At 46.5% G+C, this 60,948-nt stretch overlaps 7 protein-coding genes across 8 annotated transcripts in view; 6 read left to right on the top strand and 1 right to left on the bottom strand.

The window, feature by feature from the left end:
• Nucleotides 1-12,198: 12,198 nt before the first annotated feature.
• On the top strand, nt 12,199-16,406 carry LOC100282344 (uncharacterized). Its single transcript, NM_001155256.2, has 5 exons — nt 12,199-12,652; nt 14,601-14,852; nt 14,960-15,242; nt 15,331-15,485; nt 15,842-16,406. Exons 1-5 carry the CDS (start codon nt 12,527-12,529, stop codon nt 15,980-15,982), a joined length of 957 nt encoding a protein of 318 aa, NP_001148728.1. The 5' UTR covers nt 12,199-12,526; the 3' UTR covers nt 15,983-16,406.
• A 5,273-nt stretch (nt 16,407-21,679) lies between these two features.
• Nucleotides 21,680-23,556, bottom strand: LOC100284404 (transferase). Its single transcript, NM_001157299.2, has 2 exons — nt 23,056-23,556; nt 21,680-22,823 (listed from the first exon to the last, which is right to left on the bottom strand). Exons 1-2 carry the CDS (start codon nt 23,461-23,463, stop codon nt 21,885-21,887), a joined length of 1,347 nt encoding a protein of 448 aa, NP_001150771.1. The 5' UTR covers nt 23,464-23,556; the 3' UTR covers nt 21,680-21,884.
• A 3,568-nt stretch (nt 23,557-27,124) lies between these two features.
• On the top strand, nt 27,125-28,776 carry LOC103642044 (uncharacterized). Its single transcript, XM_008665356.2, has 2 exons — nt 27,125-27,525; nt 28,168-28,776. Exons 1-2 carry the CDS (start codon nt 27,148-27,150, stop codon nt 28,321-28,323), a joined length of 534 nt encoding a protein of 177 aa, XP_008663578.1. The 5' UTR covers nt 27,125-27,147; the 3' UTR covers nt 28,324-28,776.
• A 13,519-nt stretch (nt 28,777-42,295) lies between these two features.
• Nucleotides 42,296-45,654, top strand: LOC100279233 (uncharacterized). Its single transcript, NM_001156339.2, has 3 exons — nt 42,296-42,520; nt 42,978-43,970; nt 44,974-45,654. The coding sequence occupies exons 2-3, from the start codon at nt 43,063-43,065 to the stop codon at nt 45,311-45,313; spliced, it is 1,248 nt and encodes a 415-aa protein (NP_001149811.1). The 5' UTR covers nt 42,296-42,520; nt 42,978-43,062; the 3' UTR covers nt 45,314-45,654.
• A 1,083-nt stretch (nt 45,655-46,737) lies between these two features.
• On the top strand, nt 46,738-48,862 carry LOC103642043 (probable nucleoredoxin 3). Its single transcript, XM_008665355.4, has 3 exons — nt 46,738-47,407; nt 47,497-48,006; nt 48,144-48,862. Exons 1-3 carry the CDS (start codon nt 47,012-47,014, stop codon nt 48,735-48,737), a joined length of 1,500 nt encoding a protein of 499 aa, XP_008663577.3. The 5' UTR covers nt 46,738-47,011; the 3' UTR covers nt 48,738-48,862.
• A 211-nt stretch (nt 48,863-49,073) lies between these two features.
• LOC103642914 (uncharacterized) lies at nt 49,074-51,041 on the top strand. 2 transcript variants are annotated; one of them, XM_020546096.1, is made up of 3 exons: nt 49,074-49,851; nt 50,050-50,225; nt 50,375-51,041. In XM_020546096.1, the coding sequence occupies exons 1-3, from the start codon at nt 49,827-49,829 to the stop codon at nt 50,825-50,827; spliced, it is 654 nt and encodes a 217-aa protein (XP_020401685.1). In that variant the 5' UTR covers nt 49,074-49,826; the 3' UTR covers nt 50,828-51,041. The 2 variants fall into 2 exon arrangements, with proteins under 2 accessions (XP_020401685.1, XP_008664292.2); XM_008666070.2 differs by having other exon boundaries at nt 49,074-50,225.
• Nucleotides 51,042-54,411: 3,370 nt separating this feature from the next.
• The window catches only part of LOC103642042 (26S proteasome non-ATPase regulatory subunit 1 homolog A), a 6,825-nt gene continuing 288 nt past the window's right edge, over nt 54,412-60,948 (top strand). The window contains exons 1-13 of the mRNA XM_008665353.2: nt 54,412-54,848; nt 56,308-56,371; nt 56,454-56,559; nt 56,652-56,763; nt 56,841-57,009; nt 57,129-57,263; nt 57,342-57,688; nt 57,785-57,920; nt 58,007-58,255; nt 58,339-58,559; nt 58,641-58,899; nt 59,052-59,795; nt 60,671-60,948. The exon at nt 60,671-60,948 is cut by the window's right edge and continues 288 nt beyond it. Of these exons, the coding sequence (XP_008663575.1) occupies nt 54,694-54,848; nt 56,308-56,371; nt 56,454-56,559; nt 56,652-56,763; nt 56,841-57,009; nt 57,129-57,263; nt 57,342-57,688; nt 57,785-57,920; nt 58,007-58,255; nt 58,339-58,559; nt 58,641-58,899; nt 59,052-59,795; nt 60,671-60,948 (2,975 nt within the window). The 5' untranslated portion in view covers nt 54,412-54,693. The remainder of the gene's footprint in view (nt 54,849-56,307; nt 56,372-56,453; nt 56,560-56,651; nt 56,764-56,840; nt 57,010-57,128; nt 57,264-57,341; nt 57,689-57,784; nt 57,921-58,006; nt 58,256-58,338; nt 58,560-58,640; nt 58,900-59,051; nt 59,796-60,670) is intronic.

Genomic DNA, 60,948 nt, shown 5'->3' with positions numbered 1-60,948 from the left:
ATTTGGTGCGCCGGCGGGCCGCTTTATGCGGGCCATCTTGTTCCACTACGGGGTGGAGTTGCACAACCTCTCCCCCAACTCCATCTCGCAGGCCGCTATTTTCGTAGCGCTATGCGAAGGGTACTTGGGGATTGCTCCCCATTGGGATTTGTGGACTTACTTCTTCTTCGCCGAGCCTTTCGCCTTGTCGACGGGGGAGAGGAGGATCCGCGCAGCGGTGCGGGCCGGCGGCTGCATTCTCTTGTTGAGGCAGTCGCGGGCGGGGGCTTCCTGGCAGCGGCATCGAGCCCGAGGTTGGCGCTGCCGCTGCTTGGTCCCTCGGAGCAGAAGGCGTTGTCGTCGCTGCTGCTGGAGCGGGCGACGGCGCACCACTCGTCGACCTTCCGTTGCTCCGCAGGCCTTCCCCCTTGGAGTGGGGTTGTCTGTACCTGCGGAGGGGGAACCGGAGTTCCGTTTGTAATGGCACTTCGAATGCCAGTGAGTTCGTTCATTGTGGCTGTCGAGGCCTGAACGTGTATGTAATTTTGGCACGGAGCCGTGTTTTTTCCTCATTTCCGAGCACTAAGTCTCGCCTGTTTTATTATCTAAACCGCTTTACCAAGCATGAGTTGCCCCGTGTCAAGGTGACGGGTGAGGTATCCGTATCCCGGAGGCGTAGGAATCCCTCAGCCCGTTCGGCCTTGTTACGTGAGGCTCTTCTAGCTTAGTTGAAGGGACCCTCGGCCGCCCTTTGGTGGATCGAGGCCGGGGGTAGCGATATCAGTATGAACAGAGGCGGAGTTGGCTCGAGAATGGGGAACCTGGTCGGCCGGAGCCTAGCCGTGTCGCCCGTCAGCGGTGCCGACGCCCAAGTCGGTCAGTCGAGGCCTCGGATCGGGCTAGCGCCCTTGGAAGCCGGTTGCCCGAGGCCCCAGGGGTAACCGGTTGAGCCGCCTGCTCGGACCGGATTCCTGGAGGAGCCCCTGGACCTCGGCGCCGCCCGAGGCTGGGTCGGGCTTTGCTGTAGACGTCGTCGATGCCGAGGGTGCTACGGCTCCCCTCGGCGTGAAGACCCGAGCCTGCAGGATCAGATCGTCTTGTAGCGTGTGCTTTCTGCGGCCGCCGAGGCCAGAAGAACACGCCCTCGCCGCGCTTGCGAAGCTGCGTCCTTTTTTCCTCTTGTTTCGAGCATCTGGACTCTGTCGGTAATAGGGATGTTTGTGTGAGCGAGAGTTGCTTTTCGCGGAAGGGACGAGTGAGGTATCCGTATCCCAGAGGCGTGGGAATCCCTCGGCTCGGTCGGCCTTGCCGCTTACGCGTACTTTCACCCGTCCATGAGGCCCTGTCCCCGATTTAGTCGAGAAAGCTTGAAGGACTGCTTCGGCAGGAGAGCTTCCGAACGTGATGACTCGTTCGGTCCACGGAGTCGCTTTATCCGAGCGCAAGTTACTTATCGCAGAAGGGGACGAGTGAGGTATCCGTATCCCGGAGGCGTAGGAGTCCCTCGGCTCGGTCAGCCTTGGCTGCTTACGTGTACCTCGTCGTTTCCAGGATCCGCTTTCCAAAGTAGTCAAGAAGCACGGAAGAAATCCTGCTAAAAAGAGGTCCTTTTTCGAGGAAAAAATTCGACGCAGAGGGGGTCTCCCCCCTTTTAGCCCCCGAGGGAGGGTCGGGCTTTGCCGAGGCTAGGCCGACCCTTCCTTGACAACTAAACTTTGCGTAGGTGCGAGGTATGTGAACAACTTGAAAACATCTTAAGGGTAGAAGCGACGTAGCTGTTTGATGTTCCAAGCGTTGCCGTAGATCTCGCCTTGATTGTTGGCCAGCTTGTATGTTCCGGGCTTCAGAACTTTGGCGATGACGAACGGCCCTTCCCAGGGGGGCGTGAGCTTGTGCCTCCCTCGGGCGTCTTGTCGCAGCCGAAGCACCAGGTCGCCCACCTGGAGTTCTCGGGACCGGACCCCTCGGGCGTGGTAACGTCGCAGGGACTGTTGGTACCGCGCCGAGTGTAGTAAGGCCCTGTCCCGAGCTTCCTCCAACTGGTCCAGCGATTCCTCTCGGCTGGCTTGGTTGCTTTGCTCGGTGTATTCCAGGTCAGTGGGCAGGATAGCTTCAGCCCCGTAGACCAGGAAAAACGACGTGAAGCCCGTGGCACGACTCGGCGTCGTCCTTAGGCTCCAGACCACCGAGGGGAGTTCCTTCATCCATCGCCTGCCGAACTGGTTGAGGTCGTTGTAGATCCGAGGCTTGAGCCCTTGTAGAATCATGCCGTTGGCACGCTCTACTTGCCCATTCGACATGGGATGAGCCACGGCGGCCCAGTCCACCCGGATATGGTGATCCTCGCAAAAATCCAAGAATTTTCTGCCGGTGAACTGGGTGCCATTGTCGGTGATGATGGAGTTCGGGACCCCGAAGCGATGGATGATGTTGGTGAAGAATGCCACCGCCTGCTCGGACCTGATGCTGTTCAGAGGTCGGACCTCGATCCACTTGGAGAATTTGTCGATGGCGACCAGCAGGTGCGTGTAGCCCCCGGGCGCCTTTTGCAAGGGACCGACGAGGTCCAGACCCCATACAGCGAAGGGCCAGGTGATGGGTATTGTCTGCAGAGCCTGAGCGGGCAGGTGTGTCCGCTTCGCATAGAATTGGCACCCTTCGCAGGTGCGGACAATTCTAGTGGCGTCAGCCACCGCCGTTGGCCAGTAGAAGCCTTGCCGGAAAGCATTTCCAACAAGGGCTCGGGGTGCTGCGTGGTGGCCGCAAGCCCCCGAGTGTACTTCTTGCAGCAGTTCCCGACCTTCGGCGATGGAGATGCATTGCTGGAGGATGCCCGAGGGGCTGCGATGGTAGAGCTCCTCTTTGTCGCCCAGCAAGACGAATGACTTGGCGCGTCGCGCTACCCGCCGAGCCTCGACTTGGTCGAGGGGTAGCTCTCCTCGACGGAGATATTGCAGGTACGGGGCCTGCCAATCCTGGTCTGGCGTGGCCCCGCTCTGCCCTTCCTCGACGTTCAATGCCCCGCCCTCGGGGGCCGAGAGTACCTCGGGCTGGGCCGAGGGTGCCTCGGGCTGAACCGAGGGTACCTCGGGCTGAGCCGAGGGTACCTCGGGCTGAGCCGAGGGTACCTCGGGCTGAGCCGAGGATACCTCGGGCGCGTCGTCGAGCTTGACGGAGGGTTGATGCAGATCCCGGGAGAAGACGTCCGGGGGGACTGTCGTTCGCCCCGAGGCTATCTTCGCCAGCTCGTCTGCGGTTTCGTTGTAGCGCCGAGCGATATGGTTGAGCTCGAGCCCGAAGAACTTGTCTTCCAGGCGCCGAACCTCGTCGCAGTAGGCCTCCATCTTCGGGTCGCGGCAGTGGGAGTTCTTCATGACTTGGTCGATGACGAGCTGCGAATCACCACGGGCGTCGAGGCGTCTGACCCCTAGCTCGATGGCGATCCGCAATCCGTTGACCAGAGCTTCGTACTCGGCCACATTGTTGGACGCCGGGAAGTGGAGGCGCAGCACGTAGCGCAAGTGCTTTCCGAGGGGCGAGATGAAGAGCAGGCCCGCACCGACCCCCGTCTTCATCAGCGACCCGTCGAAAAACATGGTCCAGAGCTCCGGTTGGATCGGAGTCGTTGGTAGTTGGGTGTCGACCCATTCAGCCACGAAATCCGCCAACACTTGGGACTTGATGGCCTTCCGAGGGGCGAACGAGATCGTTTCGCCCATGATCTCCACTGCCCACTTTGCGATCCTGCCCGAGGCCTCTCGGCACTGGATGATCTCCCCCAGGGGGAAGGATGACACCACAGTCACCGGATGGGACTCGAAGTAGTGTCGTAGCTTCCGCCTCGTCAGGATCACAGCATACAGCAGCTTTTGAACTTGTGGGTAGCGGATCTTAGTCTCGGACAGCACTTCGCTGATGAAGTAAACCGGCCTCTGAACGGGCAATGTATGCCCTTCCTCCTGCCTTTCGACCACAATCGCGGCGCTAACCACCTGAGTGGTCGCGGCGACGTAGACCAAGAGGGTTTCTCCGTCCGCCGGCGGCACCAAGACTGGCGCCTTTGTAAGGAGCGCCTTTAGGTTGCCGAGGGCTTCCTCGGCCTCAGGGGTCCAAACGAAACACTCGGCTTTCCTTAAAAGGCGGTACAGGGGCAGACCTCTTTCGCCGAGGCGTGAGATGAAGCGGCTCAGGGCCGCGAGGCATCCCATGACCCTCTGTACCCCTTTTAAGTCCTTGATGGGCCCCATGCTGGTGATGGCCGCGATCTTCTCCGGGTTGGCCTCGATGCCTCGCTCAGAGACGATGAACCCTAGGAGCATGCCTCGGGGCACCCCGAAGACACACTTCTCAGGATTAAGCTTGACTCCTTTCGCCTTGAGACACCGGAATGTCACTTCAAGGTCGGAGAGGAGGTTGGGAGCCTTCCGTGTCTTGACTACGATGTCATCGACGTAGGCCTCGACTGTGCGACCGATGTGTTCGCCGAACACATGGTTCATGCACCGCTGGTACGTCGCGCCTGCATTCCTCAGGCCGAACGGCATGGTGACGTAGCAGTACATGCCGAACGGCGTGATGAAAGAAGTCGCGAGCTGGTCGGACTCTTTCATCCGGATCTGGTGATACCCCGAGTAGGCATCGAGGAAGGACAGGGTTTCGCACCCAGCAGTGGAATCCACGATTTGGTCGATGCGAGGCAGAGGGTAGGGAACCTTCGGACATGCTTTGTTGAGACCAGTGTAGTCTACACACATCCGCCATTTCCCCCCTTTCTTCCTCACAAGCACAGGGTTGGCAAGCCATTCGGGATGGAATACCTCTTTGATGAACCCTGCCGCCATTAGCTTGTGGATCTCTTCGCCAATCGCTCTGCGCTTCTCCTCGTCGAATCGGCGCAGAGGCTGTCTGACGGGTCGGGCTCCGGCCCGAATATCCAGCGAGTGCTCGGCGACATCCCTCGGTATGCCGGGCATGTCCAAGGGACTCCACGCAAAGACGTCGGCGTTTGCGCGGAGAAAGTCGACGAGCACTGCTTCCTATTTGGGGTCGAGCCCGGAACCGATCCGGATCTGCTTGGTGGTGTCGCCGCTGGGGCCGAGGGGGACGGCCTTGACCGTCTCCGCTGGCTCGAAGCTGCCGGCATGGCGCTTCACGTCTGGGACCTCCTTGGAGAGGTTCTCCGGGTCGGCGATGAGGGCCTCGGACTCGGCGAGGGCCTCGGCGTACTCCACGCACTCCACGTCGCATTCGAACGCGTGTTTGTACGTGGGGCCGACGGTGATGACCCCGTTGGGGCCCGACATCTTGAGCTTCAGGTAGGTGTAGTTGGGGACGGCCATGAACTTCGCGTAGCATGGCCTCCCTAACACGGCGTGGTAGGTTCCTCGGAACCCGACCACTTCGAACGTCAGGGTCTCCCTTCGGAAGTTGGAGGGTGTCCCGAAGCAGACTGGGAGGTCGAGTCGCCCGAGGGGCTGGACGCGCTTCCCAGGGATGATCCCGTGGAAGGGCGCAGCGCCTGCTCAGACGGTGGACGGATCGACGCGCAGGAGCTTGAGGGTCTCGGCGTAGATGATGTTGAGGCAGCTGCCCCCGTCCATCAGGACCTTGGTGAGCCTGACATCGCCGACAACGGGGTCGACGACGAGCGGGTATTTCCCCGGGCTCGGCACATGGTCGGGGTGGTCGGCTCGGTCGAAGGTGATGGGCTTGTCGGACCAGTCTAGGTAGACTGGCGCCGCCACCTTCACCGAGCAGACCTCCCGGCGCTCTTGCTTGCGGTGCCGAGCCGAGGCATTCGCCGCATGCCCTCCGTAGATCATGAAGCAGTCGCGGACCTCGGGGAATTCTCCTGCTTGGTGATCTTCGTTCTTGTCGTCGTCGCGGGCCCTGCCACCCTCGGCGGGTGGCCCGGCCCTGTGGAAATGACGCCGAAGCATAACACACTCCTCGAGGGTGTGCTTGACGGGCCCCTGATGGTAGGGGCACGGCTCCTTGAGCATCTTGTCGAAGAGGTTTGCACCTCCGGGGGGCTTCCGAGGGTTCTTACACTCGGCAGCGGCGACAAGGTCCGCGTCTGCGGCGTCGCGTTTCGATTGCGACTTCTTCTTGCCTTTCTTCTTGGCGCCGCGCGGAGCAGACGTCTCGGGAGCTTCTTCCGACGGGCGGCCCTGGGGCTGCTTGTCCTTTCGGAAGATAGCCTCGACCGCCTCCTGGCCGGAGGCGAACTTGGTGGCGATGTCCATCAGCTCGCTCGCCCTGGTGGGGGTTTTGCGACCCAGCTTGCTCACCAGGTCGCGGCAAGTGGTGCCGGCGAGGAACGCGCCGATGACATCCGAGTCGGTGATGTTGGGCAGCTCGGTGCGCTGCTTCGAGAATCGCCGGATGTAGTCCCGGAGCGACTCCCCCGGCTGTTGCCGGCAGCTTCGAAGGTCCCAGGAATTCCCGGGGCGCACGTATGTGCCCTGGAAATTGCCAGCGAAGGCTTGGACCAAGTCGTCCCAGTTGGAAATCTGCCCCGGAGGCAGGTGCTCCAACCAGGCACGGGCAGTGTCGGAGAGGAACAGGGGGAGGTTGCGGATGATGAGGTTGTTGTCGTCCGTTCCACCCAGTTGGCAGGCAAGGCGGTAGTCCGCGAGCCACAGCTCCGGTCTCGTTTCCCCCGAGTACTTTACGATAGTAGTCGGGGGTCGGAACCGGGTCGGGAATGGCGCCCGTCGGATGGCCCGACTGAAAGCCTGCGGACCGGGTGGTTCGGGCGAAGGACTCCGATCCTCCCCGCTGCCGTAACGTCCCCCACGCCTGGGGTGATAGCCTCGGCGCACCCTTTCGTCGAGGTGAGCCCGACGGTCGCGTCGATGGTGCTCGTTGCCGAGGTGGCCTGGGGCCGCAGGCGCGGTGTTGCGCGTGCGCCTGGTGTAGACCGAGGCTTCCCGCATGAATCGGGAAGTCGCGGCATGAGGTTCCGAGGGATATCCTTGCCTTCGGGATGCAGTGCTCTCGGCCCGCCGGGCCGCGGCGCCTTCCAGGAGATTCTTGAGTTCTCCCTGGATCCGCCGACCCTCGGTGGTTGACGGCTCCGGCATCGCGCGGATGAGCATTGCTGCGGTTGCCAGGTTCTGACCGACCCCGCTGGATGCGGGCGGCGGCCTGATCCTGACGTCGTTGGCGACGCGGTGCTGGAGACCTTGGGGCAGATGACGTATTTCTCCGGCCAGGGGTTGGCCCACCCATGCCTGTCCGACGTCCTGACGGATCGGCTCAAGCGCTCCCGTTCCCTCGTTGAGCCTGGCCTGCGCCTCGCGGACTTGCTCGAGTTGTGGGTCGTAACCCCCCGCCGGAGCGGGGACCACAGCTAGCTCCCGTGGGATGTCGGCGCGAGGCACCGGCCTAGGGAGATCACCATCCTCCGGCATGCCAAGATGGTTGCCTTCGGTGGGATTCCCTAGCTCGATGTGGAAACATTCGCGGCTTGGGCCGCAGCTCTCGTCGCCAAGGCTGCGGCTTGCATCAGAACAGTCGGACAGACAGTAGTCACATGCGGCCATGAAGTCCCGCACGGCACTGGGGTTGCCAAGTCCGGAGAAATCCCAACCGATGCTGGGATCATCATCTTCCTCGGACCCAGAGGGCCCGTAGGTCGAGACGTCCGTCAGTCGGTCCCAAGGCGATCGCATACAGAACCTCAGTGGGGTTGCACTCGCCTCAATGAGAGCGCCCGCCAAATCGAGGTCGTTTGGCGGGTGGAGGCCGAGTCGAAATGACGCAAGATGGGAGTTAGTCGTTACCTTTTGGTCGACGAGGAGCGACGTAGTCACATCGGGGACTGGTTGCGCCGTCATCTCTGGTTCGAGGGCGACGTCCTGCAGGCTTTCCGCGAGCGCGCCGGCGTCGTCTTCTTGCTCGGGGTCATTGTGCCGCGGGGGGACGGCGCTTGCCTCCGTCTTGAACGCGAGGTCGATGTCCGGCGTGCCTTCCGTCGGGGCGTCGGGGGCGTCGATTCGCTCGACGGCCGGCGAAGCGTGGCCTCCCGTCTGGCCTTGACGGCCCCGCCTCCTCCTCCGTTGGCGGGGGAGAGAACGGAGCGAGCCCGAATATAGCTCTTCCACCATGCGGGGAAGACGTCGTCGATTCCGCCGCCGGCGGGCGGGTCGTCGGCCGCCATTGTCGTGGTCGCACGGCGGTGGAAGAAGTATCATGTCGTAGCTGCCGTCGAAGGACATGAACTCGAGAGCCCCGAAACGAAGCACCGTCCCGGGCCGGAGAGGTTGCTGGAGACTGCCCATCTGGAGCTTGACGGGGAGCTATTCGTCAGCACGCAGCGTGCCCCTACCTGGCGCGCCAACTGTCGGCGTTTCGAGACAGGGGGGTCCCTAAGCCGACGAGTGAGTGTGCTGCGTGCCCCAGCCCAGATGGGTCGAGCGCGTGGGCGAGCGCGGAGGGGGGAGAGGCGAGGCGGCCGGAGCCGAGCGTGAGAGAGGTGGAAGTCCCGCGGCCTTCGTGTTCGTCCCGCGCCCAGGTCAGGTGCGCTTGCAGTAGGGGGGTTACAAGCGTCCACGCGGGTGAGGGAAGCGAGCGGCCCCAAGAGAGCGCCTGTCCCGTCCTCGGTCCCGCGCGGCCAACCTTCTCTGAGAAGGCCCTGGTCCTTCCTTTTATAGTCGTAAGGAGAGGACCCAGGTGTACAATGGGGATGTAGCTGAGTGCTACGTGTCTAGCGGAGGGAGAGCTAGTGCCCTAGGTACATGCCGATGTGGCAGCCGGAGAGATCTGGGCATCCAGCTGGCGTGATGTCGTGGCTATCGGTGGTGCGGCGGAGCCTGATGGAGGGACAGCTGTTGGAGCGGTCGAGTCCCTGCTGACGTTGTCCTGCTGCCGTAAGAGAGCTGGGGGCCGCCGTCGTCATAGAGCTCGTGGAGCGCCATCATTGCCCCTCTGGCGGAGCTGGCCGGACGAGACGCCGGTCTTGTTCTCCGTGACCCGAGTCGATTCGGGGTAGGGCGATGATGACGTTTCCTGTTGACGTGGCGGTCTGTGCTCTAGGCAGGGTGACGTGGGGTTTCCTCCGAAGCCGAGGTTGAGTCTTGCCTTCAGTTGCCGTGGCCGAGCCCGAGCCAGGGGGTCGGGCGAGGCGGAAGTCGTCCGGCCGAGGCCAGGGCGGAGTCCGAGCCCTGGGGTCGGGCGAGGCGGAGTTTCGTCGTCTTCCGGGTCTTAGCCTGAGTCCGAGCCCTGGGGTCGGGCGGAGCGGAGTTCGCCGTCTTCCGGGTCTTAGCCCGAGTCCGAGCCCTGGGGTCGGGCGGAGCGGAGTTCGCCGTCTTCCGGGTCTTAGCCCGAGTCCGAGCCCTGGGGTCGGGCGGAGCGGAGTTCGTCGTCTTCCGGGTCCTAGCCCGAGTCCGAGCCCTGGGGTCGGGCGGAGCGGAGTTCGCCGTGGCGCCTTTGGCAAGGCCTAATTGCCTGTCAGACTCACTCTGTCGAGTGGCACTGCAGTCGGAGTGGCGCAGGCGGCGCTGTCCTTCTGTCAGACTGGCCAGTGGAGCGGTGGAGTGACGGCGGTCACCTCGGCTCTGCCGGGGGCGCGTGTCAGGATAGAGGTGTCAGGCCACCTTTGCGTTAAATGCCCCTGCAATTTGGTCAGTCGGTGTGGTGATTTAGTCAAGGTTGCTTCTGAGCGAAGCCAAGGCCTTGGGCAAGCCGGTGATGTGTCCGCCATAAAAAGGGGGCCTCGGGCGAGACGGAAGTCTCTCGAGGTCGGCTGCCTTCGGCCGAGGCTAGGCTCGGGTGAAGCGTGATCGAGTCACTCGTGTGGACTGATCCCTGACTTAATCGTGCCCATCAGGCCTTTGCAGCTTTATGCTGATGGGGGTTACCAGCTGAGAATTAGGCGTCTTGAGGGTACCCCTAATTATGGTCCCCGACAAATAGAAACGATATGCTCCCTCCGTCTACGTGATTTAGTCGTTTTAGGTTTAACCTAAGTCAAACAATTTAAATTTTGACCAACAATATATAAGATTAAATTGTTTTAAACTAAAATAATTATATATTATAGTAGTTCAAGTCATGATGAATATAATAACTTTATTTTTATGTTGATTAACTTAAGACAATCTAAAACGACTAATTCATGTGGACAGAGTGAGTAGCACAATAGCATTTTTATAGTGTACAAATGGGCTAGACGATTCTTTAGGTTAATAGTGATCCTTCTACAGTGTGCAATTTTTATTAATCATTTGCTGATATCTTATAAGAACATATTATGACATTTGTTAATTTACATTAGTGTCAGACACTGTCAGTGAAACAAAGCTATATATCAGCATCTCTTATTTATAGCATTAACAAGTTGATGCCAAATACAACCAAATGAACACTCTACACGAGTAGGTTGTCGATACCTATTTCGGAGTATCATTTTAAAACCATGAGCCCTAACAGGTAACAACCTATTTAGTTTGCAGAATGGTTTGAATCTATTGCTAACATTTGGTTTGCATCATATATTTTCAATCGGTGCATCACCCATCAATTCTTTGTGGTGTGAATCACACGTCGGTTGATAGAATCTACCGATTCTCCAAAAAATTAATGGTAGAGTTGTTATGGCTAGCTCTTCGAAGCAAACACATTATAAGTAGTGTTTCTATTAAACAACTTTCTAAAATGACTCATGGGTACCATGGAGGAAGTACATGCATGGCATTCTACATAGCATATGCATCAATGGTCATGTCTCTGAATTAAGGAAGAGGGCTCCCTATTTCTCTCATCAATTGTTGTTTTCTTCAAGAATGTGTATAAACCTCTCTCATTTTCTTCCCTTGAAGAGAGTTGTTTTATAATAAATTGTCTATGTTTTTAAAAACAAATCAACATCCAACAAAGCCAAATCAATTGCACATTTACACAATCCTTTTCAGCTCTATCTCGACCGAAGCTTTTATGTAGCTACGATAATTGGAGTAAGATCTACGAGTCATTAGTTTGATAGTTGAACATGACTAGTCTCACATTTGGAGCATTTGGAGCTCTCACATCTACAACTCAGACAAAAACTTTAGTTCTATTTAGACACATAAAGATACAACCAATATTTGAATGGATCTGAAGATGATGCCGCCAATAAAAAATATAAAGTTATTTTCTGGTGACTCTTAAAAGACCGACCTAACACAAAATAACTTCTCATGGCAAATAGATCTCCCCTCTTATGATTATGTCCTATTCACCTAAGCTACCGAGGAAAACTTGAAAACCCTCTTATTAAAGTGTGACTTCACACAAGCTTGTTGACTAGTTTTAATCTTATTGTTGGTGTTGAGGCAGGGGCGGACCCAGCGGGTGGTCCATATAGGCCACGACACACCCTAAGATTACATAAGTGTAGTTAGTATAGTGGTGTAAGTGCTATATTTTAAACTTGGTAGTCAACGCTTGAGTCTTGTTAATCCCTATTTTTTGTTTGTTTTTTATATTTTTTCTGGCACACCCTAAGCATAGCAGCTGGGTCCACCCCACTGTGTTGAGGTTGAAACTTCTGTCACTCCAACGTATGAAACTACAGTTAGTCAATTTCTACATAAAAATTATCATACTAATAAGCTGGAGTATTTTAGACCATAAAGAAATGACCACATCTTTCAAGGGATTTTTTCTGCTAGGTTATCTTCAAGAGAAAATTTGCTACGGCTACCTATGAATCGAAGAAGAAATATTTCTCCTTTAAATGAGAATGGCTAAAGCACATCTTTTTTAAACTTCTTTGCCTCTTTTCTCATGAATTCTGTTACTTGGACACACACGTTTTTCCTTTTTTATTTTCTAAATAAATAAATATTAGCCAGCAGCGGCTACACTATTGTTTCTTAATAAAAATAAATTGCTTGCATCGTAATAGTAGTAGTAGATAGGAATGATAATGAATTATGATTCAAATGTTTTTTAAAATTATTTTAGACTTTTCTTAATTAATTTTAGTTTCAAATGAATAGAAATAAAATTTAATTCTAATATAATCCCATCCTTAATTTTTTTACCCTAATCGCCTCATCTGCATTAGGCCATTAGCACATAGCCGGAGCTGGGTCGCGGCCTCGCGGGGCCCGTTTCTTGGTCGTGCCGATTTCCACCTCTCCGCTCCCTCCGCTGTGGGCCCCACTTTCCGCGGCCTCTCCACAATCATCAAAACAGCAACCGCCCCCTTTCTTCTCTCCCTCTCTCTCTCTCTCTCTCTCTCTCTCTCCCCCCTCTTCACGCCACAGGCCACACCACGCCACAGGTGTCCGGATCAACGAGCAAGCAACCGGGGCCGAGAGAGACGAGATGAGGCCTGCCTCTTCTCCCTCCGTCACACGCGAGACGGAGACGCGTCTGAAGCTGAGGCCTGTATAAAAGCGCTAAAGATCCCTCGCTCTCTTCCCCCCCGTGCGCTGTGTCCCGTCTCTGCGAGCAAGTTCTGTCTTCGTCCATCCATCCGTCCCCGTCTCACTGCCTGTGGCCCGTGGGTAGCGGTTGTCGATCAGCTTACCCACGCCGGCGTGTTCTCCCTGACATGGTCGGCCGGATGGAGCGGCAGACCGCGTCGTCGTCAGCGTCATGCTCCCCCGCCGCCGCCGCCACCACCTCCTCCTCGTCCTGCGGCGGCAAGAAGCGGCCTGATATCCTCAACATGATCCGGGTACGTCTGAAATTACTCAGCTTGCTGATTGCTCCTTGCTTCTGTTCTCCACTTGTCGGAATGAATTTTATTTTCACGCGTCGTGCTTAGGCTTAGGTTACGTCGTCCTGATGTTGATCCCGCTAAAGAAAATTCGGTCAATCCGAGCGTCCGCGTTACTCTTCTGTTTATATATAAAAAAAAGAAAAAAAATCCATACACAATTTCCTACCAAAATCATTCGGCAGCGCTCGATTAGCTCCTCTGCAGACGATCGACACCACGGCACGGCAGTTTCTGGTGCAAGGGAGAGGATCGCGATTTTTGGGCGAAAAAAGAGGATGATTTAGTTTTGATCGTTTATTCTTTGTCCCGTGAGGATATTAACGAATCGATTTTAAACTCCAAAGGGTGCAACTTGCTAGTCGGAGTCACAAGATTTCAAGGTTTGGGGCGGCGACTTCCAAGCAAAGTCGGACTTTTGCAACAAGGATTCCTTTTTGACTGGGCACGCGTGCGGCCTAGGCATGTCACGCCAGCCGTAATCAAGCTTGTGCCTTTTGGAGCCTTGCTCTGCGAGTCTGCGGCTCCTAGTAGAAGTAGCCTGATGCACATGCACAGCACAGCTCCACGGCTCCACCTGCCTGTTGCATTGAGCCTGTTCTAACCGATGGTATATCATCGGAAACAGACGAGTGGAATGAGATGTATCATGTCATAAAGTAAATTAATTTATTTATATTTTGCTACCAAGTAAAAAATTAGTACTCGCCTCGGAAAAGCTGCCACTTGATACAGGTGAAATCCGGTGGATTTTTTTTCCTTTTTTTTGCGGCAAATGGTGTGCAAGTATCAGTAACTTGCATTGCTCGACTTGAACCACATGTCTAATCAGAACTATCACCAGTTGAGACATGGACCACCCTATAAATTAGCACCTGAAGTGTTGCGTATATCTCGAACTGAAGCAGGGAAGATATCCGTCAGCATGATACTCAGGATGCGGCCATGTGCGTTGTCTACTAGGTTTTGGATACTAAACAGAGAAGAGTGCAATTCGTAGCTTATGAGTTCGGAGCCAGCTAACTGTTGCTGAATGCTGACCTGTTAAGCCAAACCGTTACTGCATTGTAATTTCAGTTCTTTGGCCTTGGGCCCTCTAATTTACCATAAATGTTTGAAATGCTCTCGCTCCACAAAAACGATAAAAAACGATCAGATTCGAGTGCTCTCCTCCCTCTCCTCCCATCTATACTTATATGGCTCTCCAACGAAACAAAAACGGAGTGGCTCCGCTCTATTCTACTCTTCAACCAACCAAAAAAAAATGGAGCGACTCTATTCTGTTTGCCAAACACAGAATAAAACGACTTCATTCTGAAAAACTGAAATAGAGGCGCTCCGTTCTATTTGACTCTAAAACCCCGTTCTATTTTACTCTAAAACCAAACGTACCCTTAGTGTCACTGAATAGCATAGCTGTTCTTTTGCAGCATTTCTGCAGCTAGCTGTATTGGCAGGCTTCTTTGTTTAAGCAATACTTTTTATTTGACTCTAGAAACATTTGGGTATTTTATTCATAGACCTGTTTGGTTGGTGGCCAGGCAACACACCATTCAACCCCAGGCTGGCAGGCCACCAAAAATGGACGCCTGGGATTGCTGTCTTTCCAGGGTCCAATCCGAGCAGGCCCTATGTGCCTTTATTGTCAATTGTGTCGAACACTTGCTGCCTGAATCAGTATTTAGTATTTATAGTCATTGTGTATAGAACACTTGCTACCAGACTCAGTTTGTCAATGTGTGTAAGTTTGTCAATGTGTGTAGCACACTACTTGCTCCAAGAATCAGTCTTTTGTTGATGTGTGTAGAACACTTGCTGCTAGAATCAGTATTTTGCTGATGTGTGTAGAAAACTTGTAGGCGGAATATACTGACGCATTATTTGGTTCTTTTGCATGTTTATATAGAATGCATCCTGTCTTAATTCGTCGTCTGCTGATACCGGCAAGGGAAGGAGTAAATTGTCGACCAACAAAGTTACACATGGATTCCACCTGGTGGAAGGCAAGTCCGGCCATGACATGGAAGACTACCATGTGGCAGAGTACAAGTATGTGAAGAATCATGAGCTTGGTCTCTTTGCCATTTTTGATGGCCATTTAGGAGATAAGGTGCCAAGTTACTTGAAAGCTAACCTTTTTAGCAACATAATGAAAGAGGTAAGTGTTACTATTGTCTTTGTATTCTGTGTTGGAGACCAAGGAATCCTTTTTAGCTTTACCATTCGCATACCTTCCTTATCGTTTCCCTATTCTGGTTACTGCAGCCTCTCTTCTGGTCTAGCCCTCAAGAAGCAATAAAGAATGCATACTGCTCTACAAACAAGTATATTCTAGAAAATACCAAACAACTTGGACCAGGTGGTTCGACAGCAGTTACTGCTATTGTAGTTGATGGTAAGGACATGTGGATAGCAAATGTAGGCGACTCTAGAGCTGTTGTGTGTGAAAGAGGCTCTGCTAAGCAGCTCACTGTTGACCATGAGCCCCATGAAACTAATGAAAGACAGAGGATTGAAAAGCACGGTGGCTTTGTGACGACATTTCCTGGTACAATTTTTTCCTGTGTTACTCGTTTCATCATTGTTGTAAATAATAAGATGCAATTACCTTATTATGTTCTATGGTTTGTTTGCAGGTGATGTTCCTCGGGTGAATGGTCAGCTCGCTGTTGCTAGGGCATTTGGTGACCAAAGCCTCAAGGCCCACTTGAGCTCTGAACCTGATATTAGTCATGTACCAATAAACTCAAGTATAGAGTTTGTCATACTTGCCAGTGATGGATTGTGGAAGGTTTGTGCCAACTGTTTCCCTCATTAATCTTGTTCGTTATCATGCTTTTGAAAAAAAAGGGTTTGTACTTTGGTTTCTATTTAATCCTGTACTTCCCTAGACCTAGATTGAAATGCACTTACTTAGGTTTCGTTTGAATAATTTCTGCATTATCTGCGACCTGTTTTCTCCCTGCAATAAGCAGGCAGGAAAAGGTTGCACACTATCAAATCACCAGTCTCCCAAAAAAATATGTCTAATGAGAAATTAAAATCTGGTCTTGGGTATTTCGTCTCTGTTTGAGACACTGTTATTAAAAATACGTTAGTAAACCAGCTTCTAAAATCTACTTTGCATTTCCTTTCTGATGAATACAGGTAATGAAGAACCAGGAAGCCGTCGATCTCGTGAAGTCAATCAAGGATCCACAGGCAGCAGCGAAACGATTGACCACTGAAGCGTTGGCAAGGAAGAGCAAGGATGATATCTCTTGCATTGTCATCCGTTTCCGCTGCTGAGTTACCCTCTCTCCACGGCACTGATATCCAGTCTTCACCTCATGATTTAGATTGAGACAATTTGTCTTTGCCGAATTTTCTGATAGAATATGCTGTACCTATCATAGCTGTCGACAGGCCTGGAACTAATTAGGGTAGTGAAGACTTGAGAGCTGGTTGGTGAGTGTGTGCAGGGTGCCTATTCGCCTGTGCATATGTTGACTCTGCATCCGTTGATCCGGACTTGGGCGACTGTCAGGACCTTAGTGCTTGTGTGCTTGTGATGGTAATGGACCTAATGGCTAATGGTGGTAAGGGAACTTGTTGATACCAAATTTGGTTAATTTAGTTTTTTTTCATGGCTCGCATTTCGTAGGGTAGATGCATCTGATTTCAAGGAAACATATTATTAGTTCAAAGTGTTATCGATGTTTCTTACGTTGGTATTCTATTATTGATGCCTTACTTGTCCGCTTAACTGTCAGTTCAATTGACATCAGTTGTGGCAGTTCAATTGACATCAATTTCATGTTCAGTTGATCTTTTGAAAAACTGCTTCTGCTGCTAAAATTCAGGTTGTCCTACAAAGTGCTTATATGTGTTTCAACTATTTTAATAGAGATAAAGAGAGGGCTTTTCACAACTATTTAAAAAATGATACAATAGAGTTTTTTCACAACAATTAATTCATAATACTTTTTTATAGTTCATAACATTTTTTTCATAACTTAAAGCAACTCAAGCAATAGCCCCAAAACATGGTCCCTACTTTTTATTTGAGGGTTTCCCTACTTTAAGTCATGTTTTAGATTGAACTCTACGAGGAGCCTCCCAAAAAACATATTACATACATATGTATTTGAGAACACTATATTAAATAATACTCTCTCCGTCCTAAACTAGTAGTAGTTTTAACTCTTGATTTTTATATCCATATTCAAATGGATATTTAGGGCTCCATCAGCAAAATATAGATCCAAAATGGATCCGGCTTGGTGCTAAATTGGTATCTCTGAGACTCTACACCCTAGGGGCAATCCATGCTGGCCAGGCCCTAGGGCCTTAGAAGCCCGAGATTTACATAGGAACCCTCGACACTCCCAAGATGCCCCGTGGAGGATGGTCCTGGGCAACATGGCCTTGACACCAAGTGCACCTAGACCTGGTCGGACGCAACAACACCAGGTGGTTGCGATATCAGATAAGACTCTCATCCTTCTCATTTATTGTGAGGAGTGATGTTGTAGTCAAAAGGTGTCACTGTAGCCACACATGAGGCAGCAACCGTGCCCGTAGCACTATATAGCATGTGCAACTATAACAACTGCCAACTACATCGGACTTGATGACGTAGTGCATTATTGTAGCCATGTCTAAGACCACATACGTACCCACCAGTATTATGTAGTGTGCGTGGCTACAATGGCTACTAAATACATCATACTCGATGGTGTGGGCTCACATACTTGCCACTATGGTATATCGGAGTGTGCGCTCACATACTTGCCACTATGGTATATCGGAGTGTGCACCATATACGATACAACAACTACAACAAGATAGTAGTAGTTGGATCTTTGTTGGGCGGCACCTGTCATCCAGACAGGGATGCACTCTCTCCTTTCTTGTGTTTTTATTTATTACCATTTATTGGTGTTTGATTTGCACAAGTACTTTTCAAATTCAAATTTAAATTTAAATCCAAATCCAAATTTATTATTTTTTAAAATAACAATAGTTAACCAAGGCGAACAATTAACAAGTACACGCCTATGTTAAAAGAGTAAATTGAGGCGGGCACTGTAACTAGAATACATCGGTTAATTAGAATTAACGGAGGCAGTTGCCTTAAAATGATCGCCTCCGTCGGTTAATAAGTATTAACGGAGGCGGTTGCCTTAAAACAATCGCCTTCGTTAATACTAATTAACCGAGGCGGTCAAGTTACAGTATTCGTCTCGGTTAACACATTATATACCGCGGGCATGCTAACCGTCTCCGTTAATCGATGATTAACAGAGGCCTAACGTTGGAGGTGGTTGCAATGCCCGTTCCCTTTAATTGATTTTGTCCGTTTCTATTAAAGTTTATGTACTAATGACTAGTGAAATATCATTTATGCAACTTAACTTTTATTTGTTACTAATGCCAAATGCAAACTCCTTTGTTTATATATACTGGGTAAGTCTTGTAGTTATGTTGTTTTGTAGGTACCTATAGCATATTGGCGACCATGTCATCCCGTAGATGTCAGCAAAGTAGGTGAGCCGTCAAAACACGCTCTTAAACAAGGCAGCTACTAGTTACTCCGATTTATTAGTTATGTTCGGTTTGTATTAATGTAGGGCTCTTAAATAGGAAAGACATGGTAGGGTAACACCGATTATTAGGGTATGTACAATCCTGATATTGTTGTATGATACTTTAAGTATAAGACACAACTAAAACACAATATAATACAATTGACGTGTCTAAAACTTATGTCTTACCAAATTCATTATACCAATCAAAGCATTTAATAAATTAAATTAACCAATCAGTTAGCCCCCTGTCTCGAGCATAGAGCTAAAGATACAGTGTCTTCGTCAAGATACATGTCTTGAGTTTTATTATATTTACCCATTTAGACATACTCGAAGACACAACTCAAGACACCCATTGTACATGCTCTCACTTGACATAGGTTAGTTTTTGTTTTTATTAATGTTGTACATTTAATCTTGATTTAATCTTGATTTGTGGTGGATATATTGGTATGATACACAACACTAGTATACATAAGTTATATAGTGGCGATTCTCAACCTATTTATAATAACGTTTTTCAGAACCGCCAGTGCTAGAGGTCAATAAAAACAATCTTTTTACAGCGGGACTGAGAACCGCCAGTGAAAATCGACTTCCACTAGCCGTCAAGGTCTATGTCATAGATATCAGCAAAGTAGGTGAATGGATAGAGTCATCAAAACACGCTCATAAACAAGACAGCAACTAGTTACTCCGATTATTAGTTATGTTTGGGTTGTATTAATGTAGGGCTCTTAAATATGAAAGATATGGTAGGGTAGCCGACCCATTATTAGGGTATGTACGACCCTGATATTGCTATACGGTACTTCAAGTATAAGACACAGCTAAAACACAATATAATATAACGAATGTGTCTAAAACTTGTTTTACTCTATTCATTATACCAATCAGAGCATTTATAATAAATTAAATTGACCAATTAGCTAGTCCACTATCTCGAGCATAGAGCTAAGATACAATGTCTTCGTTAAGATACGTGTACTGAGTTTTATTATATTTGCCCCTTTAGACACACTCGAAGACACATATTGTACACGCCCTCACTAGACATAGGTAAGTTTGTGTTTTCATTAATGTTGTACATTTAATCTTGATTTGTGGTGGATATATTGGTACGATACACGGTACTAGTATACAGAAGCTCTATAGTGGCGGTTCTTAACCTATTTATAGTGGTGTTTTTCATAATCGCCAGTGGTAGGGGTCAGTAAAAACAATCTTTTTTACAGCAGGTAATTGATAACCACCATCGAAAATTGATTTTCACTTGCAGTCGAGGTACTAAAATCAACTGTGAAAATCTTCTCTAGGAAGCGTTAAAAAATGTGTTTAAAAAGTTGCAAGTTGCGTTATTTTTCACGTAAAATTCGCGTGCTACGCGATAAATCGAACTCATGATCTCACCCTCGTGTGCCTCCTATATCATTCCACTTATGACGTGCCTTGTGCCTAAGCTACAAATTTGTTGCCACATATTATAACTAACTGAGTTTAAATTGACAATTTGAGGTCGTAAATTAATTCAAACAAAAAAATTATCAACTACAAAGTTGATTAACTTTTTAAGTTCTACAACTTTTATTTTGATATCTTTTCTATTCGAGGTTGTTTGCAAAATTTGCATTTTGAATTTAACAAACTCGAATGCATTTTTTGAGAGTTGAGATGATTTCAAATAAAAAAGTTGTCCTCTACAAAGTTTCATAACTTTTTGAGATCTACAACTTTTATTTTGGTAGTTTTATCATCCGAGGTTGTTTAAAAAACTCAAAAAATTAAGGATAAAAATGATTTTTAGTGGCGATTTTCTTAAGAAACCGCCACTACAAATAGCAATGGCGGTTGATAACCAAAACCGCCTTTAAAAATTATATCCTACCACAGGCTTTGTCGCTTTGAGCTCTTTTCTACTAGTGCAATTGGGATCCTGCGTATTGATGTATTCCCTCCGTTAGGGATTGATGTACTCACTTCGTTATGGATGGCAACGGGTAATTTCCCGTCGGGTTTTAGCTCCTCATCCTCGTCCTCGTCCTCGCAACGAAAAAATTCTCCACGGGGATCTCTATGAATGCTTGCGGTGGACATTTTCCTCCATCCTCGTTCCCCGCGGAGATAAATCCCCAACGGGGATCCCGTCCCCGCTTATAATTAGATCGTACTTCATTTGTTGTTAATGTAAAACATTATCACTTATACACATTTTTAGATGTAAAAAATGATTATGTATACATCAAAATGAACACATTTATACAACGGGTGATCTCTTAATAAGTTAACTATTTATTTTTATCATTAGCTATTAAATAAAAATATCGTCACATGTAAGTTTAAGGTAACTATTAATTTTTATCATTAGCTATTAATCGTCACGTGTAAGTTTAACGGGTCCCCGCGGGGAACGGCTTCCCCATCCTGTCCCCGTTTTCCTGTCCGGGAGAATTTTTTCCGTTTACATCCCTATGGAAAAAAAATTCCTATCTCCATCCCTAATAAAGGAATTCTCTGCGGGAAATCAGAAATCGGGTCCCATTATCATTTCTACCCTCCGTCCACTTAATTTGGACACGTCCTATGTTTCTTTGACAAGTTGCGAGATGAGTAAAATGACACATATAGCCATGCTTTCTCTTAATTAAGTGCTTCCATATTAGGCAATTTATGAACTTAAATAGAATAAAATAGAGAAATTAAAAATTAATCCCTAAAAACCAAATACCCTGTTACAATACAACTAAATAAAACCGGCATCACGGCTCTCTCACTGTTATGAATGCAAACACGTACTACTACCGTTCACCTACACCATCACGACCTGCAGAGCGTCAAATTTTATGGACAAATAAAATAGGCTAGAACGTCTAAACCAAGTGGAAGGAGGGAGTAGTGGAGATATGATGGCGATTTCTAGGATCATTGAGGTTGATTTGCTTAAACTGGACCAGTCAAGTGGATATCCCACTCAATTTAGTTAATTAATGTGGCGGATCCCAACATATACTGTCCAAAGGAGTAGCTATGTTTTTGGTGGCCAACATATATTGTTTTTATGAGTTTGTACGAAATATTTTATATAATAAACTAGTACAGTAAAAAGGATGATATCTTACATTATTTTTTTTTCTGTAACCAATTCACGAAATGTAATATAAAGTGTAACGGTAATGATTTCTAGTGTGGTATCTCGTTGCGGTTGGACTTTAAACAAACATAATTCAACGTTATCAGTTAATCATTACGTTACAAATATGTGAATCGAACGATACCGTATGCTGTCGGGAAGAAAAATAGGCATTTGATATATAGAAGTGTTGCCCAAAAGATAGGACTAACTTCCCACCGGGTTTCCAAAAGGAGGCACCAAATATACATTTCTCCACATAATTTAACTAGGCAAAGTAGGCCTTGGTTTGTTAATTACACATATGTCACGTGACATATATGCATGGAGTTACTATTATTATTTTCTGGCAAACATAGTAACCAACGAGGCAAATTGGTAGCACTGCTGAGTAGTGAGAACTCCATGCCGTATGCACATCAACACTAGCTCTAGACACACGCGTGGACGGCAACGCGCGCGCATCCACGAATATGCCGGCCCATCTCCATCATCATTCAAACGCATAGCTGTTCACCAGGGCTTGGAACACGGTGGACTCCTCCATCACCTTCGCCACCTCCGGCGCCACGTGCACGTACACCACCCAATCGCCGTTCCCGCGCGCGCTCGGCATCGGCATCACGTACCCGGCGCCGGCGGGCCACGGGAAATGGTACGACGCGAACGCGGGGAGGCCAGTCCCGAAGTCGGCCTTGCCCACCGGGAAGCTCATACCGGACGACACGATGCACGCCATCGCCTCGTTGCCGCCGGTCCCTCCCAGGTACGCCCTCGCCGCGGCCGGCTTAGGCCGCAGCGCCTCCACCCAGTCCACGAGCCCGCGGAAATGGTCGCCGGTGGCGGCCTCCGCCACCCACCGGTGCACGTCGTCGGCCACGTCAGCGAGGGCCATGCAGCGCAGGTCTTCGGAGCCGATGACGCCGTACGGGATGGTGAGCACGTTTCCGAAGTAGGCCTTCATGGCGCCGTCCGGGAACATCCGGGTGCGCCCGTCCACGACCACGCCCATGCAGCACTGGCTCTGGCGCGGGGAGGCCGCCCTTGCGCAGAGCTGCCACAGGAGCGCCGTGAACGCCTCCATCTTCGTGCGCCCCGGCCCCGCCGAGGCCTTCAGCGCGGCGATGTCCTCGGCGGCTATGCGGTAGATCCGGTTGACGGAGCCTGCGGCGGCGGGTGGAGGCGGTGGCGCGGCGCTTCGAGGAGAGAAGAGGCGGTTGATGAGGGCGTCGGTGGACGGCGCGCGCCGATGTGGTGTGTCGCGTGGGGCGACTAGGGAGCGGCGGAAGCACGGGTCCGGCGGTGGTGGCGCAGAGCTGCCACGGGCGGCTGCGGCCCACGCGACGAGGAACATGTTGAAGGAGTAGGCGTCGCAGACGCGGTGGTCGAAGGTGCAGCCGACGACGGCGCCGCCGCACGTGAACTTGCTCAGCTACGGACGTTGCGTGCATGCCATGCGCCATGCAACAACACGGTCATCATATCAAGACTCAAAAAGAACGTTGCGTTACATGATTATATATAAGATAATTCTATGCGCGCGGTACGTCATATGCAATGCAAATAAACGCATCATACGGGAAAAGGAACGTGTTTTACGGGAAAGCAACCTTCTTACGTTCACGCGGTTTAATTTAACCATGCATGTCGTCGATCATACATACCTTGACCGCCATCGTCACGCCGGTCTTCTTGACAGGGACCAGCTTCTCAACGCCTTCGTCCACGGCGCCCAGCCGGACCTCCCGCAGCTCGACTCCGGCCGCGGCCGTCTCCGTGAAGTCCACGCCGCGGCCGCTGCAGAGCAGCTCCGGCTCCCCATCGCCGTTGGCCACCACCTCCCCGGCCAACGGGTAGTACGCCACCAGCGTCTTGGCCAGTGCCTCCTTGAGAGCGATCGCGGTGGGCGCCGGGTGGAGGTAGCAGAAGAAGAGGCTGACGTCGAGCGGCGGCAGGAGGAGGTCCAGGTTGGACAGCGGCAGGCGGTGTTGCTGCACCGGCAGCGCCGGCTCCACCGTGACGGTCACGTCGCGGCGGCCATCGTGCTCTTCGGCTGCTTCTTTCATCACCATGCTGCCTGTGTGATGATGGCTAGCTAGTGACGTCTGAGCGTAAGGGGTGGATGAAGAGTGTATCTTGTAGGATAGGTTTTCAGGTTTTCTAATAATTAAGGCGCCATGATATGACTACTTATATAGAAGAGTTGGGGTTAGGTAAACTAATTAGACTGCACATTTGGAATGTAATACCCTATTTTGTTCGCAAGTTCTGATGACCAATCGAAAAGTTCTGATGTGTACGCTTCAGTACGCTGGACGTTCTTCTATGTTAATGGCTTTATTGCTGGTCTCAGGTTTAGTGGGTTTAATTTGTCTTCTGCTATAGATAAAAGAAGAGTAAAATACAGTAGCCGTCATTGAATTTGGCAGGGTTGTGCCACTTGAATCCCCAAAATCTGAAAACCGAAAAAAAAAACAATAAGCCGTGTAACTTTGTCGATATACTTGTCCAAACGAGCTGGCCCCGCGGACGGCACTTGGCTCAGCACGGCACGAGCACGGCCCGGCACGACACGGGATATAGTGTCGTGCTTGGGCAGGCAAGCCGACCTACAGTGCCGACACGGGCCCGGCACGGTTAAGGAGGCGGTCCGGGAACAGTCCGCTATTGTATATACCGCGCGTGGCCACCACCCTCGACCCTCCGAAACCTAAACCTAATCCCCTCTCCTCTCGGCTCTCGGGTCTCTCCCACGGTGCCACTCTCGACCTCCACCTCTTCCTCGTCCCCTCCCCTATGCTCGATGGCTCCCCTAATCCGAGGCATACGTCGGCGAGCCTGTGCCGATCGTCGACGTATCTGACGCTCTGGTGACTGGTACTCTAATCCTCCTCTCCTATCCCTTCGGCGACCCTCTCTGTAACCCTAATCCTCGATCTAGTCGGTGGATATGGTACTCCAGCGTTCAGGTATGAATCTAGTAACCCTAATCCTCGGTTTATTTTGTTGTTCTTCGATTCTTCGATTCTCACTGTGAGTCCATCTCCTCTCTGTCTATTATCTTGCACCTTGTGAAGGGGACGTCGGGCATCAAGTTGGTGCCGCTCGCCGTGAGGAGCCGGAGACGTTGAAGAGGTGACGGGCTGGCCGGCTAACGGCTGGTGCATTGTGGCCTTGTTTCTGGTGCCATGTCATCCATTGGAGATGTCCGGGAGCTGGACCCAATAGCCGAGCACGAGGAGAGAAGGCTAGAAGACGAGAACGAGGTCGAGGATGCCCTCCAATTCCTCGTCGGTGGTGCTGGTGTCGTTGAGGCGGGGACCGCCACTGGATCCACGCCGACGAGCCCCACGGTCGAGGTGAGCAGTGGCTCTAGATCCCGCCCCGACACAGCCACTCGACGCCGCACGAGTCGCCAGGAACTGACGATCAGCGCATGGAACTGCTGCTCGCCCAGTATCAGCGCGCTCGTTGTCATCGCCGCCGGTATCCCTGTCCGCCATCGTCGGCTACGTAGAAGATTTGGCGTGCGTCGTTTAACGTTTTTCAGATAAACCAAACAAACCACACTCCCTGCCCATGCAACGGCGTCCAGGCCGGCTTCAGAGGCAGCTGAACTGAACCGAGCGACCACTGGCAGTGGCAGGTGCCCCACTCGTTTTTACCAGCAGGATTCTCTTTGTGGCAGGCCGGCCGGCAAGCATATCCATCCATCCATCCAAGCAAGCAAGCAAAGCCAACCAGAGCAGAGAACAGTTTCATGATGTTTCAATGACGAAGATGGAGAGGAGGGTTGCGGCCAAAAATGCGCTCGCGCTCCCGTGCGGCGCTCCGCCGCCGCTCGCTCGCCTTGGGCCGCCGATCTTCCTCTGCCGCCACCCGCCAGCCATCCCGCCCCGCAGTTCTGCCCACCGCTCCAGCTCCAGCCCCATCCTCCGACGGCATCGCCGCTGCAGCCACCCCCGTCCTCACAATCGCCTCAACATCTGGTTTGGAAGCCGGGGAGGGGAACTACCATAGTTTCCCCCTCACGGTAAGCCCTACAAAGGGGGATTTTTGCTTGCAGGAGCAGATCAAGGATGCTTTGCCCCATGTTTTTCATTCCCGCAGAGACAAAGTTCCGTCAGATTTGGATCTGCAGAAGCACGCCGCAACTGCTAATGGCACGTCTCTGCTTGCTGCGTCAGCTTCAGCGCCAAAATCAACAAGGAAGTTTTATTCAGAGACATCTTCAATCGGAGATCCTGTAGATCTATTGGCACCAGCCCGAATCCCGGTCTCAGAGAAGAGGAAATGGGCAGTGGGCAGCTCGCCGGTTTTTCCGCCTGACTGCAATGAAGTTGATTTCAATTTCAATGCGAGCAATGCTACTTCACATCAGCTGGCTGTGGACGGCGGACATGACTTGAGAAGTTATGGCCGACTTCGTTTCGGTCAGCACAAGGCTGACGCCCCGGTACTGGAAGAAGGTGGATGGAGTGTGGTGAGGCCTAAATTCTGGTGGCGCAAGACTGTTGAAAATCTTAAGAGATCTCCGACTCAGCAGCAACATGACACGAAAGGTACCAGCACCTTCAAGACAAAGCTTCAGGGTAAATGCTACAACTGCCTCTCGCCAGATCACTTCGCTTTTCGTTGCTCGGCGCCTACTCGTTGCTGGCAGTGCCTACATTTTGGCCATAGGGCTAGGGCATGCCCAGGGATTTACTACAGAAGCAGGCACAATTCAACTCCTCCCCAACCTGAACCAGTGCAGCATTCAATGCAGTACACCAGCAATGTCAACTCCAGGCACCAACAGCACCAGCGACAGCTCAACTCTCTTCTTAAGGAACAGAAACAGGCCCCTGAACCTGTGCTCAACTTTTCTCCAGTTCAACACAACAAATCCTACCTCCGTGCAGCTCAGGAGGGCCAGAACATGGAGGCTCGCTACCCAGGTGACCCAAGGGCAAGACCGTCGCGCGCCTTCTGTGCAGTTTCGGCGACTGGCTCAATCCGTCGTCGCAGGGATGATCTCATCAGCAAGGCGGTGGTGTGCTCATTCGATGGAAATAGCCATGAGGTTGACACCATTGTGGTAGGAGACATGTTGAGAGAGAAGTTCAATCTCTGCCATGGTCAGTATCAACTTGTCAAACATTTCCCAGAACAGTTTTTTATTATCTTTCCTGATGCAAGAACCAAGCAATGGGCTATTGATAGAAGATCAGTTTCTTATCGTGGGCGTGAGTTTCATTTCGGTGACTGGTCAGAAGAGAGCTATGCTAGAAAGACCAGCTGGGAGTTTAGAGTTAAGGTCCGGGTGGAAGGGATTCCTGTTCACTGCTGGGGTGAGGAGGTGGCATCAAGGGCCTTAGGCAGGAGCTGCACTATTCATTATGTTCAGGAGCGCTCTAGGCGTAGAGAGCGTACCCGTTCTTTTGACCTTTGGGCATGGTGCTCTGACCCCTGTGAAATCCCTAAGGAGGTGTGGCTAACGGTGTCTGAACCCGACCCTGAATTACCACCTATAAGTACCCCTCTGCCTCTTGTGGGTGCTCACCATGCTGAACCGACAGATCTGAAAAAGGCCATGTGTACACGCTTCGCAACCATATTGAAGTGGTTGAGGATCTCTGCTTCATTCATGGGAGGAACACTAGGGGTGGGCCTATGAATCGGAAGCCTCGCAGAGAGTTCGTGTGGAGTTATGGTGTTTCTGACTCTGCTGGTGAAAACGGGAGCGTTCAGAGGAGTTCAGAGGCAGGGAGACCATGCGTCGGGACTGGGACCATGATGATGATGAAGATTTTCACCAGCATAGGCATCAGGGCACTCGTCGGCAGCGTAGCCTCTCTGGGTGGGTGCGTTCCTCGCGATGCCGTGGTGGTGTGGAGGACTGCTACAGCTCGAGTGGAAGATACAGGCCATCCACTCCTTTCCGGCGTAGGGGGATGGGGATGGGGCAGCCAGGGCGCTGGACTCCCAAGATAAAGAACAAAAAGGTCTCTTTTGCAGATCCTGTCATCACTGCTATCTGGCCTACAGATGTTTCTAAAGGGCACATCTCTGCTGAAAATTCCATTTCACTGGGAGGTATGGATCTTGGCACTCAAGCTATGGAGGAATACCAATGTTCTGCACATCCCAAGGTATCTGTCCCAATTGCATCATATTCTGTTAATGCTCTAATCCATTCATGGTCGACTAGGGGGACAGATTCTGCTCCAGTCCCTATTATTAGTGGTAGTCATCTTGCAAATGAAACAATCCAAGGAGATTTATGTATCCAGAATGTGCAAGTCGAGTCCAATTTTTCCAATTCTAAACCAAACAGTCAAAGGAATGTCGTTGCTAATGAAGATCGACAATGCATTTTACCTACTAATGAGGTTCCACCTATTGGACACGAATCATCAACACATTCCACCCCTCGGCCACTAGAAAATCAGCTGAACTCAAATGATAGGTTGCAGATTTTCATTGAATCAATCACAAACACACCAGAACCGCCCCTCATCATGTCCCCTCCGAACAGCAACACACTTGCCACATCACCAGTACTAGGGGGGTCAGATAATCTAGATGCTAATGTAACTATAAATGCTGGCACACCTGGTAAACGCTCGAGTAGCAGACTGGCAGCAAAACAAAGATTAAACGTGGGGGGTAGCCGTGACGCCATTTCCAAAGCACAGGAAATTCTCATTGCCAAGTTAAATAATTCTGCAGCCATACAATATCAAGGTTCAAGTGTGTCGACCTCCAATAACCATGTAAATTCTTTTGAACAGATTGAAGGCCTTTTCTCAAGACCTCTCAGCAAGGATCAAATGGAGGCAATTATGGAGCTGGCAAATCAAGGGAAGGGGAAGAAAGGGAGCAAGCTCAGGGGCTACAAAGTGGCGCCACTTAAGGCTCCCATAATCAAGGCTGCTTCGGGAATATGAGATGCTCATCGTGTTGGAGTTATCAGTGGTTTCCAGTTTTTATATTATGTGTCTGAAGTTGTTCCTACCTTCCTCTTGTCTAGGGGTAGAGCATGGTGTGTTGCAGCCTCTTTTGCCAGACTTTTGGCTGCTGCTTGATATTTGGTGGTCCTGTTGGTGGTTTTCGAACCATTCGATCTCGACCCCCACTCATCTGTATCGTACTATTTTATGGCTGGAACTAATTTGTGTGTTGTGGGTCATGTGTTTCTGTTCTTCAATATTGGTGGTGATCATGGCTGCTAGTCGGCATCAGATGTTAATTATGTTATCGCCTTTATGTGGCAATGTCTGTTCAAGTGGAGAAATGGTTACTATCCAATGAATACAAATTGCTGTATTTTTTCTTGGAATGTGAGAGGTCTGAATGATCCCGCTAAGCGAGAAAGTGTGAGGCAAACAATTCTTTCTACGCACGCAACTGTAGTTTGTCTTCAAGAGACAAAAATTATGAACTGTACTAACGATTTATTAAAGGACATTGTGGGTTACAAGCTTGCAAAGCAGACTGCGCACTTGCCCTCTATTGGAGCATCGGGTGGAATTCTTATTGCTTGTGATGAGGACTTTTTTGATATTACTCTAGTTACTTACGCTTCAACCTACTCATTATCAGTTCGAGTGAGCTCTAGATTGGAGGATGTGGTTTGGGACCTCACGGCTGTTTATGGCCCCCAGCAGGAGAACGAAAAAATGTGTTTTCTATCTGAGTTGTGTTCCATCTCTAACTTGATGAAACCTGAATGGTTGATTTTAGGAGACTTCAACATGATAAGGAGAGTGAGGGAAAAAATAAGGGAGCAATCAACAAAAGAGTAATGAGGAAGTTCAACCAAACTATTGACGCTCTACAGCTCCTAGAACTGGACCTTATCGGTAAAAAGTTCACTTGGTCAAATGAACAGGATGATCCTACGATGTCTAGGATTGATAGATTGATGGCAACTACTGAGTGGCATGGGCTCTATCCAGCGGCTAATTTGCAGGCATTGTGTTCCATGACTTCGGACCACTCTCCGTTATTAATGCAGGGCCACTCTCCTTGTAATTTCTATAAGGGGTTCCGTTTTGAATCCTACTGGGTACACATTGACGGGTTCAAAGATGTAGTCCAACAAGCTTGGACGACCACAGTTAACTCCTCTGATGCCATTCTTCGGTTACATGTTAAAATGGTCTGCACGACCAAAGCTCTTAAAGCTTGGAGACGACGCACGGTCGGTAACATCAAAGTGCAATTGGCTATCATTAAGATTGTCCTTACCATGCTGGAAAAGGCACAGGAAAATAGAACACTTTCTAGTGAGGAACTTGACTTCAGGAGAAGGCTAAAAATCAAAATTCTTGGCCTTGCAGGCATCCAATTATCTATTGCTAGACAACATTCCAGACAGACCTGGGTGCGGTTGGGTGATGCGAACACAAAATTTTTTCATTTGATGGCCAATCACAGAAAAAGAAAAAACTTTATCAGATCCTTGAATTGTGGAGACTGCCTGTTAACTAGTCAGGAAGATAAGCTACGAGAGGCTCATAGACATTTCCTAGAGATCCTTGGCACTAGAGGCGGGAGGACTAGTGTTGTTCGTTGGGAAAATCTAGGCTACTCGCCTTTTGAGTTATCCGAGTTGGACACCATGATCAATGATGATGAGATTAGGAATGCGGTTATGGGCATGCATTCAGAGAAAGCGCCTGGACCTGATGGTTTTATAGGGCTTTTCTACAAGGAATGTTTTGAGGTGATTAGAGAAGACCTTTCCAAAGCGATCAATGATTTTTATCATCATAAATGCAAAAGTTTGCATTTGGTCAATGAGGCAAACATTGTTCTTCTACCAAAAAGGGAGAACCCTGACAGGATAGATCTATTTAGACCAATCAGCCTTATCAATAGTTGCATGAAGATTATAACCAAAATAATGGCAACAAGGCTGGCGCCGCGTATGAATGAAATTGTCTCCACTACCCAAAATGCCTTCATTCAAAAGCGATCAATTCATGATAACTTCCTCTACGTCCAGAAAGTGATTAAAAAACTTTACAAGAGCAAACAAGCAGCCCTATTTGTCAAGCTAGACATATCAAAGGCTTTTGACTCTCTTAATTGGGCATATCTTCTAGACGTCTTAAAAGCCCTAGGCTTCACCCAAAAATGGAGAGATTGGATTGCTACCATCCTTGGATCATCTTCATCCAAAATCATCATTAATGGTCAGCAAACCAAAGAAATCAAGCACATGAGAGGGGTGCGTCAGGGTGACCCACTATCGCCTTTTCTCTTCATCCTCGCAATGGATCCCCTACAACGAATGATTGAAAGGGCAGCTCATGAGGGGCTACTGGGCCAGGTATTACCCAATGGGGCAAAGTTTCGTTGTTCTCTTTATGCAGACGATGCGGGGGTGTTTGTTAGAGCAGACAAACTAGATCTCAAAGTTCTAAAAAGAATTCTAGAAGCTTTCGAATGGTGTTCAGGTCTGAAGATCAATTTTGAGAAAACAGAGATTTTCCCAATACGTTACCCTGAATCTTTATGGTCAAATTTAATGGAAGTTTTTCCAGGCAAGTACTCTAACTTCCCTGGCAAGTATCTCGGGCTACCGCTTCACTTCAGGAATATTAAAAGAATAGAGTTTCAACCTCTAATTGAGAAAATAAATAAAAGGCTTGCTGGGTGGAAAGGTAGGCTTCTTTCAAAGGCAGGAAGGGAAACCTTGGTTAAATCTGTGTTGACAGCGCAACCGATTTATCTTCTAACTGTTTTCCCAGCTCAGAAATGGTTACTTAAAAGGATTGACAAGATAAGAAGGAACTTCCTTTGGAAAGGAGAAAATTTGGATTCATGTAGTGGGGGTCATTGCCTGATAAATTGGGCTACAACTTGTTTGCCAAAGAATAAGGGAGGTCTTGGCATACTCGATCTAGAGCGCTTTGCAAGAGCGTTAAGGCTTAGATGGCTATGGCTACGATGGACGAATAGAGACAAAGCATGGACTGGGTTGCAATTACCTTGTGATAAAGCAGATGTCGATCTATTTAATGCATCTACGATTGTAACAATTGGTGATGGCAAAATGGCTGATTTCTGGAGATCAAGCTGGATTCAGGGTCAGGCCCCAAAGAACATTGCGCCAACCTTATTCATGAAAGCAAAGAGGAAAAATATCTCAGTGTGCCAAGCCCTTACAAACAATCGCTGGATGCACTTTTGTTCTCCTTACACACATGAGGATGAGATAAAAGAATTCATTTCCCTCTGGCAAGGTATCAATAGCACTCATGAACTCAATGATCTCGACGATACTATTTTATGGAGGTGGACGACGGATGGGAGTTATAGTTCAAGTAGTGCATACAAAATTCAGTTCGCAACGAATTTTTGTAAAATCAAAATTTCTCCTATCTGGAAAGCGAGAATTGAGCCAAAATGTCGTTTTTTTCGCGTGGACCATGTTGCATAACAGAATTCTGACTGCGGACAACCTACAAAAGCGGGGATGGCCTTGCAATCCAATTTGTTGTCTTTGCAACTTATCACAAGAAAGTATGTCTCATTTAGGCAAAGACTGTCTGTTTTCTGTAGAGGTTTGGAACATGATCCTATCTTGGGCCAATCTGTCATTTCTAAGTGGCGTTTCTAACCTCGGCTCGTTGTATGATTGGTGGAAGAGATTAAGGAACCGTTGCTGCAATGAGTCAAAGAAGATTTTCGATGGACTCATCATCTCTTTTTGGTGGAATATATGGTTGGAAAGAAATAACAGAATCTTTCAGAGACTTCAACGACCTGCTATCCAGGTTACGCAATTGGTGAAAGATCAAATTGGAAGTTGCAGTGTATGTTAGATTGAGTTAGTGTATGTTTTTTCTTCTTTTCGTTTTTTTCTTTTGCTCCGTCTTCTGAAGTCTGTTATCTATTTCTCTTCTAATATATTGAAGAGGCAAGTCTTTTGCCGCTTCCTTTAAAAAAAAGAAGATGGAGAGTGTGTTAGCAATCATCAGATTCAGATATAAATAAAGTAGGATTTTTCGAGTGTCTAAGCAATCAGATATAAAGTAATGCTAGGTTGCTAGCTGCTAGGAATCGTGTAAGTATCACCCCTACTGTGCTCGTACATCTAGCTGTACCTGCATGGCGAATTGGCGATGGCGGACGCGATGCGTACGTGAGCTACAGATAGAGCTAGCACAGCAGCTGTGACTTGCTGCAGGTAGCTAGCCAGAGCCATACGCATGGTGACATGCCAACCACACACCCGCCCCGCCGGCGGCCGACCGTTCCGGCCAGCACATCGATCGACGGCGTGAAAAACCTTCTCGGTTTCGTGAAGAACCAGATCATCTATCGTCTATCGGTCGCCTGCACCTACAGCGAGCTAAAAGGGATCGGAGACGTGGCGTGCGCTGGCGGCGACGAAGACGGGCAGCCAGCAAAGATATGTAGGCCGAGACGGAGATCCCACCCTCTTTTTTTTTCTTCTTCTTCTAATAAAAAAGGCGATCGAGATTGTCGATCACGATTAGTAGCAAGCATGCATGATATAAGAAGACGATTAATTAGGGAAAACGTTGGTTAAGTTGGAGCCTGCATGCCAATCGCAGATCGACGACGACATACATAAACAGAAACCGCCAAGCAAACAAAGCTTGGGGCAACAAAAACCTAGCTAAACTACCGTTAATTTTATTCCCTCATGCATGCATGCATGCACACGCAGTCGATCCAGGTCTCGATGGAGGAAATTAAGGGCGTCGTCAGGTCACCGAAAGCCGAAAGGTGGCTGTCGACGCTAGCTAACTATATGTTGTTACATAAGAATTGGGATAGACGAAGATCACCGGTATCTCTAGTTCATTTTCGGCCGGCCCATGAAAGAGGACGACAGATCGACTACCTGCGTCGACAGGGACAAGCCACCTACACTAGTACTGAGTAGCTGTAGTATGCTGCATCGAGCTACAAGCCTAACGGCACTACAGAAACAAAGTTCATTTTTAATGGCCAATCGTCATCGAAAATAAGACATACGCCACAAAAAATAAGTTATTTTTGGCGACTCTTAGCCGCCAAAAAAATTAACCAAAAATTAGCTGACTTATAAAAACTAATAACGTAATAGTATCACATACCAATAATAATGCAAAAGTAACACGTACCACTATAATATAGTTATAAAACTAATAACGTAATAGTACCACATACTAATATGAAACTAATTCCACAAATAAAATATACAACTAATCACTAAACCACGTATATGTCACTAATCACTAAACCACGTATGCCACTTACATTAATGGAATCGAACTAAACAACAATACTAATTATACACCCTAATCAAACAATTATAATAACAAATACATACTAATTTCGACGGCAATTAAATAACGACCGACGAAAATATGGAATAAAATACGCAAAAATAAATTACCTATCAATGCAGGAGAGCTCGGCGACGGTGACCGAGAGTGGTGGAGGGAGGAGGTCTCGGCGACGGCGGCGGCAACGACGCAGCCGGGGGAACAGGGCCGGGGCGGGGGCCGCGGGGCAGGTCCGGTGGCGACGGCTAGCCTGGTGTTCACGCGGGGGCGTGGGAGAGGAACAAAGCACGAAGAAGGGGAGAAGAGTAGATAGAAGAAAGGGAGAAGAAAGGGAGAAAAAATGTTATTTTCGGCGCATGGGCTCGGCCGTCGAAAATAGAGGCTTATTTTCGGCGGCTGAACCTTGGCCGCCGAAAATGCTCTGCAGTACCATTGTGCGCGAGCACTCGTCAAAACGACAAGTTCATCGATCTAGTGGTGATTTCCGCGAGTTATTGATGAAGCTGATCAGTTCAGCGCCTCCTGCCTCCTGACTTAGGCTATCTCCAGCAATGGGGCCGTTTTTGACAAATCAGAAGCTAGAACAGACTTAAAATAGAGGCCCTTATATTTATAATATATATAATATATGTTACTAATAATACTCAAACATGTATTAAAATATTCATCTCAAGTAAAAAATACATAATATATGGTCACCTTAAAATTTTCTTCTGACATGTCTTGATGCGAAATCATTATGATGACATCAATACTAATTTTATGCACTAATATCTTCTCGATATATAAAGTATCCAATCTATTTAAAAAGAATCTTTTTTTTTTGATGCAACAGTCACAGGCACAGTCGTGCGTCGCAAGCTCGTTTTAAGCGATTTGTTAATGGGGCTACACGGCAGCCGCTAGACAACATGAGTGAATCACTATGTACGTTGCGTGAGCCAAGCATACAAAGCCGGTTTTTTATCAGAAAAATCATATGAAAGTTACAACTAAATACCAAATATATAGTAATACACTATTAATCTAGCCTACTGAAAGTGGGGGCCAAAGCAACCGGAGGCTTGGGCGACCGCGCCCCTTGCCCCCCCCCCCCCCCTCCAAGAACGGCCCGGTCCAACAAATTTTCTATCTCATTCTTTATTTCAAACTTTTCTCTATAAACAGTGTGATCTACACTTCCTCTTTCCATATTTTCCACGCTCTACTGGAGACAGTCTTAGAGTGTGTTTGTTCTCTTCTAGATTATTTAAGTTAGATTATAGTAGAAGTATAGGAGAGTAAAATATCACTTTGGGATAATAAATAAACTAAAAATAAGCTAGTATTAGATAGCATATTTCAGCTTATTTGTGAGTCTAAAGTGAAATTTTCTCTTTCTATCCTTCTACCCTAATTCACTTCGTTTGGTGGAAAGTGAAAACATATCTGGTACCTGAAAACTCATATCATCTTTGCTACCGAGTTGGTTTCTGCGTCACAGATTATTGTGTCACTGCTAGCCAGATATAATGGGGTCCAATGTGTTTGTTTCCTGTTGTTATTTGACTTTGTATATCATAGTTTTGTTAGGCTATTTGCCCGTTTACTCCAGAATTGGTCTTGAGTTACCAGGTTTGTTTCCTATTATATTCAGTTCATTATATTCGAGTCGACGTATTTATAATAATATTACATATTTATATTACCAATATAATATTAGTATTACAGTGATATTTTTTGCATATCATAATGATATTTATCGTTCTGTATCTATATTTCATACTAATTTTTAACTCACGTGGCAACACACGGGTACATAACTAGTCTAACTTATATATTCAGGATCGAAACAAAGAGAGCCTTAATTGACGACTGAGACCCTGATGACAACATCCCATCCCGACGGCTAGCTTGGACATGATGACAATGTCCCATCCCGAGCTAGGGTAGCGATATTTGTCACTATAGATGATGATTATCCACCATAGAATGACTTGTCATTTTTTAATTATTAAGTCATTTTAGTATGGATGATCGTCACATCACCTATGAAATGGCGAATAACATATATAGGCTTCCCCACTCCAAAAAAAAGTCCGTATCTCTTTTTTTTATTATGACAGAAAATCATAGATCAGGAAAGAACATGCCATATATAGTCACATAATTTACATGATATAGCACTAGTATATAGTGTAGGGGAAGCCTCGCTCGCTCGCCGATCTCACTGTCAGTCAGTTCTTCAATCCTTGGTGCGTTGCGCGCCCACAAGCAAATATAGAGCCTGTTTGGTTCGGCTTTTTTTAGAAGCTTTTCTGAAAAGCTGGCTGTAAGGAAAAGCTGGCTGTGGGGAGAAGCTGATGGATAGAATCTAGGTGTTTGGATACGCAGATTATGAGATTGTAGATTCTGATTAAAAAGGAAACAGATAAATACACACAAGCAACACATTATTACGTAATTTCACAAATAATGATGCATGCAACCTCGTAATTATCAATGATCCTCTACTATATGTCAATTATCACGCTAATGATGTTTACAAAACAAAACAAAGAAATTATGAATATGAATAAATAAACATATGACTCGGGTATACGATGGGCACGCATGGCAAACAGGAGATGAGCAGTCAGATTCCCTGAGACGCGGCTGGTTACCTGCTTCCGCGGTCAGCGTCCACAAGAAGCGCTTGTCTCAGAAGTAGCACGAGAATCCGAGCGTTTGGTTGAGATAAGCAGCTTTTGATCGCCAGAATCCGCAAAAAGCGGATCCAAACAGGGCCATATTGCCGCACGCTTACACGTTAGGTGCACCAACAACGGACAACCTCGATCGATGGTCCAGCCGGACTGCAGTGCTTAACGGGTACCCACATGTTGGCCACTTACACACAGTGGCGCCTTCGGTTTCAAATGAAGTGGCCTCGCTCCTAATTCGAACACTATTGATCACACTTCGTAGAATCTTTTCATAATCATGTCATCTTGGCCAAAAGGAAGAAAATATGTCAGCTTGGCCGAGCTGGTTTCGATGTGCCATGATCCCACTGATAGAGTCCATTACTCCAATCCGAATGTAATTCCTGAGTCTCGGCTTGTTGCTGAGGATGATGGCCTATTTGGATTGTTTTATCTTAGACCACGTTTGGATTTTTAGAATTGAATTCCATTCTAATATTTATAATTTAGGCATATACATCGGTTAAGCTAAAATGGTTGTATATCATATGAGAAATATTTAGGTGTTACATTTCTACTCTAAATTAGAAGCAAGCTGAAGAGCGTATTATAAGTTGTAGGTTAAAAACATAGACTAGTGATACGCGAAAATCAATTTGCATCTCTCATCCTATAAATTTGAGATAGACTGTATCTAAACTTTAAAAAGTGATGGAATATTAAATTCTAAACCAAATAGTCTATTTTATTAAGTAGATTCTAATTCTTTCCAAGAAGGGAAGTGATCAAAACGGCCCCCCTAGAGGAATTGGAATTTATTATATGAATTAGGTTGTTCAGCTCAGAATTTGATATTTTATATCTTTTCAAAATTTAGATATGAGTATATGAAAGGGAAATAGGGTTAACCTTTTTCTACAATTAATTTTAGTGGTTGAATGTCCAACACAAACATATGGACTAATTAGTTTGCTCTAGAACTCATGTATTACAGGTGCATAAGGTTCAACACAAACCAATAAAAGATTCAAGTTATGGACTAAATTGAAATGGAGCAAAGAACATGAGTGTGCTGTGGACTGGCGCACCGGACTGTCCGGTGTGCCACCAGACAGTGTCCGGTGCACCATGCACGTACAACTCCGAAGCAGCCACTCTCGGGAAAACGCAGGCCCGCTCCGCTATAATTCGTCGGACTGTTCGGTGTGCCAGCGGAGTAACGACTAACTCGCGCAACGGTCGACTCTAACAGGAGCTACAGTGAGCAACTGTGTCGTGCAGAAGTCAGAGCAGCGAAGTCAGAGGGGCACCGGACTGTCCGGTGCCGCAAGAAGACAAAGTTCTAACGGCCGACACGTCACTCAACCGTTAGGGTTCAGGATAATGAAGGCATGACGTCTTATGGCTGTGAGCTTAGCTGGCGGCGAGCTGTTGTAGCTTGGATGGCGACGACGCTGCTGCGAGGCTATAAAGGAGATGAGTGTATGGTTGATGGCTTAAGATGTTAGGATAACACATATTTATATATATATATATATATATAGGTGAGCTGTTACATGAGAGAACTAATCTGTTACTTATCTGTTAGAATCCTATCATATCTGTTTGGAACTCTAACTTATCTCTTTTATTCTAATATTATTGTTGTTAATTTATACTAATCTTATTTGACCTCTAATTTAAATAAATCTTAGAATATATTTTATTTAAATTTTAAATTATTTTTGTGTGTGTTATACACAAGTTGGAAGGAGGGTTTTCTTAAAGATCTTAATATGAAATTCTAATTTTTATCGACTCTACCAAAAGGATGCAAACAAACAAATAAGATAATCCAACCAAACATACATGGATACATTATATTAGTTCATATTTTATTTTAAATTATAGGCGACAGAACCAGTCATTCTTGTTTCTGGGTTATAATGCTTACATAAAGATAAAGACTTGTGATCTCAGAAGGCAGAAATCCATCACTTGGATAGGTCACAACTTGTGCACTAAGTAAATACAAATTTTACAACATAGTCAAGAAACTTATAACAAGAACACATTTATAATTGTGCAAGGGCTTCTACGCTCTACCACTACTGTTTTTTCTAATTTCTGCTTTCTATTTTAAATTTAAAATTCAAGTCTAATTTAGAGGTACCATGTTTCTTAGCATATACATACTACCACAAAAGTTTACATGTGTAGGTAGGGATGGCAATGAAGAATTCCCCATCGGGGAATAGCTCCCCATCTCTGCCCAGCGACAAAAAAATCCGTGTGGAGATCCGTACATTTTCCCCATCCCCATTCATCGCGGCGATAAATCCCTGACGAGATCACCATCCTGGCTTAAATTATAATTAGAACATACATCATTTATTATTAATGTAAAACATTATCACTTATACATATTGTCAGATATAAAAAATCATAATGTGTACATTAAAACGAACAAAATTGTACAATGAGTGATCTTTTGATAAAATAATTATTTATTTTTATTATTAACTTGTACACCAAAATATAGTGACTTGCAACTTTATCGGGTCTCCGCGGAAAACGAAGATAAGAAATGTTTTCCTATCCCTGTTTATCCGTTAGGGATAGTTTGGGAAACCCAATTTTCCATGGGATTTTCATTTTCTCAAAGAAAATTAGTTTATTTTCCCTTTGAAAATAGAAATCCCTTAAAAAATGTAGTTTCCAAACTAGATCTTAGAGGAAAAATTTTTTCTTTTCCCGTTTATATCCACGTAGGTAAAAACTTTTACATTCCCATCCCCTTCGGTGGGAAATCGGGGATTGGGCCGTCCCTATTGCCATTTTTATATGCAGGTGTCACCCCGTGAACATAAACATTCACTAACTCGTTGTCGCTGCCTACACTACGCTAAAATAAAAAAAATTAGCCAGAAGTGCAAGAATACGTGTCGAGTCGAAAACTACAATAAGCCAAATGGATATATAGTTAGGTCACAATTTGACGCTGCTGGTAAAAGTCTATTATTTTATCTAATAAAACAAAACCATTAAAATGTTTATATGGAGAAATAAAGCGTGGATAGTACTAGTATACAGAAGCTCTATACTACGGTTTTAAACATATTTACACTAGCGTTTTTACAACCGTCAGTACGATGAATCAGTAGAAATATGATTTTTAGTGTCGTTTTTATTAAGGAACCGCCACTATAAATATGATTTCTAGTGACATTTTTTTAAAAAAAACTGCCATTAGAAATAGTACTGACGTTTGATAACTAAAATCGTCTGTAAAAATTAAACTCCACTGTAGGCTTTCTTTTTTCTATTAGTGTAGCAAGCGTGGACAACTAGGTTTGTTTGTTAGGAACACCGAAACCTAACTCTATCATGTTATAACGTTGTTTTGGAAATTAAAACAGATTTAAGCCTTATTCGTTTGTGTCGAATTGTACCCGGAATCGTTGCAGCTAATCAAAGTTTATATAAATTAGAGAAACAATCCGGTTAGGAATCGTTCCGACCCACCAATCCCAAACAACCGAACGACACCTTAGGAAAATACTTTAGGGCTTATTATTCGTACGAGATATGGGTATATAAAAATGGTACGGTTATGGATTATAGAATCCGAATCGTGGTTGTTTGGATTCATTAGGAACTATAGTTCATAGCCATATTACCGGTTATTAGGTTGTCTCCGGTAGCTCCTTTTTTCATTCCATATTTTAAAATTCTTCTGTGCAAACATGTCAAATATTGTCATCTACACAGGGACGAAGCTAGGTTATGTGTACGAGGTGCAAATGCAACTTCTAAAAAAAATATAGATTCTATAAATTTGGTTAAAACTCCATCATATATGCACCTTAGAAAAAGTTCTTATGCATCCACAAAGCTAAATGCACTATCCTCCGGGTGTGTTTGGTTTGCCTTTTGGCTTTGCTTTTTGCCCCATAAAAGCCAAAAGCCAAACCAAATGGTTGGATCTAGAAAGCAACTTTTTCTAAAAGCCGACTTTATCGCAGTGTAAAATTGAAAGCACTCATAGACCTGCTTTTAGTGGCTTTCAGATAGAACCGTGAAAACATATATCGAAGAACTTTTAATGGCTTTTAGTGGTTTCCACCAAACTGTTTTTAACTTTTTATCAGCTCACATTCTACAACAGCTTTTTTCATAGCTCACAACCCACAACAATTTTTTTCACCGCCACAGTCCAACCAAACATACCCTTAATTTTGCTCTAGCTTCGCCATTGTATCTACAGTATCGCGTCTCCCTAGTTTACACGAGCCACCTAAGACAGTCTTCACTAATTTGGTCTAGCTAATGAAATAGTTATCATTGAACACTTTAATATCGATTGGTGCCTATAACCGGTGCTAAAAGATTCTCGGGGGTGTGCACACCAATCTCTTATAGTATTGGTTCGAGACAAGGACCAACATTAAAGGCCATTTAGTGCTGGATTATACAATCAAGACTAAAGATTGACGTGCTTAGTCTTAATTGTCTAGTACCGCTTAAAGATCCGGTACCATACCTGGCTTTGCAAGTTGCAACCGACACTAACAACATTTTCTACAGTAGTAACAATTAAGCTCTAATCCGTTATGTGGTTGTGCTCTACTCCCAGCTGGACGCTAGCTGCCAAAACGACTGCTGTGTGCTGTCCGTGTACGTGGATAGTGATTTAGGCATGACCAAGCATTCAACAAGCTAGCCCGTGACTGGTCACCTTGGCAAGAAATAAGTCGTGCAGGCGATGATACAACCACCCAATCTATATGCTTAATTAGCAAGCGACATGTTTAGTAACATTTGTCTTGCCAGAAAGGCCGAGAAAGGTAAAGTGCATATCAAAAGATTAATAATTCCGGTGTATTAGCGAGCCTAACATAACTAGTCGGGTAGTGTAGTCATTCAAACCACATTCTTTGATAGAAATATATGAACTAGATTAAAATATGAACTTGTGTTCCACGCATTTTTTTTGAAACTTAGCATATTTGTAGTTCATCCATGTATGTACCCACACGAAAAGCTTCAGATACAAAATCGTTTTTGAGACAGTGGAATGAAAATGTCAATCATATGTGCACTACAAGACAAAATTTCTGGGTTTGGCTTATAGTACACACATGCACACATTTTTTTTTTGTCATTTTCGTATAAATTTTGCAAAACTCAAACTTTTGGTATGAGTACATATATCAATGAACTATAGTTGCGCCAAGTTTAAGTGTTTTTTTAACATTACGCGAGTTCGCATTTTGAATTGTTGCTGTGTCCATCCAAACCCAATTAAGGTTACCGTTCAAAAATGAAGTTGATCACAGTAAGAAAGAACATCTAGCCCAACGGCTTCCGGGGCTAGAAGACTGGCCCATAACGACGACGGGCCACTTGACGATACGCCAAGCAGAGCATAGATGGGCCTCGGCCACTTGACGATCCTGATTCATGACGGACGCTAATGGTACCTGTGCCAGGATCTCGGCCCAAACCAACCAGCCAGCAGTGGCGTCTTCCTGCCGACTGCGCCAAGAAACGTGCGGCGTGGTGCGTCCACGACACGGATTTGGCACCTTGTTAACGAAAAGTCCCTGGGGGGGTTTATCATTAGCGGGGCCTGGCCTGCTGCCAAAAATTAATGGAGCATGCTGCTGTGCCGTGTGCGCGGCGCGCTCCCGCTTTGATTACCGACACCAACGGCCTCCAGTCGTGTCACGTCACGTGGGCTTGTGCTGTTACCGGAGCATTCTCGCGGGTGCATCCTCCAGGTGGTACGGTATTCACAGATGAGCCCCTGGGCTAAACGTTTAAAAGTTTACAGAAACGCCCTCGGTTAGAGTAGGATAATATCCAAACCAGCCGTGCCGCGAGCAATCAACCAGCCCACCGGCCGTGCTAACCCCCGCACTTACCAAGAGAGAGAAAAAGCGAGAGGCGACTCCACGCGTCTCGTCTCGTCTCGTCTCGTCTCCCTCTCTCTCGTCCGGTCCTCCCTCCCCTTCCTGAGGCGTTCCCTCTCTCTCCTCCCCTTTCCTCTGCTGGTCTCTACTCTCTTGTCATCGCACCCGTCTCCCCGCTCTGACTCCGTCCCGAGCGGCCGACTCCGCCCGCGCCGCCGCCGCCGCCGCCTCGTCCCGATCGACCCCCGAATCGCCGGAAACCGTGGACTTCGCGAGGTGCGATTTCGTGGACCGCGTCTGAGCCTGATTTAGTTTCTGGAGGTGGTTTGAGCTTGGGATTTGGTACTGGGGAGGTGTTTGGTTGCTTCCTTGTATCTGATTTGCTTTCTAGGTTGCTCAGGCGAGGAAATATGGGCTGGTTTTGCATCGTTTCGCGTTTGTTTCGTTGGGCGGGGCTTGATGATTTGTTGCAAAGCCCGCAGCTTAAGTGATGGCTTGCATGGTTTTCTAGTGGGTTTGGGATGCTTACTGCCTGCGCTCTTGCTCAAATTCGTCAGTTACCATCCCAGACCGGTTTGATGCAACTTCGGTGTCTGCAGCTGTTCCAAGCGTTTCTTGAATTTTCAACTCTAAAATGCCTGTAGCTTTTGGACCCTGGTTACATACTTACACTTACAGCTGCTTGCAATACCTAGAATCTAGCTGTTAATTCTCATGTACTCTTGCTGTGCAGGTTGTGTCTTTACCTCCGAGCGGTGTAGGGAATATAACAGGGTGACAGCTGAATTGCAGAAAAAAGGAGGACATTTGGTTGTTGCATGATGGTGGAAGGCCCCAATTTCGCTGGCCTGATTGGTGGTCATGACAATGGTGGGAATTTTTGCGACATGGCATACTACCGGAAACTCGGTGAGGGCTCAAACATGTCGATAGATAGCCTTAACAGCATGCAGACCAGCACGCATGGCGGCTCCATTGCAATGTCTGTGGACAATAGCAGTGTAGGGTCCTGCAGCTCCCATACTAGGATGCTCAATCATCCTGGCCTCAAGGGACCTGTTGTTGGCAATTACTCCGTCGGTGGGCACAGTATTTTCCGTCATGGACGGGTGTCTCATGCCTTGAGCGATGATGCGCTAGCACAGGCGTTGATGGACCCAAGGTACCCGACTGAGACACTCAAAGATTATGAGGAGTGGACAATTGATTTAGCCAAGCTCCACATGGGAATGCCCTTTGCACAGGGCGCCTTTGGAAAGCTCTACAGGGGTACCTACAATGGGGAAGATGTTGCCATTAAGCTTTTGGAGAGGCCAGAGGCTGATCCAGAGAGAGCTGGGTTAATGGAGCAGCAGTTTGTTCAAGAAGTTATGATGCTTGCAACCTTGAGGCACCAGAATATTGTTAAATTTATTGGAGCATGCAGGAAGCCAGTGGTTTGGTGCATTGTGACGGAGTATGCCAAGGGTGGATCAGTTAGACAGTTTCTAGCGAAGAGGCAGAATAGGTCGGTTCCACTAAAACTGGCGGTTAAGCAAGCATTGGATGTTGCAAGGGGGATGGCCTATGTTCATGGTCTTGGGTTCATCCATAGGGATCTTAAGTCAGATAACCTCTTGATATCTGGTGATAAATCTATCAAGATAGCTGACTTTGGAGTAGCTCGCATTGAAGTAAAAACTGAGGGGATGACACCTGAAACGGGAACCTACCGTTGGATGGCACCGTAAGTTGAACACTCTGACATCATTAGTTCTGCTTACAGATCTTGTTAGCCACACGATATTAATTAAAATTATAAGTCACATCTCATATTAGTATGAAAGTATGTGTCATGTAATTCCACATGTTTTTTTATAGTGGACTTCAATGATTTTAAGGTGTTTGCAGGTTGCTCGAATGATGCTATCCAGGAATTATTTTTGTTCGTAGCTTTGATACTTTGTTTTGGCATTATTTACCTGTTGAGCTGCTTTAGAACAGAAATAATGTAAATTGTTGTTTTTTCTTCAAATATTTAACAGAGGCTTTGGTCCCAGTGTAGATGTGGGTTTATTATATTGTTATCTCCAGATGTGTTAAGACATAAACTGAAAACTATATCACATATTCCTCTTTTTTCAAGCACAAATAATTAGTGATTACTGAAAAGAAAAGAATTGCTCTTAAAACACCACCTACTGTATAGAAATAGTTGTTTTTGGCACCAGTGTTAATTAAAATAATTAGTAGTTTCCGCACCAGTATTTTAAAACAGTTGTTGCATAGTACTTCATTCGAAACTGTAGGTTTTGTATGTTAGTTTTGTTTTAAGTCAAACTTCCCTAACTTTGACTAAGTTCATAGAAAAATATATTAACATCGGGTCCACAATACCAAATCAATGTACTTCAAAGACATTTCATGGTGGATTTAATGAAACCAATCGATGCCATAGGCGTTGATGCATTTTTCTATGAACTCGATCAAAATTAGATAAGTTTGACTTAGGATAAAACTAAAGCGGCCTACATTTTGGAATGGGGGGGAATAGTAACTTATGTCTTTCTTTAATTTACTTTTGCGATGGTTGATTATGATGCTTTTAGTGGACTGTCTAGGGTATACCCTGCTGCTCATTGGCCGTACGTTTTTTCTTGTTTGAATCTGAGTCATTCATACATACACATTTGACAAAGGTTATAAAAGGAGGATTGAAGATGTTTACATATTGTTTTTTAATCTTGCAGAGAGATGATTCAGCATAGGCCATATGACCAGAAAGTTGATGTCTACAGCTTTGGCATTGTGCTGTGGGAGCTCATAACTGGCATGCTCCCTTTTGCTAACATGACAGCAGTGCAAGCTGCTTTTGCTGTGGTGAACAAGGGTGTCCGCCCAGCTATACCCCAGGACTGCCTGCCCACCCTCGGTGAGATCATGACCAGGTGCTGGGATCCAAATCCTGATGTCCGTCCGCCGTTCACTGAAGTTGTGAGGATGCTGGAGCATGCTGAGGTGGAGATCCTGAGCACTGTCCGCAAGGCCCGATTTCGGTGTTGCATCTCCCAACCGATGACCACCGACTGAATCAAACAGAAGAGAGTCGAAAAGAACTCCATGCAAGCATAATTGAGTAAATTTATCTTGTGTCCAGACTTCGCTCAGCTGAAGTAGAAAGCACACCTGAGTGGCTGAGTGTATGGCCGTGTGTGTGTATACTCAGGTGTAAGCATATTGTCTTTGAAATATTCCTGCCATTAGAAATATACCTAGTTCGCGGTTTCAGACTCTTGAGATGTTTTAGGGCTAGCCTATGCCCTGACGAAACATCATGCAGGCTTCCTATTCTTGTAATGTCGTTGTGGCCCTGCTGCTTTGTTCATGTTATAACCCTCCTACTGGATTATGCAAACACTTTGTTTTGTTGCTTCTGAGTATATAGCATGTATAATTTCCTTGCAACCATTTGTTCCAATGAAGAGAGTTCTGATGGTGGCCGTCTTAGCTAATATGTAGAATTTGATCAGGACTAATAGAGAAATAGTATTTCCTTTTTTTCCTGGCTAATTGGCTAAAACACTGAGCACAATTTTTCAGGGGTGGGAGAGTTAAAGAAGAAATCAGTGAAAGTGGAGGAAAACGGTGACAACTTTCAAAACTCTGTAACTAGCCTGCCTAACTGAAGGTGAAACAAAGCCTATCCTCTAGCTACCATGCTGTACAAAAGAAGCAGATGCTGCAAATATTTGCATAACCATCATTCGCTCCTCCCTGAAATACCATCAGAAATGGACCCAGCTGCTGCTCTGGATTAGTCATGAACGGAGAGCGAGCAATCGCCCGCTTTCCTTGAAGAGGTCCCGCTGTTTTTCAGTATGGCTTCTTCCATCTTAACAGGAGGAGCAGGAACGTTATCGGCAGCTGCACCGTCTTCAATCATTGGTTTGTTTTCTTTGTTAGGGCTTATTCGGTTAGCTCTCAATCCATGTGGATTGAGTGGGATTAGATGGGTTTGAATCCCAAACAAGTCAAACTTCTTCTCAATTTTTTTCAATCTCATCCAATCCATGTGTATTGGGAATAACCGAACAAGTCCTTATTGGTTTCTTCCAGTTGGACAGCCTCTCTGTAACAAAGGTGTCCGAGATTCCAGTCACAATTCGCATGATTGGTTGATTGGCTGGTGGCGTCCAGGTCCACGACGTCACGTTGACCACGCTGAGCTCGTGTTTGGATGGCTGTAGTGTATGACGACTGCTTGCACCCGCGCATGCAGTATAGAGCTTTTTTTGCTCGCCGGCCTGTACTAGCAGAAACGCAGAAGAGCTACGTTCCCAACGATCCAGGCTAGCGCGAGACGGGCGCTTGACGTCCCAGTAATTGCTGCCTGTCATCTAGCACAGCTTTCTCTCGTTGCTAAAAGAACGCATGCCGTCAGTTCGAAAACAACATAACTGGCATGGAAAGTGCAGTGAAAAAATATAACTAAAAATCGATCTAGTTATAGAACCATCTTTAGACCATAAACACCGATATATCAGTGGATAAGAACACGCTAAAATGCAATCAAATGACCACATACCATTCTAGAAGTCAAAGGGTATGTTTCCTTGCCCAAAAATTCCAGGAACATGCACCACTAGATTCTAGAACAAGACGGGCGTTGCCTCTCCGGGGCCGAGAAAAGATCACGCGACGGACGTCGCTGCACGTAGGCAGGAACAGAGGAAGCTGTCCGCATCATCCATGCTGATTACAGGAGGATGAGCACAAATTCTGCGCTGCATGTGTTCTCATGCCTGTCCATCTTCATCCTTTATTAATTACATATATCCAGAGCTAACCTATCTCTGTTTCCACCACGGCTCTCTCCCTCCGTCCGCTGGGATGTTGGGAAGCATAATGCTAGAATATTACTCCACCAATCGCACACACAACATGCCAATGCCAAAGATGCTATCCGCCTATCCCTATCCTACCGTAGCAATGGCAATCCTTAAAACCCGAAGCACATCGATGTTTACGACGAAACCGCAGAACATCGACAGGTTTTCTTGTTCCATCGTCAGCGCCACACGTCTATACGGGAGACGAGAGATGGAAGGAGGGGAAGAGGTGGAGAAAGAGGGCAACATGTCGCAGTTGGCTGGCGTTCAGTTTCTTCTCTCGAACGAAGGAAAGGTGAGAGGAATCATAGTGTGTGTGTGTTTGTTTCTGCTTTGCTACTTCTCATAAGGAAATGATTTATTGTTTGTGGAAAAAAATAACAGGAAGTACCTCTGTCATCCATCGAAGACAGGACGGCCTGCCTCTGCCTCTTCTTCTCGGCTCACTGGTGCAGGCCATGCAGGAGCTTCACCCCGACTCTACTCCAGGCCTACACGGCGCTCCGGAGCGCCGGCAAGAGCGTCGAGATAATCTTCGTGTCGCTGGACCGCGACGAGGCCAGCTTCCGGGACCACTTCCAGGGCATGCCGTGGCTCGCGGTACCGTTCGACGCTGCTGGCCTACTACGGCAGAAGCTGTGCGCGCGCTTCGCCGTCGAGCGTATCCCTGCACTGATCCCTCTGTCAGCGTCAGCGACGCCGTCCAGCGGGCTGGGATCTGGAGAGGACGCGGTGAGGCTGGTTGGCGAGTATGGAGTAGATGCGTACCCGTTCAGTGCGCAGAGGAGAAGGGAGCTGGAGAGCATGGACGATGCCAGGAGAGAAGGAGGCCGGCTTCAGGAGCTTCTTGGCTGCGAGGAGAGAGACTATGTCATCAGTGCAGATGACATAAAGGTGAATGAACAAAAAAACTCGTGAAATTTCTCATTAACCACTGCTGACCTTGCTGATTCCTATAGCTAGCTGACCTTGCTGTTTTTCTATAGCTGAACAAAAAAACTTATCCTTTGACAATGTTTTTCTCTTTTCAGATTCCTATAGCTGACCTTGATGGCAAGACAGTCGGCCTGTACTTTGGAGCACACTGGTGCCCACCTTGCCATGTCTTCACCAAACAGCTCAAGGAGGTGTATAACGAGCTGAAAATCTTGAGACCGGGAAGCTTCGAGGTAATCTTCGTTTCGATAGACCGCAGCAAGGGGGAATTCCAAGCAAGCATGAGTTCAATGCCATGGCTTGCCATCCCTTATTCTGACGCTGCAAGGAAAAAGCTTACAAGAATCTTCGCTGTCAAGGGTATCCCAGGACTCCTGATACTTGGTCTGGACGGTAAAGTTCTAAAAACAGATGGCAGGACAGCGATATCAACCTACGGTGCAGCAGCATTCCCGTTCACGGAATCTAGAGTTTCTGAAGTGGGTGAAGCGCTCAAAAGGGAAGGAGACAAGCTGCCTCGCCGAGTGAATGATCCAAGGCACAGACACATGCTTGAGTTGGACATGGCTAAGGCCTATGTTTGTGATGAATGCCAACAGAAGGGGAGGTATTGGGTGTTCTCTTGTAAGCAGTGCAACTTTGATCTTCATCCCTCTTGTGTAGGAGATAATAAAGTAGACAACATTTAAAAATATGTATATACTTAAAAGTGTGAAGTTCTAGCATCAAAGTGGACTGGAAAAATGTTTATATTGTACTCTAAACTCTATAGGACTCAGTGAGAGTAATGGGCAAAGACTCTTAGTTCCTTGAATGCCATATCTACCTGGTAAAAGGATGTGTTGAAGCTAAAAAATGTGCCAACAAAGAAATTAAGCTATATTATTAAGTTTCTTGCACCAATAATATACTGGAAAATATTTGACGCGACAGGAATCGAAGCACAAAGGAAGAAAGAAAATAGGCTCTGTCCGACCAAACTGTTTCCATGTATTGTTAAGCTGGCCAGCAGTATCTGGTCCCAAGGCTGTTGTTAGATACGCAGGAAATAGGTGCTCTCGAAATTGGATACGATCTGGAAAAGATTCGTAAGCCAAGATCGGGAATGGTCAGTCAAGACCACATGAAAGTAATTCGCCTTCACTTTTTCGTCCTCGACGATGAGGATAACATAGAAACTCAAAGAGATTGATGGTCTTGTCCTACTTCTTACTTCTTTATAAGGTAAGTCTGTCTCCAGCAATATCTCCTAAATTCGATTCTTTAAAAAAATACTCTCTACTTTTTTACCATACTCTTTAAAAGATTATATTCTCTAATTTTTTTCATCTCTAACAAAGTCCTCTAAATCCAGTTCTATATATCTCATTCTCTACATTTTTTCTACCATATTAATATAAATTTTTAAAACCATATTTTTTACAGTTTGTAGTTGTTCATATGTTGGAAATTATTTTTTGAAGCATATTAATAGATATGTTTTACAACTGCCTTCACCAGCCGCGTGGGAAAATAGGATTTCTCTTGTTCGTGTGGTGCTCCTTGTCGCGGAAGCAGAGCGCATCCATGCCGCCGAAGCAAAGCGCCTCAACGCCGCCACAGTTCTCCTCCCCAGCCGAGCTCGACAGCGCCATTGTTAGGGCCGGAAAGGAGCCGAGGCTCGGTGGCTGACGAGAAATTTGACTTTATAAAACACGGTGGGTGCGGCTTCGACGAAATGGAGGTCTAGGAGAGGGTTTCTCCCTTATGAAACAGCTGGGCATAGCCCTCCCTCTGAAATGGACATGAGTCCACCATTAACAGGTAACGACTGTCTTATACTCACGCCGTCAGTTTGCCGTTACCAGGATATACGTGAGACCCAACCAAACCGAGTTCTTGCCCAAACCCTATCCACGCACCTTTGCCGCCGCACACTTGCCGCCGCACACTTGCCGCCGCTCGTGCCGCGCACCATGGATGGAACGAGAGATGGAACTGCTCCCCTCGTCGCTGTTGCAGAGGCCGTTGATGCTGCTCGTGCCGCCGCTGTTGCTGCGGCGGAGGCAAGATGCGCGGCTGTGGTGGCTGAGAAGGAGGCTGTAGCGGCGGTTGAATCTGCGACAATTGTCGCCGATAAGGTTGGACTAGCTGTCGAAGCTGTCAAGTATCAAAGCTTTGTTCAAGATAACTCCATGGTGACTGATTTTCTTTCTCCCTTACTTTCTCTTCCTTTGCCGCATGTGGAATCAGATTGTGGAATAGGGTCTGGTTTGTACAGGAACATGTTGATTTTAAGTTTTAAGATAACTCCATGTTGAATAGGGTCTGGTTTTTATTTGTACAGGAACATGTTGATTTTAAGTATCACGTTAGCGTGAAGAACTCACTACAATATGCCATTCAAAAGATGAGGAGGCAATCTTCACTGTTACGTACCATTAACGGGCTGTGTTGTAGTATCCCAGAAGTTGAAGGTGGTAAGGTTGGAAAGCTAGCTGGGCATTTGAAGGAGATCTGCAAGAGCCTCGAGAAGACTTCAATAGTGTGTGAAGAAGATCTGGAGAATAAATGTCCTGGTTGGGACCTTCATCATCCCCCTTCAGATGTTGAAGACAACACCAACCCTTCTGATGTTGAGGACACAATGGATGGATACGAGTCAGAAGATCCGGAGTTGTGGCAAATGGTGTTTGATGACTTGCAGTGGGAAGAGAATAAAGTTGCTGTCTCTTTGGGCGAGCATTGTCGTATTTGGGGCTACGACTATGACCAAATGTATGATCGTGAGATGAAGTAAGACATACTGTGATGAAGCAACTAACCAGTTAAGCATCCTTTTGTGATGTGTGAGGTTACTTGATGTAACCTCTTCTGCAGCCTTTTGTGATGTCAAGTAACCACTTATGAACTTGTAATCTGTTAGGTGGATGTTTTATGTAACAGAATTGTAAGACTATCTATGTGCTTGTAAGACTTTCTGTTCACTTTATGATTGTGCTTGTTATCTGAAACTGGTTTGATCTGCAAATGAACTGGGCACCGATTTCTGGGCACCAGTTCAGTTTTTCTACAACCATCCCTAAAACCTGATATGCACGGCCCTAGTGCACAAAAAACGGTTGAAATAGTATTTCTCATCCTCTAAAACCACATCAATCTCTACAATGCTGTCAGGTTCATTAGCAAGTATTGCCTCCCGCCAAGAGAATAGCAGCTTGAAACTCTCCTCCCAACTGCCAAACAACTCTTTTAAAGCCTTCTCCTTCCCCTTCCAAACTGTGTCGTAACCAATAGTCACATTGTGAACTCCTTGAAGCGTATCTTGCAATTCCTTAGCACCCATATGGGGTTTCTTCATAAGTAGTGGCAAAGCGTGAAAAGCTACCCATCCACTACTTGGTGTAGTCGTCTTCCTCCTTCCACTAGACGTGCAAGTATGCGAATCATGCAATACAGCAACCTGCGAAATTGTACAATTAGGATTTCGAACACAAACAATACCTAAATGCAAGACATACACATTGATAAAAATGTATGAATTAACATACCACAATGGTCGGTAGTCCTTTCTTTTCCTCTCGAGCATAAATCCTCCATGGGCAATCTCCACCTTTACAATATCCGACATATCTGGTAGTTGAAGTTACATCGATTCCAAGCTCGAACTCATGCTTTATTGCATATTGCCTCATAGCAATTCGAAATTCCTTCATGTTAGGAAACAAACTACCAGGTTGCATTGACGGATTCATTTTATCATACTGAACCCTCTTCTCATTTGGCAGGTAGTCTTCAAATGATCGGTCTATATGATTGTCTCCAAAATTAATAGGCTCCGATTGATCCAAATTACTTGTATTTTCCTGTGCCTTTTCCCCCTCTTTGACGGCTTCATCTCTTACATTTTCCTTTCCCGTTTCCCCCTCATTGAGTCCTAGATTACAATACATCTCCATCTCACTTGCAACATCACGTCTCCCTTCCTCCTCCCAAAAATCACATAGTACCATAGATTCCCAATCTAACCTCGATTGGTCTTGTACATTTTCATCTTCATTATTTGCACCTAATGCAACTAGCGGTAATGAACTAGAACAAGGCGGTGGTGAATAAGTCATGGGACCTGCCATTAATTCAACCAATAATGTACAAAATTAAAGGTTACATTTGCACGATTCATACCACAACAAGGCACAAATTTCTACCTGGATTTTCAGATATGCCTATGTTTGCATCCATTGTCGATCCACTGCATTGTCGATCCATTGTCGCGGTAGGGACGAAGACGGCGAAGAATCCGAGCGGACTGAAAGGCAGGCGCGGTCTGGGTCAAAACACACCTGGATCTGGAATATGGATCGAGCCGTTTGGCTCTTGAGCGCATGAAAGAAAATGGTAAGGGAAAGAAAAGAAAGGTGGCGACTATACCTGACCAGGCGAAAGCGATGGGGAATGGAGCGACTGAAGCGCGGGGGAGGCAAGGAGGGGAGTTGGCACGGTGAAGGCGAGAGAGCAACGACGGTCGCGAGGGAGAATGCGAAGCCGATGGAGGACGCGGCGTCAATGGAGGACTACTCACGGCGACGGCGCAGGGGGACGGAAGCCGGAGTCAAGGAGCCTAATACTGACCTAAACCTGTTAATGGTGGACTCATGTCCATTTCAGAGGGAGGGCTATGCCCAGCTGTTTCATAAGGGAGAAACCCTCTCCTAGACCTCAATTTCGTCGAAGCCGCACCCACCGTGTTTCATAAAGTCAAATTTCTCGTGGCTGACCGGGCTTGCTCAACTCATCCATTTTAGCGAGATAGAAGATCGACTCTGCTTAGCTCGTCCGTTTTACGACAAATCATAACCATGATATATATAATATAAAATATATAGATATCATTTATTATTATGAGTAATCTAAATTATGAATTGTCATATATCTATCATGAAACGCTAGGAAATAATCTAATTATTTATAAAATTATTCAATATCCATCATTGTTCTACATATTAAGTAATTTAGCACAGCTCATGAGGCAGCTTGGCTCGCTACGGCAACGAGCCCAAAAGGTTGGCTCGCCTCGGTTAGCTCCATGCTTGCGAGCTGTTCCGAGCTCGAGTCGGCTTACGGGCCTCAAGCTTATTTTCCAGCCCTAGTCATTGTAGCACAGCGATCAGAGCCGTCGTAGAGCTTCTTCGTGCCGATGGTTCTTCGCCCCGACTGAGCACCTCCGCGCCGTCGTAGTCGAGCTTCTCCGTGCCGCCGTAGCAGAGCTCCTCCGTACTGACGCCGAGCTCATCTGTGACTCCGCGTCGCCGCAGCCGAGGGCATCCACGTCACCGGGTGGTCACCGCAACGACGTTTGCAGCTTATGTAACGACAAGGAGGAGATATAGCGATGAGCTCGGTCACGTAAAAGCAAGTCACTAAATCTATAAACTTTCTACAAAACTCAATCTTATCTCTATATTTATCAGCCTTGTTGGGACTCATCTTAGCGCCTAGTCCATCACGAAAGTCTACTATCACTACTATTTCGTGTTGTTTTATCGCTCTTGTGACCACAAATCTATCTCCACCGTTTTAGACGTATGTATGTCGACACCATCAATCAACCTCTTGTGTTGAGACACGGTCATAGCACCTCTCGTGCTGCGTTCATACCATCTCCGTAAGATCCTATGTCGTTGTTGAAAAAAAAAGGAAAGGTTGCGAATTTCTACGGCCACCCCAATTAAAAGTATAAAATGGATCCACTTTTTTTATGATATGGCCAACTTAAAAAATAGCAATGAGCAAATAGAGAACTGTTATAACATAAACATTTTTACTCATTAACGTTCCGTTTGGTTAGAGGGGCTAATCTTTAGTCCCTGGTTTTTAGTCCTGTTTAGAGCATCTCCAAGAAACTCTTTATTTTTGACTCTCTATTTGACTCTTTATTTGTCTATTCATAAATATTAAACTCTATATATAACATCTCATTCCAACAGACTCTCCAACGTACAAGTTAGCTTGACTAGCGAGAGTTGCTAGCCAAATTTGGCTAGTGAATGAGTTAATTTAGAGAGCCAGATAGCTTAGCAAGTTAAATGACTAGTCTGTTGGAGAGCTATTATGCTATTAAGTAGCTAAAATTTAGCTTGACAAGCTATTTAGCTACTCTCTTGGAGATGCTCTTAGTCTCTATTTTGCCAAACGAAATGATTAAAGTAGAGACTAATTGACTTTAGTCTCTAGTCCCTCACATGGGTGCTAAAAGGGACTAAATGACAACATTTACTTCAATTACCCTTACTAGAAAACTGGTGTCAAACAAAAAAAAGGCATTTTGGTCCTTATGTGTTGCATTTAATGTATTTATAATATATTTAGTCACTACAATCAAACATGGTAGGGACTACAATTTAGTCCATAGACCAAACTTTAGAGCTAGGACTAATGAAACCAGACGGGACCTAAAATGATTTAACAACTCTTTAAATCTATAATTTAGAGATTTAGATTTACCTAATAGTGCGGTGGATACAAAGTGACTGAGGTAAGCGCGACGAAGGCCGGATCCGGCTTATTGTTTTCGTCAGTTGTTGTCGACTCATCCAAGCAGACCCGAGATACCCAAACCCTCGCACCTTCTCGGCGGTGGCGGCGGCGGCGTACGGGACGGCAGAGATGGCCATGGAGGCGGTGGCCACGGTGAGCTCCGCCAGTGGGCTCCTTGCTATGCTGCAGGAGCCTGCGCCGGAGCTGAAGCTGCACGCGCTCGCCCGCCTCAACTCCGTCGTCCACCTCTTCTGGCCCGAGATCTCCACCAGCGTTCCCACCATGTGAGCCCGGCCTCCTCCCCTCCTCGCTTCCGCTGAGTGTGCCCAGTTGCCGCCGCTGTAGCTGCAACGTTTGCGCGATTTGTTCAGGCGCTCACCTTGGTTTGGCTGAATTTCTCAAGTGTTTCGATCTGCTTCTCTTATTGATGATGATGACTCTGGAAGAGACCTTGCCATGGATTTTTTTTGTTGTTGTTGCGCAATTCGTTCAGAATCTAGCGTTTGTGCAAGGTGACCATGGGTCAAGGGTTGGTTCTGATAAGTTAGATGCGGATTAGAGAGACCCAATTCGCGTCCGTGTGCAAGAGTGTGATAACCATACTTTCGTACAGTGATTGTAGCTGAATTGGTTTCAGTCTTCTTCTGCCCTTGGATTTAGCGTGGGTTTTGGTTAGAGGCTAAGCTATTCGAGGTAAATATAGAAGGAACAATGGAAAGGGTATCAGTAGGAGTGGGCTGAGGAGTGTAGGTAATTCAGAATTGTTTGAAATTTCATGGGTGGACAGATTTACATTTTAGAGTTCCTGATGTATTTTGATGTACCAAGGGAAATACTGTGGCCCTGTTTGGATCCCTCCAGATAATCATAATCTGCTAAACTTTAGTTGATAGGATCCAAATATACCCAGCTAATAGATCAACTAAAGTTTTTTTCCCCGAAAAACGCAGGAGAACTGCGCCTCAATTATATATTAAGAAGAGAGAAACAAAGGTCTAAAGAGACCAACTAAAGTTTAGCTAGGGGTCAGACACTCATTATCTGTTAATCTACCTCATAGCAGCCAATTTCAGCTAATAGGTACCTCTGGTCTTTTTTGCCCATGTCCGTAACCATTCGCCATGTCCATTAGGCATTAGCTATGCATCCAAACACTCATCCAGCTAATACATATTATCTAGCTAATATCATATATTACCTAGATTATGATAATTTCTAGTTCATCCAAACAGGACCTTAGTCTTGACAGATGAAAGGAAAATGAGTTCTACCATCTTCCTTTAACAAATTTCTAGTTTCCCTGTTCGGTTCAGTTATGCTTATGCAACATTCAGATGCAGTATGATAAGCTTGTCATTTTTGGTGGCTATGTATCTCAATAGTTGTTGCTTTCTTTTATATCATAAACTTGTTCCTCGAATGCTTGTTCCACATAGAGGCATAAAGCACCCTTCTTTGTTTGAATTATTAACATCAATTTCTGTTTGTGATTGCTATACAGCTAGATAGATTTCATTGCACGTTTATGTTGGTAGCTATCTGACTTTTTGATACAGATGTAACTTTAGTTCCCATTTAGTTTGTGGAGCTACACTTCCCCTTATTTTTTGTAGTGAAGATGATCGGCTCATTGATTGAAGTTCCATGACTGGACAAGCACAGAAAGTGTGCCTTTTCTTGTATTTCCAATTTCCAATAATTTAAGTCACTAATTACTTTCCAACTGTTATATATTTCCTGCAGTGAGAGCTTGTACGAAGATGAGGAGTTTGAGCAGAGGCAGCTTGCAGCACTTGTTGTTTCTAAGGTATTATGCCTCAATATTTTTTTATTATGGGGAAAATCATTTTTTGTATTGTTAATACTGAAGTTTGTTGTATATCATGTAGGTATTTTACTACCTGGGCGAGCTAAATGATTCACTGTCATATGCACTTGGTGCTGGACCCCTATTTGATGTTTCCGACGATTCTGATTATGCCCATGCTCTTTTGGGTGAGAAGGGCCTTAAGTTTTTAGCTTTTGTGAATGGTAGTTTTATCATCATATCTTTTGGCCATCATGTTGAAGTGCTGGTTCTTTTTCAGCCAAAGCATTAGACGAATATGCCAGTATCAAAACCAGAGCCTTGAAAGCTACAGAGGAGGAAGAGAACATTGATCCTCGATTAGAGGCCATAGTGGAGAGGATGCTTGAAAAGTATGATAAGATTATATTGTTTATTGCTGTCAATTTGTCAGATGGGTTATGAATCTGATGTAAATTCTTTGAGTCAGGTGTATTTTTGATGGGAAATATCAACAGGCCATGGGTATGGCTGTTGAATGCAGAAGGCTGGATAAGCTGGAGGAAGCGATTGTTGGGTGTGATAACATTCAGGGGGCTCTATCATATTGCATCAATCTTTCTCATCAATACGTTAATCACCGTGAATATCGTTTCGAGGTATTTAGTCAGAGGCGAATGGATGGATGTTTTTAGATTTGTGTCTCTGTTTCTGGCATTTAGTAGATTCTGCTAAAATGAAATTAACTTACTTGTCAAATACCTTACACGTTTTGCAGGTTCTCCGCTGTCTTGTTAAAATATACCAAACTTTGCCAAATCCAGACTATCTGAGCATTTGCCAGTGTCTTATGTTTTTGGGTGAGCCAGAAACTGTTGCATGCATATTGGACAAGCTGCTTTCTGGAAACAAGGTACATTTTTGTTCTTTGTTCTGCTGCATTTGATGGCGTTTGCAGTTGCTTACATGATATGTCATGCTCGTTCTCCAGGATGATGCTCTCCTTGCATATCAAATTGCCTTTGATCTTGTTGAGAATGAAAACCAGGCTTTCCTTTTGAATGTGAGAAATCGTTTGTCCTCACCGACTCCTGTGCCATCTAACCCTGACAGTGGGCCAGCCGTACAAGATGACCAAACTGCCAGTACTGTGGGTACAGACACAGAAGCAGCTGGAGATGTTCAGATGAGAGATGATACAAGTACACCAAATGGAACTGCTCACAGTGTGGATCCAAATGAGGTAGCGCATGCTGACAGGCTTGAAAAAATTAAAGGGATACTGTCAGGGGAAACTTCCATTCAGCTGGCATTGCAATTTCTATACAGCCACAACAGGTAAAGCAATTATTTCTTGCTAAATGAGGGCAACTGGCCTTGAGCATATGCCTTATCTACCTGATACTGATGTGGTGTGGTCGGTTGTTTCAACAGGTCTGATCTTTTAATTCTGAAGACAATAAAACAGGCTGTGGAAATGAGGAATAGCGTTTGTCACAGTGCAACAATATGTGCCAATGCAATCATGCATGCGGGAACTACTGTAGATACCTTTCTAAGAGAGAACCTGGTATTTGTTTTTTTCTACTTGCTGCCTCTGCATTTAATTTTAGCTGTTGCATTGTAATATTGTATCATGTCGCCATTGTGTTCCAGGAGTGGTTAAGCAGGGCAACCAATTGGGCAAAATTCAGTGCAACTGCTGGACTAGGTGTCATTCATAGAGGTCATCTTCAACAAGGGCGGGCTTTGATGGCCCCCTACCTACCTCAAAGTGGTGCAGTTGGTGGTGGGAGTCCATATTCAGAAGGTGGTGCCCTCTACGCACTAGGTTTGATTCATGCCAATCATGGTGAAGGAATCAAACAATTCCTCCGTGAAAGTCTTCGCAACTCCAGTGCAGAGGTGATTATTGTTTATTTTCTGTCTTTTATTTTGTTATTCATTTCATGCATATTATGCTAACTCCAACCCCCAATGTCATACAGGTCATCCAGCATGGTGCATGTTTGGGGCTTGGGCTTGCAGCTTTGGGAACCGCAGATGAGGAAATATATGAGGACATAAAGAATGTCCTTTACACAGACAGTGCTGTTGCTGGTGAGGCAGCTGGTATTGGCATGGGCTTGCTCATGGTTGGGACCGCCAGTGAGAAGGCTAGTGAGATGCTTGCTTATGCACATGATACACAGCATGAAAAGATTATAAGGTTGGTGCTGTTTGATTGTTCTACAGTGCTTATGTACTTGATCTGAAGAACTACACTCTGACAGTTCTCTTTCTCTTTCAGGGGTTTGTCACTGGGAATTGCATTGACAGTATATGGCAGGGAAGAGGAAGCAGACACCTTGATTGAACAAATGACTAGAGATCAAGATCCCATATTACGTTATGGTGGTATGTATGCATTGGCTCTAGCCTATAGGGGAACTGCAAACAACAAAGCCATCCACCAGCTGCTGCATTTTGCTGTATCAGACGTCAGTGATGATGTTCGGAGGACTGCAGTTATGGCTCTTGGATTTGTTCTATACAACGAGCCTGAGCAGGTTTGTGGAATTATTAATCACCAGATTGTATTATCTTATTTTAGCTGGATGTCTTTTACCAAATTCTGTTTCGTTGATTATCATACATGAAATTTGATCCACAAGCATCAATGCCATTTTCTAATCCACGCATTACATCTGTATTTTTGCAGACTCCAAGAATTGTGTCCCTGCTCTCTGAATCATACAACCCACATGTTCGTTATGGTGCAGCCTTGGCTGTTGGGATATCATGTGCAGGATCTGGATTAAGTGATGCGATTTCCTTGTTGGAGCCTCTTACATCAGATGTTGTTGACTTCGTGCGTCAGGGAGCTCTCATTGCCATGGCAATGGTAATGATCCAAACTAATGAATCCTTTGATTCTCGTGTTGGAGCATTTAGGCGTCAGTTGGAGAAGATCATTCTTGACAAACATGAGGACACCATGAGCAAGATGGGTGCCATATTAGCATCTGGTATCCTCGATGCTGGTGGTAGGAATGTTACAATCAAGCTCCTCTCAAGAAACAAGCATGACAAACTCACGGCTGTGATTGGTCTTGCCGTTTTCAGTCAGTTCTGGTACTGGTATCCTCTCTTGTATTTCATCAGCCTGGCCTTCTCGCCAACAGCCTTCATTGGGCTCAACTCTGATTTGAAAGTGCCAAAGTTTGAATTCCTGTCGCATGCTAAACCGTCTCTCTTTGAGTATCCCAAACCGACAACTCAGCAGACTACAACTTCAACAGTGAAGCTGCCAGCAGCCATTCTGTCAACTTATGCGAAGGCAAAATCTAGGGCAAAGAAGGACGCAGAAAGCAAAGCTAACCAGGAGAAGGCCACAGAAGAGGCTTCTGGTTCTACCTCAAGCAAGACGGCTAAAGCTCAGGAGAAGGATGCTGATGCAATGCAGGTAACAACTTTATGTCTTTCTCTTCATCGTGTTAACATCCATTAGCAGTGTTTTCCTCGGATTTTTTTCATGGGGTATGCCACAAGAATTTTTCTACATGTAATTGAGTAAAACCCATTTAGAAAACCGATAAACAATTGAAATATGACCCAAAAACCGGTATACGGATACTAAATAATGCAAGAAGACTCAAAATGGAAGAATTTTCCATATCTCAATCCCTCTTCATAATTCAGCAAAGTACATTGTGCATCAACAACATACCCATCAATCAATTTAATTAATTCGAAGCTAAATATATCTACATCTAGTGCTAGGTTTTGCATACCTTGGTAAGTCACCAAGTTGGGGTAGCCCCCATGTGCTGCTGCGCTTTTGCCAGTGCCAGGATTTGTTGGGGCGAAGTTCACCTGTCTCTAGCCGCCATCGCATCAACTAGTTTTGGTGAGTAGAAGGGTTAAGGATTGGGGCTTGGAGCCCAAAGGGATTGGGGAAAGGGGCAGATGGAGGGTCCTCTCTCAGGAGGCGATTTGATTCTGGTGAGGGGGGTGATGCATGGCAACCAGCGACATCCCACTTGGTCTGCCCCCTGTCCTTCGAGTAATACGAAGTGACAGTTTGAGGTTGGCATGATGCTTAGTTTAGTTAGTTTTACACGAGTCTTCACTGGTGATGCCTGCCTCAACTTACTCAAACTAGGGAAAAAAAAGTAATTTTGATAAAACTGCTGCAGTGCTTGTGGACCGCTGTGATAAGCTGATAAACAGTCAGTGTAATCTTTATTGGACATTTAGTTATAATTTACTTGCGTGATACATAATCTTGATGGATTTGTTATTTTACCTAAACTTACGTGACTCAATCTTTGTTTCAAGGTTGACAATGCCAGTGAGAAGAAAGCTCCTGAACCAGAAGCGACTTATCAGCTCCTTACGAATCCAGCTCGCGTGATCCCTGCCCAGGAGAAGTTCATCAAGCTCCTTGAAAACAGCCGATATGTACCTGTGAAACCAGCGCCTTCTGGATTCATCCTCCTCCGAGACCTGCAGCCGACTGAGGCTGAGGATCTTGCGCTGACCGATGCCCCCACAACAGTCGCAGGAAGCACCGGCAACACTGCCCCTGCTGCAGGCCAACAGGGGTCAGGATCATC

Source organism: Zea mays, chromosome 10 (genome assembly GCF_902167145.1).
Source record: "Zea mays cultivar B73 chromosome 10, Zm-B73-REFERENCE-NAM-5.0, whole genome shotgun sequence".
In the NCBI taxonomy this organism is placed as follows: domain Eukaryota; kingdom Viridiplantae; phylum Streptophyta; class Magnoliopsida; order Poales; family Poaceae; genus Zea; species Zea mays.
This window is presented reverse-complemented; position numbering and strand designations above follow the sequence as displayed.

Bases quoted from the DNA above. Each gene is read 5' to 3' on its own strand.
- LOC100282344 (NM_001155256.2), top strand. From the start codon at position 12,527: ATGGTCGGCCGGATGGAGCGGCAGACCGCGTCGTCGTCAGCGTCATGC. The intron at 12,653-14,600 runs GTACGTCTGAAA...ATGTTTATATAG, and splicing joins ATATCCTCAACATGATCCGG to AATGCATCCTGTCTTAATTC. The intron at 14,853-14,959 runs GTAAGTGTTACT...TGGTTACTGCAG, and splicing joins TTAGCAACATAATGAAAGAG to CCTCTCTTCTGGTCTAGCCC.
- LOC100284404 (NM_001157299.2), bottom strand. From the start codon at position 23,463: ATGGTGATGAAAGAAGCAGCCGAAGAGCACGATGGCCGCCGCGACGTG. The intron at 22,824-23,055 runs GTATGTATGATC...CAACGTCCGTAG, and splicing joins GCGTGACGATGGCGGTCAAG to CTGAGCAAGTTCACGTGCGG.
- LOC103642044 (XM_008665356.2), top strand. From the start codon at position 27,148: ATGCGTCGGGACTGGGACCATGATGATGATGAAGATTTTCACCAGCAT. The intron at 27,526-28,167 runs GTATCTGTCCCA...TCTTTTGAACAG, and splicing joins AATGTTCTGCACATCCCAAG to ATTGAAGGCCTTTTCTCAAG.
- LOC100279233 (NM_001156339.2), top strand. From the start codon at position 43,063: ATGATGGTGGAAGGCCCCAATTTCGCTGGCCTGATTGGTGGTCATGAC. The intron at 43,971-44,973 runs GTAAGTTGAACA...TTAATCTTGCAG, and splicing joins ACCTACCGTTGGATGGCACC to AGAGATGATTCAGCATAGGC.
- LOC103642043 (XM_008665355.4), top strand. From the start codon at position 47,012: ATGTGTTCTCATGCCTGTCCATCTTCATCCTTTATTAATTACATATAT. The intron at 47,408-47,496 runs GTGAGAGGAATC...AAAAAATAACAG, and splicing joins TTCTCTCGAACGAAGGAAAG to GAAGTACCTCTGTCATCCAT. The intron at 48,007-48,143 runs GTGAATGAACAA...TTCTCTTTTCAG, and splicing joins TCAGTGCAGATGACATAAAG to ATTCCTATAGCTGACCTTGA.
- LOC103642914 (XM_008666070.2), top strand. From the start codon at position 49,827: ATGGACATGAGTCCACCATTAACAGGTAACGACTGTCTTATACTCACG. The intron at 50,226-50,374 runs GTGACTGATTTT...TTATTTGTACAG, and splicing joins TTGTTCAAGATAACTCCATG to GAACATGTTGATTTTAAGTA.